Source organism: Podarcis muralis, chromosome 8 (genome assembly GCF_964188315.1).
Source record: "Podarcis muralis chromosome 8, rPodMur119.hap1.1, whole genome shotgun sequence".
In the NCBI taxonomy this organism is placed as follows: domain Eukaryota; kingdom Metazoa; phylum Chordata; class Lepidosauria; order Squamata; family Lacertidae; genus Podarcis; species Podarcis muralis.
Genome location: NC_135662.1, coordinates 30,079,016 through 30,151,104, shown reverse-complemented (window position 1 = coordinate 30,151,104; position 72,089 = coordinate 30,079,016). Strand labels below are relative to the sequence as shown.

At 42.5% G+C, this 72,089-nt stretch overlaps 1 protein-coding gene across 1 annotated transcript; it reads left to right on the top strand.

Annotated features, from left to right (window-relative positions):
- The first annotated feature begins 36,433 nt into the window (after positions 1-36,433).
- Positions 36,434-68,959, top strand: STMN2 (stathmin 2). Its single transcript, XM_028736639.2, has 5 exons — positions 36,434-36,682; positions 59,681-59,776; positions 60,617-60,789; positions 65,600-65,791; positions 67,371-68,959. Exons 1-5 carry the CDS (start codon positions 36,664-36,666, stop codon positions 67,428-67,430), a joined length of 540 nt encoding a protein of 179 aa, XP_028592472.1. The 5' UTR covers positions 36,434-36,663; the 3' UTR covers positions 67,431-68,959.
- Positions 68,960-72,089: the final 3,130 nt, after the last annotated feature.

The following is a 72,089-nucleotide window of genomic DNA, read 5'->3' as shown; positions in this document are numbered from 1 at the left end:
TTAAAATGACAACAACAAAAAGCAGCCTACTTATTACCTAAACTGGAAAGTAGTTTTTAGACTATCAAATGTGTTTTATGCTACTGAATAAATTCCAGAAAAATCAAGCTAAGGAATATCTAAGACACTAGTTTGACACAAAAGTCTTGTCTCACACCCACAGCCAAAAATCACATTTATCATTGCTTCTAGAGATAGTTCTTCGATCAAAAAACATGCACCTTTGTGGTGGTAGTGGTGGTGAGGAATTCAATCTACATCCCAACAGAATAAATTTCTGTCTTTAATGAACAGATCTGATAGGCAGTCACAACATTAGTCATCTGTCTATCACACATATCCAAATTTGGTGTTCAACTAATGTGCTGTGCATACCATTTTATCGGGATTTTGAAATATCATGCAAATGAGCTGCAGCTCCACAGGCTTGGCTCAGAAGCTATAAGCATAACCTCATACTAGATCTGCAGGAGACAAGTCTAGTTGCCTTTGTTTTGGAAGGGTATCCTTCAAAATGCCCCATACAATGTCCAGGGATCAGATTCCTCTTTTAAAATGTAGACATGTTGGGATTTTACAGCTACAAGAACCTACAGTAGCCTCTACTTTAATTTGGTAAATTATTACGTTTCAGCAGCTCCAAGAGAAATATAAGCCATTAGCAGCATGCAGCGCTTCTCCAGGGATACAGCACAATAGCACTCTTTCAGAGATGCAATCAATTCTCAGGGAGGTTGTTTCCTGCATGATTCCAGGCTGCTCCTTTAGAGGAAAAGCTCCCCATAAAAGAAGCAGGAAATGCATGACATGTTTCAGCAACGGGCCATTATAATTTAATGGGGCATTATTAAAATACGAAAAAGTGCCACGCTTAAAAGGCCTTCACGTGAATTACCCTCCCTCCGTTTCAAACTGGAAGCATCTGTGGCACGTTTTTCATACGCTTAACCTTTTCCTCCCTCCGGTGGGAAAACAAGCATTCAGTGCAATGGATCAGCTGTGTTAGTCTTGTGGCCGGAGATAGACAGAAAAATTGGAATCTTAACTACATGCGATGTTAGCAGAGTAAATATGTTGTTTTTTAAAAAAATTAAGTACCAGGAGTGTGGAGTGGGAAGACAGTGTTAGTGCACACAGGGAAGGTAGGTTTAAGCCTTCCTAGTAATAATGGGGGCACCACACAGCAATTAGCATTAGGGGGGAAACTATTGTCCTCCATGGGAGCTTTCCCCTCTTAGTGTCAATTGTTGCAAGAAGAGGATGTTTTACTAAGATCATGGCTGGGGAGGGAAGACTTAGACTGCCCCATGCACTACAGGGTTGATATCTAGCCTTCCACACACACCCCACAAGCCTGTTTTTTTAAAGATGTGATTGCTAATCATGTCATTAATGTCACACATAGTTCAGCCTATGTGTAATGCAAGACAACAGTTAGTAATACGCATACAGTCATATACAGAGTCGTTTTCAATGTACAATTAAACAATTATACTTGACAGAGTCTACCAGCTTCCCACTGAGCTGTCATACTGTATTTTACAACCAAGGGACATTAGATGGCAAAAGAAGATGCATGTGTACTTCTTTATCTTATTTTTAATAGAAAGGGGTTGGTTTTGATAGCTGTTCCTATGAGCTTCCATGCTTTGGACTTTAATTAGAGCCATCTGCCAACTGTCTAGGACCACCATAGTAAGTATCATAGCTAATTGTCCAGCTATGGGTTGGCCGTTCTTATTACAGTGGTACCTCGGGTTAAGTACTTAATTCGTTCCGGAGGTCTGTTCTTAACCTGAAACTGTTCTTAACCTGAAGCACCACTTTAGCTAATGGGGCCTCCTGCTGCCGCCGCCGCGCCACCACTGCACGATTTCCATTCTCATCCTGAAGCAAAGTTCTTAACCCGAGGTACTATTTCTGGGTTAGCGGAGTCTGTAACCTGAAGTGTATGTAACCTGAAGCGTATGTAACCTGAGGTACCACTGTACATGTAAAGTGTCTTAGACAAGCGTTTCACCCCTTTACTCACATACAAACAAATTACCAAAGTGGGTACAATGGGAAAGGATCAAACAACAGAACGAAATCATGTCCATAACGAACTGCTTTGCTTTCTGGGCAATGGATATTGAAAGTATCTCTATATGATAAGCATTTGTTGAAGCTTGGCGGCTGAAGTGTTTCTGTGACACATTTAGCAAGCTGGTGATAAAGTCATCCTTAACAACACAGGGGCGGCAGGGAGTGGGGGGAGAACAGCAGGGAAGAAATAAGCCTCCCTGAAGTCTGGTCTTTCCTAAATCATCCCCAGAATATTATCAAAGCTTTCTCTATTTGGCACATGTGTAGGTGGTTGACAGCTGCACAATACTGATAACTAGTTACCAGCATGGAGCTATTTCCACTGTATTTATTCGAAGGCCCCTAATGACAAGTTATAATTGGCCTATCTCTAAAAAACATGTTACATGCATGATCTAAACTTCTAGTAATTTCAGAAACTGCATTCAAAAATACCTTTTTTAATTTATTTTTTGGGCTTTTCTTCACTTGCTTCTGTTCCTTAATTGAAGAGACCAGCTCTGAATACACTTACTGGCTCTCAAGCAAACCGGAATAAGATTGCACTATAAATATGATTTGGCTAGATCTCTGGGTTTCAAAGCTAGAATGCAGCCTTAAGGAATATTAAAGCTCTCTTGACTGCTGTGTCATTTTAAGTCCCCATTAACTCACTGCAGAGTCACTTTTGAGCCTAGTTATCTGGCATTATGAAGTCACTGTGGTGAGAATCTTCTTACAGGAATCCAAAGGCATTCCTTGGGAAGGAAATGCATCTTGTAGAGTCAGCAGATTCTATGAAATGTCGACTCATAAGGCTCGTGTCCATCTCGTTAATTATTTACCGTTATTGGTTTGTTTAGTCCCTTGGCTTCTGTAAATGTGGTTTTCTGCAGCCCTAGTAATGCAAAAAGGAGGAAAGGGACAAAAAGGAGTGACCATAGGAGATATCTTGGGCTTAGGCACTTTGGGTATAGTCAGTCTCTTGAAGCAAATTGGGAACCTATGAGAATGATAAAGAACTGGCTTAGAATGCTCATATCACTCAGTCTCATTTAGTACTATTGCCACCATATTCTGTATTAATTGCAGTTTGTGGGCCCATTTTCAAAGGTAGCCCCAAACACAATGCATTGCAGTAATCTGGAGGGAAGACTATCAAGACATGAAACACTCCAGCCAGAATATCACACTCTAAATGGGTCATGGCTAGCATTTTGTTGGTGTTAGTACAGGGCAGGTCACAGGGCAGATAACAACATTTAAAATTCAATATTCACAGAACCTGCGAATTATAGAGTTGAAAGGGTCCACAAGGGTCATCTAGTCCAACCCCTTGCAATGGAGGAATCCTTTGCCCAACACGGGGCTCAAACCCATAACCCGGCGATTAAGAGTTTCATGTTCTACTGAATGAGTTATGATAAGAGCGGTTAAAACAAATTATAATCATGGAAATAGGGTGAGACCCGAAAACACGTCTCACGTGTCAAGCTCAAATTCCCTAACAAAGCCTTTACCAGTTACCCTATCACTCCCCTTGGCCTGTTAGCACACAACCCACTACCCCTGGAGGACTTCACATGCAGTCTTCAAGTTGATCCTCACTTCCTTAACTCTGGAGTCCTTTGGGCTTCTCTCAGGATTACAACTGTGGTCTTCAATCTACTTCAGCAACAACTGTTTCGTCAGGTTTGAAAGGAAAACCTATTGGATCCATGCCTAGAAATCAAAGGGCAAATGAAAGAAAACATGGAATAAAGAGAAGTCTGGATGAGTCCTTAGCTTCAGCACTTTCTTAAAGTCTACCATAGAGCCTTACTCTCTTTTTAGTAGACCTCCTTGAGCGCTTCACTGGAATGATATCAGCATCTAGGCTGGAGCTTCAGTTTCTTTCAGATGCCAACTTCTGCCATTGGCCCTGCCTCCCGTCATGCTTTCCCAAGGCTCTCCTGAACCTCATTTAAGGTCCCTTGCTATTCCACTCCAACCAACTTCAGCTAGAACTGCTACTTTCTCTTATCATTACTGAACCTTGCCTTTTATTTGTACCAGCCAGGCTACTCTACCCAAATGCCTCCATTGGTGCTAAACTCCACCCTCTTGTTGCATCTTGTCAGAAGGAAATTTTAATTTGGTTTGCCATTGCTGTTTACGTGCCTAAGTCCCCTGGTAGTTCAAAATGGTAAAATGGATTGACTTACTGTCTATGAAGATCCAAGTACCTGTGGTTTATTATTGAGCAGCTGTCCAAACTCTGACTCACTGTCCCCATATTTTATAGACAGTATATAAAGGCTGCCTTAATTAAAAATCAGAGCAACTTCAGGCTCACATTCTTAGCAGAAAACATTAAACAATCAACAGGAGGCTTGCTTTGTTTAAATGGATTGGAGATGGCAGGAGAGAGAAGACTGAAACCCAGCTATACTGTACCTAGCTTCTTGCCTTAATGGTCGGGATTTTGCCCCCCTTGCCAAAATGTATTTTTTAATTCTTAAACCAAATGCAGTCATAATTACAGCAAGAAGACTCTTACGAAAATAAAAGAAATATCTGGAAAAGAAATCCTAATACTGAAATAACAGAAATAATGCCGTTGCACCAATAACAGCCTTGTAGCTCCTTAGCTCCTCCTGCCAACCTAACAGTTTGAAAGCACATCAAAGTGCAAGTAGATAAATAGGTACTGCCCCGGCGGGAAGGTAAACGGCATTTCCGTGTGCTGCTCTGGTTTGCCAGAAGCGGCTTAGTCATGCTGGCCACATGACCCGGAAGCTGTATGCCGGCTCCCTCGGCCAGTAATCCGAGTCCCAGAGTCGGCCATGACTGGACCTAATGGTCAGGGGTTCCTTTACCTTTACCTAACTCCTTAGAAGGCCAAGGACAAAATTACAACTTGATTTGGAGGGAGGCACAGGACAGAAACATTTTGTGAGAATTTTTCACCCAATTACATTTTGATGTCATAGAATCATTGAATTGTAGAGCTGCAAGGTACACTGGACCTCAGTGTCCAGGCAGAACGGTGGGAGTGGAGACGCTCCATCAGGTATACTGGACCGAGGCCATTTAGGGCTTTAAAGGTCAGCACCAACACTTTGAATTATGCTCAAAAACGTACTGAGAGCCGGTATAGGTCTTTCAAGATCGGTATTATGTCGTCTCAGCGGCCGCTCCCAGTCACCAGTCTAGCTGCCGCATTCTGGATTAGTTGTAGTTTCCAGGTCACCTTCAAAGATAGCCCCACATAGAGCCCATTGCAATAGTCCAAGCGAGAGATAACTAGAGCATGCACCACTCTGGCAAGACAGTCCATGGGCAGGTAGGGTCTCAATCTGTGTACCAGATGAAGCTGATAAACAGCTGCCCTGGACACAGAATTGACCTGTGCCTCCATGGACAGCTGTGAGTCCAGAATTTTTTGAATTAAGACTATATGTAAATATAAAAATCTAGAAACAAAACAGCACCAGCACTTTAATTAAAAGCAGTCAGGTCCCAAAAGCCTGTTGGAATAAGAAGGTCTTCATTTGCTGGAGCAAGGACAACAAGGAGGGAGCCAGTCTAGCCTCTCTAGGAAGGGAGTGCCAAAGTCTGGGAGCAGCCACCAAAAAGGCCCTTGGTGGTGTACATGGGATTATAGCCTTAGAGTTCCACAGAAGGACTAAAAAAATGCTTAACTGTATCTGGACTGAGATGATGTTAGCCTATTTCTTTCTCTCTTTTCCCCTCTCCAAGTTATTCCATGTATATAAAGGTAAAATCGTAATAGGAGCAGCATCATTAGCATCTACCGCTAGCATATACCAGAAGAGCATTCTTTGCTTTAATATAAATATACTGATTTGCACAAAATAAAGATGTATTTGTCTTTAGCTGCAGATTCCTATGCTCTGAATACATCCTCTTTCATTATCTCTTCCATCTGTTGGCCAGCACATTATTCCTTCCCCTGTATTTTTGAGTACCACATTCAGCCTCACAACACACCACTGCCTTCTTAAAAATAATAATAATGCTGGGTTGTTTCCAACTAAGTCATACTCAGAGTAGGCCCATTGAAATCAATCTGCTTAAGATAGACATTTTCATTTATTTCAGTTGATATACTCTGAGCGTGGCTTATGTGGAGGTACCCAATTCCTATCTGCTTGTTTTTCTGTTTTCTTCTTCTAAGTGTCCTGATCTGTTTAAAGTTGCAACACATCCATAACATTCATCATGAAGATTGTTGCCACCTTGTAAAATGACTTCATCATTATTAATGGTCCATAAGTTGTGGATGTGTGTATATTTTAATAAGCTCTTAAATGACCATTTCTTTAAAAAGAATCATTTCAACAAAAAGAATAAATATAAAAATCCGCAAGCCAGTTTCTAAAGCACTCTCTAGGTGCTAATGTTATTGATGGGGAAAGTGTTGTCAGTACCGGGAAAATATTCGAGAATGGGGCTCTAAGGCCTAATTCACACATTATCTAGGCAGTGTGATAGCTATTAAACAAATGATTCCACATGGTTTCCATACACATGGTTTCCATACAGAGGGGAAATCGGGCTGAGGTAGCTCAGTCGGTAGAGCATGAGACTCTTAATCTCATGGCTGTGGGTTCCAGCCCCATGTTAGGCAAAAGATTCCTGCATTGCAGGGAGTTGGACTAGATGAGTCTTGTGGTCCCTTCCAACTCAACAATTCTATGATTCTGTGGTTATCTCTGTGGCAAGAGCCCCATTGGAGATGTGGTGGTGCTTAGGAGAGAAGGACCTGTGACCAGAAGTGGGCAAAGCTGTCAATTTCATTTTTTCATTTTTCCAATCTTAAATCCAGTCCTCCACATTTTTGCAGCAATTTGCTCATTTAAAAAAAATAAATCCATGTGAAAATTCATCAACGTTTTGGTGCAAATTTCTCCTACTGAACACATTTTTGTATGCCGTTTTGGCTAATATAGATATTTTTGCAAAGCATATTTCCCCCTAATAGAGCGCACCTCCAATTTTGTATGTTATTTTCATGAATATATGCATTTTTATGCTCCCTTTTACCTAATAACAAAATTTAATGGAATAATTTGTAAACAAAGAACAATGATTCCAGCTGTTGACTTTTTTCACTTAACCAATCACAAGATGTTTACAAAGAATATTTGTAAAATGCAGAAGAAAGAATTCATAGCCCAGTTCAGTGTTCCAGCTACCAGTTAAAGGCTGTAGCTCAGTGGCAGTATCCATGGCATCTCCAGGTAGAGCTGGGAGAGAATCCTATTTGGAAAACCTGGAGAGCCACTGACTGTCACAGAGCGAGTCAGCAGTAAATCACTAAAAAGGTAAAGGTAAAGGTACCCCTGACCGTTAGGTCCAGTAGCGGACAACTCTGGGGTTGCAGCACTCATCTCGGTTTACTGGCCGAGGGAGCCGGCGTTTGTCCACAGACAGTATTTCCAGGTCATGTGGCCAGCATAACTAAGCCGCTTCTGGCGAACCAGAGCAGCACATGGAAATGCCGTTTACCTTCCCGCCAGAGTGATACCTATTTATCTACTTGCACTTTGACGTGCTTTCAAACTGCTAGGTGAGCAACAGGAGCTCACCCCATCGTGGGGATTCAAACCACTGACCTTCTGATCGGCAAGCCCTAGGCTCTGTGGTTTAGACCACAGTGCCATCCACGTCCCTAAAATCACTAAAGTTGGAGTTAACTCTTCATTAGCAAAAGCACGATCTTCACAGACTTGGCTGAGTGTCAGGTGTAATGAGCACAGCAGCTCAATCCTGGTGGTCTTGCTCCATGGAATTAGTTGCCGAGACTGAAAGTCCCCGCCTCCCCACCGCCATCTGCGTCCCCTCCTCTACAGGATTTCCCCCAATAATCAGAGACTATGCCTCTGCTCTTTTCATGCCTCTTCTGGTTTTGGGAGACCGGGGGTGGGGACTTGTCGCAGCAGAAGGGAGAGACCACTCTGCCTCATCTCTGCCTCTTGGCCTCTCCTCCCCCCCCCACCTGTTTCAGCTTCTGCCTCTGATTCTGCACTTCTCTCTGCCACAGACTCTCCCAGCTCACTAAGCCCTGTTGCCTCTTCAGCTTCCGACACCTCTTCCTCCCGGTCTTCTCCCTCTGCTCCCTCTGACCACTCATTGTTGTCTCGCCACCTCTTGATGGGTTCTGAGCCTTCTTCCTTTGGTGGTTCCCCAGCTGGTTCCTCCCACAATTCCTCTGCATCCAACCAGTCCATGACACTGACATTGTGGACAATTGTGAGCTAGAAAGACCATCAGTGCTTCTCAAAATACGGCAGCTTCCTATGTTCCACTAGTAAGATGTGCTCATGTCTTCTGTGCATCCCTATCAGGAGTCTAACTGCAATAGTGGGGGGAAGAGTCTGACTTGACAAGCTTGCTGATGATCATGAAAGCAACACAGAGGCTGGTAGTCAAACGATATATTTCACTGCAAATATTTCTGAGCAAACTGTCTGCAACTATAAACGACAATCAAGTTTCCAGAAATTCTGCATGCTGCAATTATCTCTTCTCTCAGACTCCTACTGTAAAAAAAAAAAAAAGCAGCTTCAGAAGTGCAAGCTATAAATTTCAAATGAAATTAGTACTCAAAGAGAAGTGCCAGCTTGTCATTCCTAGCAACAGAAATCCTTTCTGTTTTGTATTCAGGCACCATAGATTAACTGTGTGCCGTTCTTTTAAGTACATCCAGACTCCCTATCCCTCTAGGAATAGGAGAAATCTCAGAAAGTGTGGGTTTTGTAGGTTCACCTTTAAATACAAGCTCAGTTGACTTTCTTCCCCATTGCTATGACTGATGTCCTGTAAGCCTTCCATGACAATGTGCAGAGGTCCTTAAAACCACATAGATACTGTTTGCAAAAGCAGCAGTCTTGGTAGTCTATTGACTCCTTCATCTACCTCCCACTGAATAATATGTTCATGGTGTCTCAGAGCTGCTTAAAAGAACAGATTGAATCCCGCCGGTGTCTGTCCACTGATGGAAGGCTTCTAAATCCAGTGGAGGTTTCTGTCAATGGAATGATGATTTGCCTTTTCTACCTCAGTTCCCCATACCACTTTCCGTGCTGTCTGAAAGGCCCCAGCAACCCTCCAGAACAGCTATAGCAGACATAAAGGGTGACTGCAGGGAAACGGCAGATTATCTTGAACTGTGTTCTGCTAGTGGAAGGCTCTGTTGGGTCACAGTCTTCCATCAGCGGTGGGGTACCAACTGAATACAGCTCGCATGCGCCAAGTCTCTCTAGGCAACACTTTGACAAAACAAGCTTCTGAAAATGAAGCTAAAGGGTCCTGGGCCTTGGTGTGAAATCTGAATAATTTGGAAATAAAATTCCCCCATTTTCAGGATTCTGTGACTTCAAATATTAGAGCTGAATATTATGCTGCAGCGTTGGAAAGATAGCATGAAAATCTTGATTTTAGAATAGTTCGATTCTGCTCTCACAGCATTCTTAGAGGGATTTTGGCCAAGAGGAACGTGTTTCTTAAGCAAGGTTGCCAACTGCTAGTAAATTTGCTGACTGCCAGGAAGAAAAATAGTTGCACAAGCTTTTCCTGCCATGGAAACAACAATCCTGCCAGTAATTCTTTTCATTTCATTTCTTGCCCTACCCATTTTTTGAGAATAGAAACCAAAGTGCAGAAATCAGTGTAATTTGAACAGCAACTCGGTTGCTCTTCTGTTAGCTATTAATTTATGGTAGGTATCTTTATTTTAAAGAGCAAAGAACATGGGTTTCAGTTAGTGAATATGTGTACCCATTTAGGTCTCTGCCAGTGAGCAATTGCTCTAGTTAGCAGGTTTAAAAGCACCACAGGGTAGCAGACTGTGTTGTAAAGCAGGTGTGGAGAACCTGTGGCCCTCTAGATGTGGCCAAAATATATCGCTCCTACATCCTTGACCATTGGCCATGCAGGCTGGGGCTGCTGGGTGTCAAATCCAGTGACATCTAGGAACACCAGATCCCTATTCCTGCTGTTTGTTACCATTTCCAAAGAGCATATAATGATGGCTCAGTGTGAGTCCTGAATCACAGAAGGTCCCTCTCCTACCCATAGACACACCTGCATCAGACAACCTTGCTAATTACCAGAACTCTAACGATCAATCCCAGTCTACCTTCTGCCTGCCCCTGCACTAATCTGTCCCTTGCCTTTCCCCTTTACCTTGACAAAGCACGATTCCCTCCTGTATTCATTGGGGCAGCAGCAACTCTTTCTTGGAGAGAAGCTGAAGGTTTAAGGCCAAGACAGCTCTTTCATTTATTTCCTCTTTGGTGTGAACATCTTCTTTGTCCTTTGTTCTTTCAACTACTATAGAGGTAGAAGACAGCAAAGGGCAAGATGGCATCTCTCCACCCGCCCTTCTACGATATAAAAGACTGCTTCAAAACTAGCAAAAGGATAGTGTCCTCCCCAACTTCCAAGGGCAGCAAGCTAGTTATGGGGTGCAGGAGAGGCCATGTGGAATGTACAGCTATGTCCTTCAACAGAAGGGTGTGACTATGGGGCTCATGAGGATCAGCCAGGGCAGTTTCCTCCCTCTGCCTAATGGTAGGTCTGGTAGGTCTGGTAGGTCTGGTCCTGGGTGCTCCAGCAGTAACGAAAGGAAATGAATAGCCTATTAAATAAGGTATTCCTGTGTAGGGACAATAGGGGACAACAGAGGCTCTTCACTGAAGCACTGGGAAAGAAAAAGAACAGAATCCCTACATTTGCCCAGGGATGCAGTGGCGGGAGAGGTAGTTGCTAGGGTGGCCGCTGTCCTACTTTACAGAGAACAGTCTTCTACTGAGATGCTGTCAGAGAATGGTCTTCCGGTTGAAGGGCTCTCTGCTTCAAGTTCTGTTTAAAGATAAAACAGCATAAGAAGAGAGAGCAGGGCCCTTGACATTTCCCATCAAGCTGCCCAGCAGAGCAAGGCAACACACAGGTCTCTTGACCGCCGTCTTCCCCAGTCTAGTGAGGTGTCTTCTATTTTGAGTTAAATTATGCTACTTATTTCTAAATCTGCATCTATACAGTAATTTAACAAATGCAAGTATCACGCAAATGTGCTGTCTTTAATGGTGATGGTTGTCCTCTTTTTTGACAATGTGGATCCTCATCTCCTTCCTTGTCTCTGTCTCTTATATTAGGATTCTTGCCACGTGCAGAAAAATGCACAGAGATGGTGATGGATTGATTTTAATGGTTTTGTATGTTTACTGTGAAGTGCTTTGTGACATATAAATGAAAAGTGGTATGTATTTTTTTCCAAAAGAATACAATGAAATAGGACCCATGTCTATGCATTGTTTCACAGTTTAGTGTCCAGAGTCACAGAAATGTACAGTTCAGTTAAAATTCCTTGGAGTCTACACTGATACAGTATGACAAACACCTTGCAATAAAATTAAATCAAGTAAGAAAACAACACAGCTTAAAGGGAGAATGGGTCCCCCACCCACCCTAATCCGGTCAGTTTTATCTAATCACTGGACCATGTATATGCTAGCTAATTTCTACTTCCATTAACATAGGCCTAAGCCAAGTGCTCATTTTAATTTAAATTACATAGTAAATGGAATGCCATCCCAAGGGTCTTAGTGGAATGTGGAAGGAAGAAACCATGTATGTATCATTTGTATTTCTGTTCTGGCATTAGATGTACGAGGATGGGGACTGGGAGGGGGGAGTGGCAGGAAGAAAAGCACAAGAAACAACATTGGGAAGAGTCATTTTGGGTTTTGTGTCTAACATGATTCAGTTCTGATCCATTAATTCTGTACTCCTATTCATAAGTCCACTTATCCAAAAGTATGTTCCACTGAAATCGAGTTTAGTCATTGTGATAATTTATTTCTCTGTTACATTTCTATCCTGCCTTTCAGCCAAGGAGCTCAAGATGGCGGTCATGGTTCTCTTTCTCCCCATTTTATCCTCACAACAACCCTCTGGGGTAAGTTAGGCTTGGAGACAGTGACTGGCCCAAAGTCACCCTGTGAGCTTTGTGGCTGAGTGGCAATTTAAGCAGATGGCCGAGCCTGCATGTCCAGGGATGACTGGGACGGCGGCCGATAGCGAAGGGCTGCAACTGCCACCCACCTGGGAAAGAGGGTAAGTGGCCATTCTCTACTGTGGCCAGTGGCCATAACTGGTCACACCATCTCTCTGTATTTGCACCGTCTAAGGATTTCCAATATATCACTGTTGGAATTCTTGCAACCATAAGTATCTTACTAGTTATTTATTGTTAACATGAAAACATTCGCAAGCTCAGCATACATGGACAGCGGCACTCTTTTACAACTCTACATTCTGTCCTGGAGTCTGCTTCCCTCTCCTCTTTCCCCATAATCCCACTTGGCTTCTGTTAAAGGGGCAGTAGCATATTAACAATTAATAAGGGCAAAGCTGAAGGCATAAGCTTTTATGCTTTAATAAGCTTTCTTTTCCCCTTGCTAGCATCCTAATTCAGAACCCATTAATAAGGCATGATTTGCACAAGAAGCCAATTGCATAGGTGACTGCTCGCATAGCAACTGCTATGTAGCAAGCGGTTTGTATGAAGCCGCTCACCTTGTGGTTATGTCAATGTTAAGCAAATCATCATATATGTGGCAAGCTACATGAGTAAATTCAACCAAACACTCCTTAAATTAATCCTACACAGGAAATTTTTAGGATCAAGGTCTAGGGCATAAACTTTGAATGACAAGTTAATGTCTGGGCTGTAGAAAGCTCAAAGGATTAAGAAGCTGCAGTCCTTTATATGTCATTTGGCATCCCCTGGGCAAACGTTCCACATACAGAGAAGTAGCAGGAATTGATCCAAGCAAGATTGACAGGAGCTAGCAAGTTTTCACTTCAGGCTCAGAAATGAGCTGTAGAAATAGTGGTAATCTAAAGCGAAGAATTTGATGTAATAGATTTTCCTGGGGCTAATGTTTTGCTTTCTAAGCCTTAGAAATATGGAGATTTGATGGGGAGAGGAAAATATTCAGTTACGCCATGGAGACTTGTGTTGTGTCGAATATTGGAGTGCCAAGATTCCATCACAATCATTTTGACACCATCTGCTAATTTTCTGAGCTTGCCATTAAAAATTGCCATCTATGTCATGCCCTATACTCAGCTCTCTCACCCATCATCCATCATTATCCTTCTTGTGATATTTCATTCCAAGCTCCCTTCCAGTTCCTTTCTCTCTCTCCATTGTGTTTTTTTTGTCCCTTCCATGGTGACAGAGCACTCCTACCTCCACCTCTTCTGCAGCAGCTACCAGCTGTATTACGTACAAAGAAATCATCAAAAGAGGGGCACCAAACCATTTCCCCAGAACAGAACAAAACACACACCTCAGTCTGATTTGTTAATGAAAGGGACTGAATAATCCCCGAGGTATTTTCATTCACAATCTCACGATTTATGTCATGATGTGATTTGAAATTGGCAGCAAATGTTTGCAAGTCTGGAGCTATATCTTGGCATCATCATTAGCTTTCAACTGGATTTTGGGCCGTGGGTCTTTTCCTGTTGAATGTTTTCTACAGAAAATTATGCCCTTATGTATATTTGTATGCATTGTTACGTATTAAATTTCTATACTGCACTTCATCCGAAGATCACAGGGTGAAACACAAAAATACGTAACATAAAAACAAACAAAATGAAACAATAACACACACACACACACCACAGTTTAAAAGGATGTAGATTGCTTAATTAGTCAAAAGCCTGGGAGAAGAGGAATGTTTTTGCCTGGCAAAACAGGAAGTGGCAGAAGTGGGTGGAGTAATGGTCTTACTCTTACTTTTATACCATAGCATGCAAAAGCCAGAGTTTTGGACACCCACATCTCAATGCCGGTGAGAGGTGCTATCATAGTTCCAAGGACACATTCCAGCAGGCAAAGTACCCAAGGAGGATGAAAACTGTGGCCTGAGGAGCAGGTGCAGCCTGGAGAGATTCCAGGGAGGGCAGATGGTGCCATATTCAGACCCTGGTCACAAAGTTACCTACTACAGATTTAAGGCTAAATCACCATAGCAGCTCTTCGACCAATAAGAAGACTAGGTTCAGAAGTTATATCAACCTATCTTTTGCAGATCAGATTCTCAATGTCAGCATCAAATGTGGGCCGCCAGATCACTATAATCAATTCAGTTTAACATTTTAATAAACTCATTTTCTTCTTTGAATACCAGTGTAGTTAGTTAGTTAGTTAGTTAGTTAGTTAGTTAGTTAGTTAGTTAGTAAATAAAGTAGATAAATAGGTACTGCTGCAGCGGGAAGATAAATGACGTTTCCATGCGCTCTGGTTTCTGTCGCAGTGTTCCCTTGCACCAGAAGCGGTTTAGTCATGCTGGCCACATGACCCGGAAAGCTGTCTGTGGACAAACACCAACTCCCTTGGCCTGAAAGTGAGATGAGCGCTGCAACCCCATAGTCACCTTTGACTGGACTTAACCGTCCAGGGGTCCTTTACCTTTTACCTTTAGTACTTTGAACTAACCCTGTCCCAAATTCCTAGCTCTTTTTGCAGAGATGTCCTGTCAGATATCTTCTCTTGATATATCCCAATGATAAGTTGCTGCAGACTGCTCTGCCCCTGAGTTTAGGGTTAATCTTAACTGTTTCTATCTTTTCGCATATCTTTTATAACCTCATTGTACACTGCTTAAAAACTATTAACACTGTAGTCGAATAATTGAATTTTTAAAAACAACACTGACATTAAAAAGTCTGTGGCCTTCAAGAAATTTTGTATCCCTCGTGCCATTCCAAAACTTCAAGGTATCTCCATTAGATGAGAACTCTACGTATGCACATCAGGCAGTGTTGTTTTTGAATGATTCTTCAACACATCATTGGAATATGAAACTAGCTAAATAGTTTATGGTAGCTAGTCAGTCAAGGCACGGAAATATGTCAAAGGGATGATTTGTCAAAAGGACAAGTCAACTACATAGCCTATTTTAAAAACCCAACAAGACCTCATGGTCCCTTCCAAATCTACAATTATGTGATTCTAAGATTCTCCATGAGGAAAGGCTGGGGTATACTCAAACCATTGGACTCCCCACTTCTCACTCACCTCATCACAAAAAAAGTATATTGTGGAGTTGGAAAAGGTTCAGAGAAACTCAGCCAGATTATCAAGGGGGTGGAGTGACTACCCTATGAGGAACGGTAGCAGCAATTGGGACAGTTTAGTTCAGAGAAAAGGCAAGTAAGAGGTGATAGAAGTTTATAAAATTAAGAATGGCATGGAGAAACTGGATAAATAAATCTTTTTCTCTGTCTCATAACGTAACACTCATGGATTTACAATGAAGCTGAATACTGCAAAATTCAAGACAGACAAACAAAGGTCCTTCTTCATGTAGCACATAGTTAAACTACAGGACTTGTTCCCACAGGAGGCAATGATGGCCACTAACTTGGATGCCTTTAAAAGAGGTTTGAACAAATTCATGGAAAATACCTACAATTCTGGGCGCCGTGGTTTGCTAAGGGTTGCTGGGAATTGTAACTTTGCAAGGGGTGAATTACAGTGCTCAGAATTCTTTGAGGGAGAGAATGTGCTTTCAATGAGCTTTAGAGGTGAAGTGCTCTCCCAGCCTTAAAAAATGCTAAGAATTGCAAATGGAAATGTGCTAAGGTGCTCTTGTAGCCTGTGCAGCAATGTGTCATTATCTGTAACCTCTCTCTTGTTCAAGACCATAGCAGGAGGTCCATAAAATGTTCTGGTAATGAATTAAAATCCATCTTATTTGTATAATCTTCATGTGCTGGGACTGTCTCAATTTGTATACCATTGTTTCTTCCACTTTGCATTTTCTTGACTTTGGGGGGAGAAATAAGAAATTAATCATTTTCATTCTTTCTGCAATCTGTTGCGTTTCCCAACGGCTACCCCTCCACCTATGTATTCTGTTGATTTTGTTCCCTCCTTTCTCTCCCCAATCCAATTCTTGGGGGGGGGGGGAGAGAACAATTTATATTGGATTTTGTTTCTTAAAAAACACCAGCATAATTTTGAAAGAACTGCCTTACTGCATTTGGAATTATTTGGCATTATTGCTGACTTCTAAGTGGAAAGAAAACTAGCTCCAATATAATCAAAAACAGAAAATCAATTAAGTAAATTTTTATTCATCTATCAGTTTCACTCACACTGTTACAAAAGGCAACCATGCCAAGGTTCTGATTAAATCAAAAACTTTTCATTAAAAGAACAAATTATGACCTTTGTTGCACTGTACCTACATTTTATTCCATTTTACACAACAATCTAACAATCAGAATCATGTTATCAGATAATTGATATTATTGTTCTCCACATGCCATTGACTGGTTAAAGTCAATGGCAACGCCCTAAAAGAGGACTTGAGAACCTCCAGACGTTGCTCCCATCATTCCTGACCATTGGCCATTGGGTAAGTATTAAATCTCAGAAGAGTGTGATGCAGACCTTTTGGGGTTAAGAATGGGGCTTTTTTCAGGGGAAACACACAGGAACTCAGTTCTGGTACCTCTTAGGTGGGTTCTGGAACCTCTCAGGTGAGTGCCATTGCCATTCTAAGAGAAACAGTGATATGTTCATTGTGAATTCCGGCACCTTTTTTTCTAGAAAAATAGCACTGGTTAAGAAAGACACGTGGAGATATCTGCTGACTGGCCCTACTCTGCCAAAGCATAGCAGATATCTTTGGACACTGAACCACACTGTGAAAGACAAATTAATACAGGCAGTTTCAGAAGAAAAGGAGGTTTGTTGCTGAACACAGTACTTATGCATTCTGCTTAGTATTACTGTGCTCAGTGGTGTAGCACAAGGGTGCATAAAACATGAATAAAATATGGGGGAGAGGTAAGCCCCGCCCCACATAATCGATCACATGACACAGCACGTGCACACCATTTGAATGGCAATGCCTATCAACTTTGGGGAGGAGGCTGACCCCTGAAATATTGGGGGGGGGCAAGGGACCTTGACCCCCTAGGAGTTATCTCCTATAGTGCTCCACAATTATTTTCTGCAATGTATTTAAGAATTCAGTATTGTAAATGTTGGAAGTAGAAGGAAGGCCAGCCAGGGGCAAGAGAAAAGCACCTTTGCATAACAGCCTTTGTAAAAGGAGTCCATGAGATCAGCCTTAATGCTGCAAGACAATAAGAGGAGCATGACTGCAATGTTAACAAGGGACCTTGTTTTTATACTGCCCATTTTTTTACATTCTAACAAGCCAGATTGTTCTGTCGGAACAACATCATTTTCTGGCTAATTAATCTATCAATTAATGTATAGAACCTTGTTCCTAAACAGTGACATCTGTGACATGTGGCATCTGTCAATGACCAAAGGCCATTGTGATGCAAAGCAGAGTCACAGACAGTTGTCATTGTGCTCTTGGCTGAATCACTGAGCATTGACATTAGCAGAACTATATTCTCTCTTTGCTAACTGCCCTCCAGTCCTAGAGGGGAGAATGATTTCAGAAATGGAGTGAAACGAAGGGAATGAGATCAACGCTGGGGAAACTGAGCCCTGGGGTATTTTTCCAGACCAACAAGACATTTCGCACACCCAGTGGCATGGAAATTCTGCAGTCAGTTACGGTACAGACCAATCTGCACAGATGCAACAAGCAGTGGCTCAGGCACAGTATTGTTTAAAAAGCTGCATGTTAATATTCATATAAAACCTCTCTCTCCAGAGGGTGAACATGTGGCCAGGCAGGGCATGGCTCAGTGGTCAACAGCTGCTGCTGCCACCACTACTGTCTAGGAGTAGCTTCCACCATCTTTCCCTTGTGTGGCAAGAGGAGGGGGAGGATGGGGGCTGCCAATCACTGGGACCGTGCTGCCGCCATGTTCAACTCCACCCCCTGGCTCCATGTGACACCATGCACATGACGTCAGAAACTTGCATTGGGCCCCCACAATGTTTTTGAGAAGTAGGTGTCTCTGATGAGCACCAAAGAAAGTTAAAGGCTCACAGCAGTCACATAATCCAGGTTCAGAGGGCTGGGAGGTCAGCTGAGCTGAAGATACAGCAAAATCAGGCAGAGAACACAGGGCAAAGTACGGCAGCCAAAGAACCAGGTCTATTGAACTCAAATGTTGGATTGTTCATTGTTTTCAGTTTTGCATTTCAGGGAGTCGTACGTGCCTCAGAGATATTTGTTTGCCTAAAGTGATGAATAAATGCAAAAAATAAAATAATTTTTAAAAGTGTACTGGAAGGTAGCGGACTCATTTGGTGCAAGTTGCACCCTCTGTTCAGACAGGCAAGGAGCCAGGATATAGGCCTGTCATCCAGTGGCGTAGCGTGGGTTGTCAGCACCCGGGGCAAGGCAAGTAATTTGCGCCCCCTAACCCGTGGATTTGCGCCCCCTAACCTGTGGATTTGCCCTAACCCCAGATGTTGTGCCCGGTGCGGCTGGCCCCCCCCCTGCACCCCCCACGCTATGCCACTGCTGTCATCCAAACAGCTCCAAGGCTCCTCTCCCCATCCTTTGGCTGAAATAACACCTCCAAGAGGCTCATGATACCTTCAGATCAAGAAGGCATTCACAACTCCCCAGAAAGGAGGGATCTTATCAGCAAAATGTCTTGCAAACGTGCCACACTAGGACACCAAGCTGTCACTTATTTCCACAAGGACATGTCCGAATGTCTCCCAAACTACTCTGCAGGTTGATATGTGGCAATGGGCACATTGGGAGCCACAAAATTTGTGAACATACAATACCAGTTCTGAAAGAATGGCACTGGCTGTCAAAGTCAAGGTGATTGCTTTGACATATTAAGCCCAACATGGGCATTTGATGGACCACCCGCTTCCCAAATATTGCAATCAGGCGAGGACAGCCTCTCAATGGTGCCACAGTTGTTGAGTGTCTGATATGCGGCAACTCATGGAGTGTGTTCTCAGTAGCAGCACCTTTGTCTGGTCCTGCCCACCACTGGCACATTGCTGCTAGGTTGCCCACAAGGTTATAAATACTGATCTAGATAGACTAACTATCTGACCCGGTATAAGAGACTTCCTATGTCCCAACCAAAGGTGAAACCTGCGAATAGATTTCAGACGCCTCCTAGCAGAATGAGTTTATCTGTCAGGAACTCCCAAGGAAAGTAATCTTTAAACAGAACAGGCAGCAGCGGTATTTAGGAAATGAATCCAGTTAGTTAATGGATCACAGAGAAAAGCAGACAAGATTATCCCGCAAAGAGGATGCCTCTAAAGATGGATTATCTGTAATGAGATTACTCACACAGCAGAGTTCAGTTCCAAGAGAGGGGAAGAAGTCTTAGTGCTATAATGCAATTCTGTTTCTAAATGTATATTTTCCCCCCAGAAGAAATATTAATGTTAATCTCACAGTCAGTTCCCTACTTCAGTTAATATTATGTAGCCGTTTACCATGATAGAGATATTATTGTTGTTAATGATCAAATGCTGTGTTTTGTATTGCTTGTTGGAGTATTTCACATCCAACTATTCATGACACCTAAAAATGAAGTACACTCCAGTTATATTGTTGAGTTTCCTGGGTGCTAGAAAGCACAATCAGGGCAGGGTAAAATTATTTCCCCCTCCTGAGTACGATCTCTGCCATCTTCTTTGACTCATGATACTTTGCTAAAATACTCCCCATTTTTATTTTCCTCAGCAGCTGCCATGTTACTACCCTTTGACCATATTTCTTTTTCAAACTCTGTGAAGGTTCTAAGGGCTTGTTGAAACCTATAGGCAACAGTATGAAACAAAATCAGCAGATTGATTAAAAAAAAATAGCTGTTGGAGTGTTGAGTGCCAGAATTGGACTTGACAGACTCAAGTTCAAAATCCCACTCAGCCACTGACTCTCAGCCTAACCTACCCCATGGGGTTGTTGTAAGGATCAAATGGGGAGGTGAGGCATGTAAGGTGATTGGGCTCCAGGGAAAATATATATACACACTAGCTGAATTTGTCTCCAAAACTCTGTCCCAGAACATGAATATAAAGATTACAAAGTTATAATTATTTTATCCAAAAAATAAATAAATGAAATGATAGTCGTTTTGCATGCCTGGCATATGGTAAATCTAAACTCAGGAAAAGGGAAGGACATCTTGGATACATTAATCCCTAGAATTAGACATCCTGTCAAAATGCAAGGTTGTCACTTTGTCACCCCAAAATAACTTTGTGAATAAGTAGGATGCAGGTCTGGTTTATAGTAATTTGTTATAGCAAAAGCTGCCAGCATCTCCTCCTGGAATTTGTAGTGTGTGGCACTGCTGAAAATCCACTCTTAACCTAATTTTTAAAAGTGCAATATATTCCAATTGTATATTTTCTGAATTTATTTTAAATCATTTGTAGTTACAGCTTTTATGTTTCATTTTAACTCCAAAGCCAAATGTGCCAGTAAATCAAAGCAATGAAGTGGTTAATTGGAGCCAAGGGAGGGATAGGCAGGCTGGCAGGCAGGCAGAGACACAAGCACCTCCCCTCACACCTGCTTCTGCTTCAGTTAAAGCAAATCTGCCCCCTCACACATGCATGGTCGCCCTAGAAGACTTTAAGGCTGAGCTGAAATTTTAGAGCATGGGTAGGCAAACTAAAGCCCGGGGGCCAGATCCAGCTCAATCGCCTTCTAAATCCGGCCTGCGGATGGTCCGGGAACCAGTGTGTTTTTACATGAGTAGAATGTGTCCTTTTATTTAAAACGCATCTGTCAGAGCTGCCTCCAGGTCCCAGCTCACAGAGGACCAACGCTAGCCGGTAGTAATGTACAAAAGTCTTTATTGAAGTACAGTTTCCATTTTCAAGCCGCAGCGCGCAGCTCTACGTCTTAGAAGCTAGCCCGGCGAAGCTCCGTCTGAGTCTCCACCCCCTGTACACCAGTTTAAGACTCTAACCTTACTCCACCTCTTCCATCTCTCCTTTCTCCTCTGGGTCCTTCTGCCCCCCGGGGTCTCCTCCTTTCTGGACTCTTCTGACGCTGACGCTGACCCCCCTGACTCCTGTCCCTCCTTTAGGCGGGCTTTAGGACCTGGCTCCCTATCCGGGCTACCAACTGTGCCGCCCTCCTGTACATTTGAACTTGGCGCGCGCGCCCAGCCTCCAACCTTCCTCTTGACCGTTTCCTCGCTCTCCGATGGAGGCGTGGCCAATCCTGACTCATCTCCTCCCGCTGGCGGTGAGCCGCCTGATCCCGATACCTGGGACTCCTCCCCCCTACTGCGCTCTGGTGGGGAAGCTGGTCCTGATTTCCAACTGCTGCTCTCTGAGTCCCCTCTGGCCCCTTCTTCCTGGGGTGTCCCCCTAGGCACCCCCCTTGCTCTGACCATGGGAGCCCCTTTCTGTGAATCTTCCGATTCGCTGGAAAGACTCAGAGACCTCGGGCCGCTGTCATCGCTAACATTTCCTTCGGATTCCTCCCCCTCGCTCTCTATTTCCTCCCTTTCCTGTGCCTCTGCTCCTGAGCCCCTGACAGCATCTCTGGGTTATTTGTGGGGCATAGGAATTCGTTCATTTATTTATTTTTCAAAAATATAGTCTGGCCCCCCACAAGGTCTGTGGGACAGTGGACCGGCCTCCTGCTGAATAAGTTTGCTGACCCCTGTTTTAGAGGCTGGGGGTCAAAACAGAAGCTAATACTATGGTAGGAATGGGAGAGAGGTTTGATTCAGTTTCATTTAAAGACATGCCTACCTCCTTTCCATAACAAAATGCAAACCAAAATACAACCTTCAAAATATGCACTTCTCCAAATACTGTGGTGCAGTTCTCCAGCTGAACAATGTGTTCAAAATTGCTTGTGCTATGTTAGAATGTGCATAAAAAGTACACCTACTGATGTAAAGGGAAATGCAAAAATGCATTTCGTTGGGAGAAATTCACATAAAAATACTGGTGAATTTTCATAAGATTTTTTTCTTATTAAGAAAATGGAAAGCGATGTGGAAATGTGAAGAAATGAACTTAGTATCTGAAAAATGAGAAACGGGGGGGGGGGGCAATAGAAAGACTTCATCCATCCCTAAAGCAGACTGTCTTTTCTTGCCAACATCTGCTATGCTGTGGCAGCACTGCTCCTGTGTGATGGAAGCTGCCATATTTGCCTGTAGGATCCCCCTTGGCATGACACTTTGTCAATATGTTGCGTTCTTCTGAGGGTCGTTCTGAGGGAGGAAATGGTAGCCGTGGGCCCAAGGTGCCAAGAAGAATGGCATTGCTGGTTGTAAGCCCCATTTCACCCACATTTTGCCTCACCCCCTGAATTGCTGCCCTCCCTCCAATTTCACTACTTACGAAGGGGGCGGCAGAATGATTAGCCAACTGCCTTGTGTGAGAGGAAGAAGAGGCAAGCAACTCACGAACTTGGGCCTGCTCTCATGTCAGAGTTTACCTCTTTGCTACTGCCATCCTTCATATTCAAAAGAGTTAGGTCTTTTTTTGCTTGTAAGACTTTTGCTTGTTTAGCTTTGTTTTGGGCTTGTTTTTTGAGCTCAGCAGTTTAACAATTCGTATGCAACCTGGTTTCCCCTTTGCTTCCCTTCCCCTCCCACATCAGCCCATTTCTTTTATGGTTTCTAAATTTCTAAAATAGTGGTGTTATTTACTGGGACCATGGCATTCTATACAAGTTTTCTCAGCCCCTTGGTGGCTTTGCTCAGAAGGAGGGATACAAATGAATGAAGAAGAAGAAGAAGAAGAGTTTGGATTTGATATCCCGCCTTTCACTTCCTTTAAGGAGTCTCAAAGCGGCTAACATTCTCCTTTCCCTTCCTCCCCCACAACAAACACTCTGTGAGGTGAGTGAGGCTGAGAGACTTCAGAGAAGTGTGACTGGCCCAAGGTCACCCAGCAGCTGCATGTGGAGGAGGGGAGACGCGAACCCGGTTCCCCAGATTACGAGACTACTGCTCTTAACCACTACACCACACTGGCTCTCAATGAAAGACCGGGATATTGTGTAGTCCTGCCTAGTGGCTAAGGCTGCAATCCTCAGCTACTGCAATACATGGGCACAAACACCAGTGAATTCATTGGGACTTACTTCTGGGTATATGTGGTCAGGATTGTAGCCCAAGAGAGTTCAAGACAGTCAGCCTCTAATTCGATCTCAGTTCAGCCACAGACTCGGCAAAGGGTTTTAGGCTAGCCACTGTTTCCTCAGCTTCAGCTAGAGATAATAAAATGCCCATTTGCTTTCCAGCAATAATGGATGCGAAAGTGCTTTCAGTGCTCAAACCGTGCTATGTATATGATAAATATGATTAAATAAGTGTGATCATTACCTAAGCCTGACATCACAGTTAAAAAGCAGATTAGTCATGACATTTCACAAACAGGGAACATGACTTAACTGCCTGTAAATGGCCCTGATCTAAATTTGTGAGAGAGCAGGAGAGGTTATGGGCCCACTCCTTCACTTCAACAGATTGGCTATTTTTGGTGGGGATACCTGGGCTGACTCTAAGGCTCATCTCTTGCTTTCCTGCCCGACACAGGCCATATTTAGGCATTTCCCCTCAAGTGTTTCCTATTGCATGAGGCAGAAGATAATGCACATTCTGTGTGTCATCCCTACCTCCACTGTCAAGAGGCCATATGCCTCAGCCCAGTATACCTGAAGGAGCGTCTCCACCCCCATCGTTCTGCCCGGACACTGAGGTCCAGCGTCAAGGGCCTTCTGGCAGTTCCCTCACTGTGAGAAAGCAAGTTACAGGGAACCAGGCAGAGGGCCTTTTCAGTAGTGGCGCCCGCCCTGTGGAATGCCCTCCCATCAGATGTCAAATAAATAAACAACTAACTCACGTTTAGAAGACATCTGAAGGCAACCCTGCTTAGAGAAGATTTTTAATGACTGATGTCCAAATGTATTTTTAATCTTTTGTTGGACGCCGCCCAGAGTGGCTGGGGAAACCCAGCCAGATGGGTGGGGTATAAATATATTATTATTATTATTGTTGTTGTTGTTGTTGTTGTTGTTGTTGTTGTTGTTGTTGTTGTTGCCAGTCACTGGGAAACACACATAGACAGACAGCTGTTGCAGAGGAAAATCCAGGCAGATCCAGGCAGCAGAAGTCAGTCCCTAAGGCACGCTGGCAACTTATGCATTACCAAAAGAAAGAAATGCTTCACACACAAAAACCTGGCAGATTTGCAAACACTAATTTACACACATAGATGGGAATTTAGAATAATGACTATAATTTAAATAAGAAGACAATACATCTCAGCATCAGGGGGAAGAATGTGACCAGGAGACCTGTGTGCCTGGTCTTCTACTCCATCCATATTGTCAGGTTGGTATTCCAGGTTGCAACACATCAACACTACTGATAGGAATCAGTCTGCTGTCTAGGTGCTAGGTGAACTTCAAAGACCTCCACTCTTTCTTCTTAAGAAACTTTCTCATTAAATTGGATTAAATTGCAACCCTTCAAGGAAATGATTGTTCTGTTAAAGTAAGATGCATGGCAACGCAACACTCCTCCCAAGCCATTGACACCTTCCAAAATGAAAAGAAGCACACATGCTAGAAATGGACCAAGAGCTACTGTAGTAGTTGTTTGAAACCAGTGACTCCAGTCAGCAGACTAGCTAGTGTGTTTTGAAGCAGCTGCAGTTTCTGAGCAGTGCTCAAAGTCAGCCCCATGTACAGTGCATTGCAGCAGTCAGAATTTTTCAAAGCACATCACATTTGGGTGTCTGCAATAGTTCATTTCACCCTGGCTATTTGTCACCGCAAATTCCCATCTCCTGTGCAAGGAAGCAGTGTTGGAGGTGATTAATATTACCCTAGGGATCAGCATGTGGAATCGTTTTTCATTTCCACTAAATCAACAAATTGGGCAGATGTTTAAATATTAAAATAAAAGCAAGGCCAACAGGTAAACGTCAACAGGAGAAAAATAATAATTAAAATGCTGATCTACTTTATCCTTCTATCGTTTTAGTAATTTTGCTAGCGTCTATTATTCAAATAAGATTTCACCATAAAATTATAGTTTTAAGTGGTGCCTTGGGTTTTGACATTTAATAAATGTATTTGTCTCATTATACATGTTCTTTATCAAGTGTTCATTTGAAAAGCCCAGGAATCCCATATAGTAAAATAACATTTTTGATAGGAGATATTAATGAGGTGATTAAGCTGTCTTGCAAGATTTGGCTTTCACTGGTAAACTGATGGCTCAATTCTTACAACTAGTAATTAGAGCAAATCATTTAATTTTAGCTGGTTAGAACTGTGTTGTCTTGTCTGCTTAGCATTTTCTTTTGATATTTGCCCTTTATAAAGTCTGCTCTTAAATATTTTATTCTTTTAACATTTATGTGTAAATAACTAGTTGCATGTCAATAAATTAGCTAATGAAGACCAACTGTAGAAATGGTGTAGTAATTTAAAAAAAAAATTGTAAAGCATGAATCACTAAAAATATGGAGCTGGCTTCAAATCCTGCTTAAGAGACAAGCTAAGTTGCCTTAAATACAGCTTAGGTCAGCGCTGAAGTAGCACCCACAATAATAAAAGAGAGGAGAGATTCCTCAGTATGGAAGGTGTGGACCTGTTAACTATCGTGAGTGATAAAAGCAACTTTACACCATAGCTGTCAACTTTCTCCTTTTCTTGCAAGGAATCCTATGGGAATTTCCCTTAAAAAAGGGAAAACGTTGGCAGCTATGCTTTACACCTGCACTGACCAAGTGAAGATGGCCAAAGACAACCTGGTTTCAGTAGTGAAATGCTGTTTGCAACATTATGATGTTAACGGACAACAACATACAATTGGTTGTCACTTCAAAGGAATGGCCCACAGGTGACACCAAGACCTTCAGATGTATGATGTACAGAGCACATGATTTTTTTGATTTTTTTATTAAACAAATCTATTCATTGCCTTTCAGGTGTTCAAGGCCAGCATACAATGACAAGCATAACAAAACAGAGCAGATTCAATGAGCAGCGCAAACTCAGACACAAATAAGAACGCAGCACCAATAAAAGGCAAGGAAAATCAGGGCTCATCCAGACTCCCTTTTCTGCTGTGTTTCTAGGCTTCAAAGCTCAGTGTTTCCCACAGGAAAACCTAAATTTTAGCACTAAATTGGGACAAATGGCAATCAGATTTTCTGCGGATTACCACTTGCTCTGATGCAGCAGTAAAACATTAGTTTTCCTGGGTAAGTGCTGAGGCAAAAAAAAAAAAAACCACTCAGACAAAGGACCCTGTGCCTGGAAAGTGTGGTGCAAAAGGAAGCCCAGATGAACCCTTAGATAGGACTTTTGTTCTGTAAACCTGGGTCTAGTTTGATGAAAGATGGCTTAGAAGCTGAATGAGTGAATAAATCCATGGTGGAGGGAGAACCTTTCTCTTTTCTTTTTTTTAATAATTTTTTATTAATTTTCCAAACATGTATTATACACCAACGACAAAACAAAACAAAACATACACACAAATAAACATGTATAATTTCATAAACTCATTTTCCTTCACCTTGTTTCCCGGACTTCCCCATACCCCCCTTTTTCTGCATCCTTATTTTTCCCTTTTATCAGCAACCCTCCATTTAATTAATTAATTCATCTTCATTGTAATTCCCTTAAATTTATGATATACAGCTGCAATTCTCTGTTTCTTAACACCATAACATCTCAGCACTCCTCAATATTACAACAGTTTTTAAGATATATTTTAAATTTCTTCCAGTCTTCTTCCACTGTCTCACTCCCCTGGTCTCGGATTCTGCCGGTCATCTCTGCCATTCCCATGTAGTCGATCACCTTCGCTTGCCATTCTTCCAGAGTAGGTAGCTGCTGCGTCTTCCAATACTTTGCCAGAAGAATTCTTGCTGCTGTGGTAGCATACATAAAGAAAGTTCTGTCCTTCCTTGGCACCAATTGGCCCACCATGCCCAGGAGAAAAGCCTCTGGTTTTTTAGAAAATGTCCATTTAAGGACCTTTTTAATTTCATTGTAAATCATTTCCCAGTAGGCTTTAATCTTCGGGCAGGTCCACCAAAGGTGATAGAAAGTACCCTCAGTCTCATTACATTTCCAACATTTATTATTGGGCAAATGGTAAATTTTTGCAAGTTTGACTGGAGTCATATACCATCTATAGATCATTTTCATTATGTTTTCTCTTAAAGCATTACAAGCCGTAAATCTAACACCAGTGTTCCATAACCTTTCCCAGTCATCAAACATAATGTCATGACCTATATCTTGTGCCCATTTGATCATAACCGATTTTACTGTTTCATCTTGTGTATTCCATTTCAGCAGCAAATTGTACATTCTTGACAAGTTCTTAGTATTGGATTCTAACAGTTCTGTTTCTAATTTCAACCTCTCCTTCTGAAAACCTATTTTCCTGTCTTGTTTAAATACCTCATTTATCTGAAGGTAGTGCAACCAATCTCGTACTTTAGACCTTAATTTGTCATAACTCTGTAATTTGACCCTTTCACCATCTTGCTCTAAAATTTCACAATATTTTGGCCATTTAGACTCCATATTAAGTTGAGGGAGAACCTTTCTCAGCCTGAGGACTACATTTCCTTCTGGACCATCTGCCATTGGTGGGTGAGGCCAGAAGCAAATGGTAGTCCAATAACGTCTGGGTGACCCAAGGTTGGGAAGTCTGCTCTGAAGACAAGGGCTGGATCTAGACACATAACAAAAAAAAGTTTCAGAAAAATGCATTGTAAACCTCATAATGAGAAATCACATTGCCAAAAAATGGAACTCCAATTGTTACTGTCCTTTCAGTTTAATATCCAGCTGCTGCTTTTCCCCTGGCAGAGACTCCAGGCATGAGCAACAACCTTCAGGGTCTGAAAAGCCTTGGTCCTAACCTATTAAGCTACGGTGGACTGCATTTCCTGAGACCTCAGTGTCCTCTTCAGATGCAGAAGGGGACAAATGTGTACCCAGGGAGTTGCCTGATGCAAACTCTATCTAGTTCAGTACTGTTTTCGCTGACAGGCAGTGTCTCTCCAGAATTTCAAGCCAGGTTCTCCCCTAGTCCTATCTGGAGATGGTGGGTCTTGACCCTGCAGATGCTCCAATGCTGAGCTATAGCTTTCACGTTACATCTCCTGGAAGATAGCAGGAATCTCTGGATTGATTAGGTCTAGCAGTAGTCTACTTGGAACCTGGGTGTGTTTCTTTGCCGGATCAACAAAGCTATGTATTTTGCTCTCTGCATCCTCCAAGTTCAAGACACTGACCTTAGAAGGTCTGGATTGAGATACAGCCAGCCAACCACAGCCCAAGGCTTACAACCCAAGAGTAACGAGGAATGAGAAATGAGAAGGCAAATTTATCCTTACCCAGCAATGTTCTGCTAACAAGCTACAGGGAGGTTCAAAGTTCTATCACTGTGTTGACTAAACACAAGAAAGTAAATAATTAAGAGAGACAGCCTTTTGACATTCTTTATTTTCACTCTGAAATGAGAATCTTAACATGACTGCAATGTAATTGTTTTTGCTGCATATAAACCCTGATGCTGGACAGGGGCTGTTTCTCTCTCTTTTTTAGCAGCAGTGAGCTACTGTTTTAATTGGCTTTTCTGAGCTAGTACATATTAATAACAGCTTGCAGTCTTTTTCAACTTTTGGTGTTTAATAAGGAGTCTCTTTTCTTATGATTTACAGCAGCAGTTTTATTCCTCCTGGCCATTATTATTAAATTCAAATTTAAACCTTCAAATTCCAGTGCAGGAAGCTATATTCTGTATCATGTGGTGCTGGTAATTAATTAGGTTCTAATTTAGTATAATCCTTGTGCATTCTTTTTTCGACACAAAGTTGTATAGAAGAGTATCAGAATGGACTTATTATAGCCATTTTTTTCCCTTAAGGGTTTAAAATCATTAAGGAATTCAGCTTTCAGTTTTTACAAAGTAATCAAGCTTCTAGTCCTGAAAATTTATAAAATATGCATTCACAGTATCTGCAAAATGCTTTCTGACTTTTTCTTTTCACAGGGTTTCTCCTGTAAGGTTCCAACCAGGTCTGGATACAGTTCTCATTTGTGTGTACAGCTTTACTGCACACACATAAAACATATTTTATGTTGTTTGCATGATTAGTATTTTATATATCTTTATTGTTGGTTTTACATCATGCTGAATAATTTCAATGTGGGAATCCAGTTCAAAGCCTCTGTAGACAATAATCAAACCTAGGGGTCATCTTCCCCAATATTCTGGATGGAATATAAAGTAGCCTTAAGGAGATCAATCCATCAGCATAAGCATCTCTGCTTGCCAGATGGCATATGCACCAACTATGTGGGGCTGTGGGGGCCCAGGCACCCACAAATTTTCAATGAAGGGGGCCACCACTCAAACTTCTATACAGCAGGGCACACACAATATGGGGTGTCTGCATGTCACTCAACACGGCCCCGCAATGTGTGCAAGTCACCACCCCAGGCACCCTCTGTCACAGGGGCAAGGCAGCATGCCTGCCTGATGGAATAATCTCCCATATCCCCCTCCCCCATGCTGTTTTCCCCAGTTGATGGGGGGCTACAGGGGGAGCAGAGGAGGAAAGGCTGAATTGTGCTAGTGGGACTAGTAATTCAGCCAGACGTAACCCTGATCCAAACATTCTGATAATCTGAACCAGCAACATAATCCCTAATATGTTCCATGTCTATACAGCCATGTACTCCTAATTATCGCAATTTCTTATTTTCCAGCATACATAGAATCATCTAGGATGCTAAAATATTTACACCTGCAAGAGGTTTCTCAGCTCTCCATTTGCAAAATGCAATGTGTGAGATGCCATTTACAGTGTATTGACTAAGGATGTGGTATTTTAAAAGCTATTAGATATTACCCTGTTCAGGAACAAACGTTTGAGAGAGAGATATTTCCATGAATGACAGTATACGCAAAACCCAGGGGCACTCATATATGTACTTCAACTCAATAAAAGCTTCATATAGCCCCTCAGCTCTTGAAACAACTGAAGAGAATTATTGGAAGAGAACATTTTAAAAGAGGCAATTTCTAATGTCAAATCCCGAAGGTTTAAACTCCCTCCCATCCCCCCAACTTTTCTCTACAATTTGTGTGAACTCAGTGTAAAAAATTTGTAGCCCCAAGTGCTCCATCGACGGCCTGATAACTGCTCCCCATAAATAACTGATATGCCAAGGGTTTGACATGACATTGATTGTCATGTAATTTCTTGAGCCCAGATTTTGGTGATGGAAATCTCTACGGTACTCAAGACAGTCTCCTCCCTGTTCCCTCTGGGGGCAGGCAGATTTTTATGTGCCTGACAAGTTAATAATGTGGCCTTTTCCTCTGCCACATTTTCTTTTCAAATATGGAAATGCTCGATCTGTGCAGCAAGCCACAATGAAAGAAACCCTTCCCCCTTTTGGCTCAAGTTGCCCTTTCTCCTCCTCCCAGTGAAATCCCAGAGAACAAAGAAGCTGTCTCTGGATCATCATGCAATCTTACAGAATGGCATTAGGCTTTGCAGATAGCAGTGGTCTTAGAGTGCTCTGCTTTACATACCTTAATACTGTTACATATTGTGCTCTTAGAATAAGGATGATTCAGGAAACATTAAATCAGGTACTACTTCATACAATGTATCATTAACTTATGAGATTTACTGTGCAGTGATTGGTCATTAGCATTATCCAGGGTTAGACTCATCAGATAGACCAGTAAGAGAAAGAGGGAAATGAATGAGTCAAACAGAGACTCATTTATGCTCTTCTGTAAATGTTCAGCCTCAAGCTGCTTCACAGATGTGCAATGGAGGGAATCTGCCAGCAAGGAAAATTACCTTCTAGATTCTATAGTAACAGCCAAAAGGTTCCTAAATGTTTGGATGCCTTATGCAGAAAACTCAAGTGACATAGACACATTGATTACCAACAGGAAAATTCCAACAGGAAGTTATCCTATGGAAGCATCATGAGAATCAATGGGCTTCAAGATTTCTGATCTTGTTTATTTAATGAGGCTTGTACAGGAAAACATCTTGGTAAGTTGTGTGCTAGGGGTTAACTTGCCTGTTCCCCACTCTACCAGCCCTAATGCTTAATAAATGCACCATATGAAGTGACCATCACATATTGCCTCCTTTCAGGAAAGCCTATGACTAACAGGAAAGGATTGGCCTAGGGCTGGGTGGACTTCATGCTGCCAAGGGTTGAAGGAAGAGTCCTTAGCAGTGGTGTAGTGGAGGGGCAATGCATGTGCTTCTTCACAGTAGGAGCTATGATGTCATCTGCCAGAGTGGTATTTGTGGGGATTCAGAGATAGATCTCATCTGGCACATGAGCCTAGGGTAGACTCAGGCCTGAAGTCACCCAGTACACATCATGACTGATCAGGCACTATAGGCTTCTAATTCTTGATTGGGTGTATTGTGGTGTGTGTGTACCTGTCATAATGAGCTCCTACACATCATAAATTACCACTAAACCACTGTTTCCTGCACTGGAAAAAAGACAATACCCTAATGCTCTTGTATCCCCTCTGAGTATGACTCAAGGAATCCATTACCTTTCTTTCTCTTCTCTGTAGATGAAAACTACACACACACACACACACACACACACACAGAGAGAGAGAGAGAGAGAGAGAGAGAGAGAGAGAGAGAGAGAGAGAGGCCATCCCCTTCCCCACACCCCCTCTCTACTGGGCTTTGCTTTTTACATTGTTTCTGAAGAGATAATCTGCTTTTTAAGATAAAAAGTAAAGATTATTTTATGGTTGTATCTACAGAGGCCACATTGTGCTACACAAAGAGTTAATTGAAGTCAGCCATTTGCACCCATTCATCCTCTACATCCCATCTCCTATTCCTAATCCAGCTCAGATGGGAGGGAGGGAGGATTTAGCTTTCATGCTTTATAGCCAGACGAAAGGAACAATATAATGAAACATAATGTATAATGAAAGTGGCAAGGTACTGACAGAAACTACTGATTTCTTATGTTGGAGAAAATGTCATATAAAGAAAGGAAGCAACAGATACAAACAGATACACAGAGGGGGGGGTTCCCCAAGCTAGACCCTGATTCATCATCCCCCCCCCCCCCGCCGCCGCCGCCACCCCCCAGTTCCAGTCATTGCTGTGGTTGAAGGAAGCTTTCTTATGATTCAGCTAAGTCATTCGATTGGCAATGTAACAGTCTGGAAAGCTGCAGAGTGTTTCAGTACCAAGGACAGCTCCAGTGCTGCTGCTCACTTGCGTTCTTGCCTGCCTGCTGAGCATAGAAGTCCTGGACAAAGCTTGTGTGTGAGGCAGCCACAAGCTGATAATTATGACTATTCTGATCTGCATCCTCATTGTGGGTTGGTTTCTGTTTCTTAGCCTAGATTTTAGAACCTTTTGATGAAAACCCAAAGATAGTTACCAATGTTTGAGGCTCTTGCTACAAGAGCTGCCCTCTTATTTCAACACATGAATCCTTTTTTCCATTTCAGTACAGCTAACATTGTCTCATTCAAAGTGAAGCGGCACCTGTGCTCTCCCGCAAGACTTCGCAGTGCATCAGCAATCCTTGTCTCTGGTCTGGAAAATATCAACCATCTGCCCTCTCAGCAGGACCACAATGGTTGTTTTAATATTTGTTTCAAATAACCTGGGACTTTCAACATCTTAGTGGGGATATGATCTGAGAATTATACCTGCTACGTGGTGGTGGTGGGGCTAATCTTGGCCCACCAAAGGGTCCAATTTGGATCATGTGGCCATTGCCCCCAAACCATGCATACCCACCCATCAGTTGACATCACTGATATCAGTTGATGAGCAGGAGGACAGTGTTGGCTGTGCAATCCTTTCCCCACCAGGGAATACCACTAGCATGGATGCCTAGATGGAAATATGGTCTCGGGCTGAAAAGGGTTCTCCATCAGTGCTGCAGCTCACGGCCTTGAAGAGAAATTCCAGGGTCCTCACATCATACTGTAAACTGCCATCCCAGTCTGAAAACTTGGGCAAGATTTAACCAATATACCAGGGACTACAATTTGGGTCTTCTGCTAGAATGCACAAACACCTTTTTTCAGTGTTGGCTGATATGCTGGCTGTGCCTTTTCCGGGAACATCTCACCTAGTCCTAGCTGTACATGCCCTGGCCACAGCCAGACCAGATTACTGTCTATGTGGACCTGCTTGTAATAGCTGCTTAGAAATTTTAATTGCTTCAAAATGCACCTGAGAGGATCTTAACTGGGACTCATTGTATGGAGCCTATAACATCAATATGACATCATCTTTATTGCCTTACAATTTACTTCTGGCCCCAATTCAAAGTGCTGCTTTTGTGCTTTGGAGCCCATAATAAAAGAAGGGGGGGGGGGTTTCAGTAATTGCATCCAGACTCTGGAACCCACTTCCTGAGAAGGCTTTGCTCCTTCTTGGTTTTCAGAATATTGTGAAGGTGCAGGTGTTCTGGGGGGCTTTTTGGAGTATGACAAATGAAATCTGCCCTGATGCTTAAAAAAATTAATTGTGTTTTAGTTCTCTACTGGATTTTCTGGGGTGATGTTGTTTTAAATCATAATAATGTGATTTTAGCATTTTTGGCTTCTTGATATTCTTATAACCTGCCTTGGGTGTTCAAGTGAGACAAAGGTGAGATGTGTTTTAAAATTAGAGCACCCCAAAGGGTGCTCATCAATGGTTCCTCTTCATCCTGGAGAAGAGTGACTAGTGGGGTGCCACAGGGTTCTGTCTTGGGCCCGGTCTTATTCAGCATCTTTATCAACGACTTGGATGATGGACTCAAGGGCCTCCTGATCAAATTTGCAGATGACACCAAACTGGGAGGGGTGGCTAACACCCCAGAGGACAGGATCACACTTCAAAACGACCTTGACAGATTAGAGAACTGGGCCAAAACAAACAAGATGAACTTTAACAGGGAGAAATGTAAAGTATTGCGCTTGGGCAAAAAAAAATGAGAGGCACAAATACAAGATGGGTGACACCTGGCTTGAGAGCAGTACATGTGAAAATGATCTAGGAGTCTTGGTTGACCACAAACTTGACATGAGCCAACAGTGTGACGCGGCAGCTAAAAAAGCCAATGCAATTCTGGGCTGCATCAATAGGAGTATAGCATCTAGATCAAGGGAAGTAATAGTGCCACTGTATTCTGCTCTGGTCAGACCTCACCTGGAGTACTGTGTCCAGTTCTGGGCACCACAGTTCAAGAAGGACACTGACAAACTGGAACGTGTCCAGAGGAGGGCAACCAAAATGGTCAAAGGCCTGGAAACGATGCCTTATGAGGAACGGCTAAGGGAGCTGGGCATGTTTAGCCTGGAGAAGAGGAGGTTAAGGGGTGATATGATAGCCATGTTCAAATATATAAAAGGATGTCGTATACAGGAGAGAGAAAGGTTTTCTGCTGCTCCAGAGAAGCGGACACGGAGCAATGGATCCAAACTACAAGAAAGAAGATTCCACCTAAACATTAGGAAGAACTTCCTGACAGTAAGAATTTGCTGCCAAGGAGTGTGGTGGAGTCTCCTTCTTTGGAGGTCTTTAAGCAGAGGCTTGACAACCATATGTCAGGAGTGCTCTGATGGTGTTTCCTGCTTGGCAGGGGGTTGGACTCGATGGCCCTTGTGGTCTATTCCAACTCTATGATTCTATGATTCTATGAAAATCCTAACATCACACACACACACACACACACACACACACACACAGTGGGTGCCTGAAAAATCCCTCCCACCAATCATTTTCATCATAGCTACCTCACAATTATTTTCACTCACAAAGAAGTGTGTGTTGTGGTAAATCTCAGGGTACTACTTAATTCCATCGCTTTGACTATCAAATACGTAGTACAAAAGAAAGAACATCACTGGTATTAGTTCTTAGCTCACCGAAGCTGTGTTCATAGTCCTTTCTAGTACAGCATCTTTGAGTCAGTATCTTACATGAATTTCAATTCTCTCCAACTCAAATTATCAGGTGAAAGCACAAATTGATGCTTTTGCTCTATTGGATCAGAAGGGAGGAGGGAAAGTCCTTCTCTCTCTCTCTCTCTCTCTCTCTCACACACACACACACACACACACACACACACACAGCCCTTTTGGCAATCACATTAGTGCTTAGTTGTGACAAAGGAAGGGAAACATGGCAACAGAAATTAAATCAGATAATTATCATCACCTGGATATATAATTGCATCAGAGAGAACAAGAGAGATGTTGAGCCATCTGAAACACATTTCCCCCCTCAGGATTATATTCTGATCATTTTGCAATTTCTCAGCTGCTTATATTTATATTTGCTAGTCTCAGGCCAAGCTCTGCCACTTTCTTATGCACAATAGTTGGCCCGTGTGAAACCTAATACCCACCACCCCCAGCAATGATCCTATATTTTTAGAGCACTAAAATACTGGAAGACAGTGGTGAACAGGCCATTTCCATTCTTCATTTTAAAACCCCTATGGTTTATACACTCTCCATCTAGCTAACAGTTCTTTTCACACTAAATTGAATAGAGGATAGCACTGATCCCTCCCACACTCCAATAAAATATTATTTCTCCATTGTCACCGCACCGCAGAAGAGGAAAGAACAGGTTCATTCTTGTCCCACACTGGATTCACAATAGAATTTCCCCTGTTCCCAAATTTCAGACACATACTGTACATAAGCAAATGAATCTGTACATTTACCATTAATGTATCTGGGAGTCATCACACTTTCTCTGCCTTATCATTCTATATTTCTTAACAATGTGAATGTCAGACTTCATATTTTCTATTCTTATTTTGTAAGCTTGCAGTGATGATCCCACACTTTGCTTTTTTCAGCTCTTGGCCACCTGCTATTTCTGTGATATGCACGATAACAAGAAGAGCTTATAAGAGCAAACTAAAACACATTAAAAAGCAGCGAACTATTGGTGCTAACAATACACTCACAATGAAATCCGATGCATGTCTACTCAGAGGTAGGTCTCCCTGACCTCCATAGGCCTTACTCACAGGATAATGTACATAGGATTACAGCCAATATATATATAATTCCACTACATGGGCACAAAATCAGCTGTAATACTAGGTAATTTTTGTTTAATGTTCTCCCCTGCTTCCTCCTATTTGTACCATAAAACGTGTTAAAGTGCATTTGTGCATGTTTTACAGGTAGCAACAGCCAGAGATTTCAAGACCAATAGGCTTTTCATGTAAGACATTAAGCATTTGACATGGAATGTACCACTGAAAGGAAAGCGAAAGGGGGGTAGCAGCATTCAAGAGCCAATTTCCATTTCAAACTGCATTCTGGCACTTTATACTCCATCACCATTGGCAGATCAATATTTAATGCTTGGAGATTCTAGCTCTGCAGGAGTCATGTCAGGGGACCTCTCGAGCCAATCTGCTTGGATAGAGGAGTGATAATTATTCATGGGCTCCTGCCTCTTGCTCTTTCTTTTGCACAGCCCCACTCTGCTGACTCAGTGCCTTAGTCTTCTCTCTCTCTCCCTCCACTGCTGTAGCTGGACCTCTTTGCCTTCACAACCTCTGAGCGTCTGTACACCTCACAATGGCTAAAACTGCAATGGGTAAGGAAATAGTACCATCTCTTTTGTCTTCATCCTGTATAATAGCTGCTCTATTCTAGAAACCTGCTGTCCGTGGTGCTGACGGAGCGCTGATAATACTAATAATCAAAAATACTGTTTTTATTTCTATTATTCTCCTTGGGTTGTTGTTTTTTGTGTGTGTGTTTTTACAGCCAAAACCTGGAAGCAGCTGGGAATTTGAGGGTTCCTTATAAGTCTCTGGTTTGCTTTTAAAAAGAAAAATTCACTTCGATTGTTTTACACCCCTAGCCACATATCAGTTCATCCGGAGTATTAACAGTGCAATCCGACTGCAATCCTAGCGGTCTGCTTTAGTGTTTTGGGTCAGGTAAACCCGAAGCTCCATTTCCAGAGCACTTTTCTGGGACTGGCGTGTGGCAAAAAGGAACAAGTTATTCTGTGTTTTATGCGGAGTTGTTTCCAGTCTCCTAAAATCACGCCCTGCTCATCGCCTGGTGTTTGCAACCGGAGGCGGTGCGAGTTTAGGAGAATGCATTGGGGGAAACTGACCAGTCCTTTTCGACTTGAAATTGGTCAGTCTTTTTGAATGAGATGGAGACGGCATTAAATCCAACTATCTTTATTGCGTGAAGAGGAAACGAAGAAGGGGTTTAAGAATTAGGTTGCGCTGCCTTTGTGTTAAAGATGGACGGGTGGTGGGGTTTTTCCCTCCCTTTTACCCCGTTGTAGGGTGGGGATTTAGGGTTGCGGTCGCCTTGGCTTTCTTTGTGTAAGGCTGTTATGCAGCCGTTGCTCCGGGCGTTCCCGGCGAGAGCGCACCTGCAGAGAGAGCGACGCCACAGACTCCAGCAGCCCGACACAATGCAGAGCGACCCCACCCATATCGTTGGTGCTGCTGCTGCTGCTGCTGCCTAGTCACAGGCGCACTGGGGAATCCTCCCCCTCCCCTGCTTTTTTCTCTCCCACCCACTCCCAACGCTCAGCTAGCAAGGGAGAAAAAAGAAGGGGCTGGAGGACAGAAAAGAAAAGGCACTTCACCCTTTCCAAATTGCAGCTATTGCTTATCAGCGTCGGTTTTCCGCTCCCTTCCAGTTGTTTGTTTCTGCAGCAACCTCTCCGATCCCCTCGATCTCTAGACGCTGGTTCTCTTAGTAGCCAGATTGTGGGGGGAGAGGGGGAAAAGTAGGTCACTGGATTACAAACCTCTACCTCTTCCTTCTCCCCACGCCGCTAGAATTGCCCCACCTGCTGTAATGCCTCCAGCGCCCTTGTTTTCATTTGGTCTCGTTGAAAGCAGAAGCAAATCCCCCTCTCCACGCGCACACATGTAGACTCAGCAGCCCCCCAGCCACACCCCTGCACCGCACCCAACCTCCCTCCGCATCTGAAAAGAGGTTCATTGCAGTGCTAACCGAGAGCTCTCCAGCAGTCAGGGCTGCAGGGCGGGGAAGAAAGATCATAGCTAGCGGTGTTTTCGGAATTTATACCAAGAAAGGTTATTGTTGAAGTCAGTAAAATCTCCTGGTTTATTTATTTAGCATCGTTTGGAAGAGAGCCACGGGCTTTCCTGTCCTCTTGCCCCTCTGATCTCTCTTTCCTTCTCCCCTTCTCTCTCTTTCTCTGACTTTCTCGTCTCCATCCCAAAACTGAGTCTGCAATAAAACTGCTTTATGGTGGGGAAAACAGATATTGCAGTGAAGGGCGCGGTGGGTACTGGGGAGGTGAAGGGAGACGGCTTGGCGACCAGCATCACGCATCTTGAAATGGCTTTTTAAAGTATCCAATTCTTTTCTCCACCTTTTGCAAAAAATGAAACCAATATATTATAAGGGGGTGCCGATTTCCCCCCAAAAAAGCACCAACTGACACACAGGCAACTTGGGGAGATATCATATTTCTTTTTTCCCCTTCCCCCTGGTCCTCCCTCTTTCAAACAAAAGCCTTGTCACCTAGGAATCTTGCTCATTTGCTGCACTCTCACTTGTCCAAAATTAATACGGATGCTCACTGAGCCCCACTCCTTAAAGGCTGCTTTCTTTTGGGTTTGAGGTGCTCGTTGCTGCAGGAAGCCACTCCAGCCCACTGGCAGAGGGCTTTGTTATTCCTGAGGGAAGGGCATGAGACAGCTGTTTATGCCAATGCAGCCAGACAGGAGTCTGGCCTCATCCCCTTCCCACTCCTCCCCAATGCTGCAATCGGGTAATCAGCATTGATCATTTGTAGTCAGTCAGAGACTGGTCACTGCAGAAGGCCCCTGTTCAGAATTCCATAGCCACAGCCAGCAAGGGATCTTCAGGGTTTGGCAAAGGAGGATTTCATGAATCCAATGCAGGTGAGATGGTGGCAGTCACTAGCGGCTGCCAATTAACCCTGATGATTAATAGACCCTTCCTAGTCACTCCAGGCCTGCCTTACTTACTTACCGAGGGTATTGTCTGCTAGCATAAATAAATGCAGTGCCTTATTCTTAAAACTCCCTCATGAGTAACTGCATTACCGCATAGACAATAACATCTTCATTTTCTGGTTTTTTTAAAAATAAAATAAAAATGGAACTGAAGTCATGGAATCATACGGCTGAAAGAGACCTCTGAGATCATCCTGCCAATACAGAGATTCATTGCTAAAGCATCCTTGAAAGGAACATAGGAACTAGGAAGCTGCCTTAGACTGAGTTAGAGCATTGGTCCATCTAATTCTGCATTGTCTACCCTGACGGGCCGTGGTTCTCAAGGTTTTCAAACAGGGTTCTCTCCCAGCTGTACCTGGAGATGTCAGGGATTGTACACAAGACCTTCTGCATGCAAAGGAGATGGTCTACTACAGAGCTGCAGCTCTTCCCCAAAAATATTTTGAATATTAGAACATGGGAACAGAGGAAGCTGTCTTATACTGAGTCCATTGGTCCATCAGACTCAGCATTGTCTACACTGACAAGCCTGGTTTCAGACAAGGGTCTTTCCCAGGCCCACCTGGAGATGCCTGGGATTAAATGTGGAACCTTCTGCAGGAAGAGCAGATATTCCACCACTGAGCCATGTCCCAAGGTGGCTGTCCAGCCTCTTCTTCAAAACCTTTGATGAAGGAGAGTCCACCACCTCCTGAGACAGTCTGTTCCGCTGCCAAACAGCTCAAACCATCAGGAGGCTCTTCCTGATGCTTAGTCTAAATCCTTTCTCTTGTAATTTGGACCCATCGGTTCAGGCCCCACCCTGGGGAGCAACAGAAAACGTATTTGCTCCATTGTCTATGTGGCAGCCCTTCAAATATTTGAAGATGGCTTTTGAATCTCCTCTAAATATCCCTGGTGAAAAACTGCTTATGCAAAATTATTTTCAGTTGTTTACACATGCAAATTTGAAAGAATGTTTTGGTAGCTAAAATATAATCCATCTGTTCCCCCTCCCACTGGGTATGGTTGTCATCTTCTTTCCTTACTGAGGCTCCTTGCCTTTTCTCAGTAAAAGATGCAGTGATGGGAAAGCTGTATCTATTGAACTTAAGCCTGTAACAGCACCAGAGTTCTAGGGGGGAGGTGGGGGTGACTCCTCTATCAGTTGCAAAATTCTCTGATTAATGTCCTAGGGTAGGGAAGCAGAGTTGCTATTCCAGAGGGAACACAGATATTCAGTCCTCGTCTCAGTGTGGGAGAGAAACACTTGGTTCTCATTAAGCTGGAAGGCTGTCAATTATTTTTAAGACAAATAATTGCACTGCAGGACATATACTTCCACGGAAAATGGATCAATGAATAGATGAAGAACTAGACACTGATTTGACAATAGGTGTATAGCATTATTTAATGGTTTAGGCTGATTTTCCATCATATATGGGCCCTGACATCAAGATACCAGCTTTCCAAGAACTGCATGAATTCTGGTCATTCAGCTCAGCACAGAGGTCCTCGCCAGTTACTGATTTTCAAAGAAATGTGCCAAGGGCATATGCTCAGACCTAGAAGCCCTACTCCTACTAAAAGATAGGTCAGAGTGAGCAATGGGTTGGGAAGTTAAGAAACCTGTACATGTCAGAGGAATTCTTTCTATGTGAAATTACAATAAGGGAATAAGCCCATTCTGTAAATGCCTGAAAAACAGGGTCTGGAATGTGTGGCCCACTGGACTACAAGTCTAATTATTCTGACGATTGGCCATGCTGGCAGGGACTGATGGGAGTTTTGAGTTCAAAAATGTGATCTGGAGGATGGCTACTCCTACTGTAAAATCTTACCCGGAAGAGTTGGTGATGGCTATAACCAACTCTTTGTCCCACCATCTGTTGTGAGCATGAAGGCTACAGTTAGCCAACAATTGAGCTGGTTTACTTCCAGTTAAATTGCACTTAGGGCTAAGGTGCTTACTGTTAATTATGAGCAAATACTCGTACTGGGGAAGGAGCCTTAAAAGTGGTAGCCCCTTTCTTAGAAAAGTTCACTATCTTCCATCTTGAGACCAGCTAAGCCATTCCTGTTTAAGCCACCTTTTATTCTACCATCTTCAATTTGTTAAATTACAGTGTTTTCATATCGCATTTTTATTATGTATTGCACTTATGTTTTATGTATTTTTAAAGCCATTGGAAGTTGCCCAATTTTAAGATAAAGGGGGATGTAAAATGTTTAAGTAAAAAGATGTATAGTTCCCTGTTTTCTAGGAATATTGATGCATATCTGTAGGGGTTTTCTGCGTCTCCCATGACAATTTGTTGCTGCTTTGGTTATGTTTTTCCTGTCAAAACCTAACTATATCATTTCTTTGCAAACTGCCACAGCTTTTATTCTAAATACATCAAGAACAGCCAAATTTAAGCACTTTTTTAGTGCCACTGATTTAAACGGGAGAGAGATTTAAGCACATACATAACACTCACACTGAAATCAATGGATTTTAAAAGAGCTAAATTCTGACAGGGGCATGTTCATTGCTTTCCAGTCTAAAAGCTTCACTAGGTTATGGCACATGATGCTAGACAACCACATGCTTAAGTGCCTAGACAGATACAGGCTAATGGATTGTGTCTCATCTACCAACATCATTAATGTGAATTTATTAGAATATTGGGTTTAATGTGGGGAAATGTCTTAGGTCATAACCCTCAAACCATATCTTCAGCACTTCAGCTTTATTTCATGGTTTGATTTCTAAATCATGGCCGGTTTGACAAAAATGTGCTGATAACTGTAATTAATGTGTTGCTTGCACAAAATAGTAGGGCAGAATTTGGCCTAAAACGGAACAAGAATGCTCTTATTTTTCTCAGAATGTCCACTGTTCTTTGGTATTCATGCTTATATTGTTCAACTTGATTTTTAAAGACTAGTAACTCAGTCTTCAGAAAGTGTCAAGGAGTTCCTGTTGCCAAATTTATAGGAAGCTGCTCTCTTGATAAAAACATAAGAAAATAATGATCCAATGCCAGTGCACACTTCTGAATATAATTGTCTACATAATTAATAAAACATCAACAACATGTATAAGTGAGGATTAAAGAGAATGTATAGCCCTAAAATCTCTATTGGCTTGTTCTGGTCTCTGGAATCCAGAAGCTGTGTCATATGGCAAGGCCAGAGAAGTCTCAGATACCTAGTTGTTACTGGTTTCCAGACATTTTTTTCCAGCTTTATACAATTCTGTACTAAAATTTGAAATTGGTTTCTGTCTGAGTTATAAGCAGTTGCAATCTGTGTTTGTAATGTTTCCTTACTAATTATATCAAGGTTGGGGAACCTGTGGTCCTACTAATGTTGTTGAACAACAGCTCCCATCATCCCTGGCCATTGGCCATGCTTGCTGGGGCTGATGGGAGTTTGTAGTTCAGCAACATCTAGTGGTCTACAGGTTCCCCACCCCTAATTTATACAGTACTTGGTTATTAGGTTTCTGCCTTGGCCTTCCTTCAAGCCACTCATGACAGAGAACAAGCCCTGCTCACATTTATCCTGGGCAGGGGCAGAGATCATCTATTTAAACACATATCTGCTCCATTCCCAGAGAAAATGAGATGGTCCACATTTAAAGGAACATTGTAAAGTGGTTCCCCAACTCTCCTCTACATCAGGGGTAGCCAATGTGGTGCCCTTGAGAAGTTGTGGGACATCAGCTTCCATGAGCCCCAGCCAGCATAGCCCATAGTTTGGGATGGTGGAGTCTAACAACATATGATGTACACACACTGCCAGGGGATCTTCCTCTGTTGAGCTCTGATATTGGAAATGAGCTTGACTGGGGGGGGGGGGGTTGTAGAAAGGTAGGTGGCAGTCAGAGTGAGGCTCCTACATTCCTTACCCAAGGAGATGTTTTGCTGTTAAAAATCATATCTACACAGCCATATTATTTTTCTAAATAAATTAAAAAATTGTCCAGTAGCGCCTTAGAGACCAACTAAATTTGTTCTGGGTATAAGCGTTTGTGTGCATGCACACTTCTTCATGCACACAAAAGCTTATACCCAGAACAAACTTAGTTGGTCTCTAAGGTTCTACTGGACAATTTTTTAATTTATTTCAACTATGTTAGAACAACACAGCTACCTACCTGAATATTATTTTTCTATGCAACTGGGACATGGGTCTGGTGCCATAACATCTGAAGGGAGCCATAATGGCAGGCCCATAGACACCCAATAATTTTGTGGCAAAAAGTAGGAATTTGAACCAGAGTCCTACACTCTGTACACTACCATAGCAGTGGCACACTAGTTCACCATCCATTTGATTATTTTTCTCCAAAATAAATCCTTCAAAGGTGCTAGCTAATGAAACAAAAGCAGTCTGTCTATATATAAAATCAAACCCATCCAAAAAAATATACATTTATAATATAAAACAAATTTCAGTAGTCGTATTTATTAAATTTGCTAGTCATTTTATCTTACCCAAGGCAAACCAAAGCAACTTACAACAGCAATAATAGTAATAAGCGAAGGCTTCAACATTTCCTCACTATAACTCAGACTTCCATTCTTTGCATGTGATTGGGGCAGACAGATGATTAAAGACACAGGTCTGTGACTATTCTTTTGGACCACCATATATCCCATAGGAATTATGTCAAACAAAACAAACTGGCAACAAATTAGTGAGGATGTTGGAATGACCCATGCTGAAATCTGGAGACAGGCTGATTTGATCTGTGAAGCCAAATATATTCTCGTTATTGACTTTACCCAAAATGGCATCCAAGTTCTTTAGAAACACTACATTGAAAAGTTATGTATTCAAGGAAGAAAATATTTAGGCATCATAATACAATGTCCACAATCATAATCACAACCACATGTGGTCTTCCAGGTGTTGTTGGACTACACAGGATAGTGGCCCCTAGTCAACATTAAGTGGTAGCAGCTGTCCAGAGTTTCACACATGTCTTTCTTTCTGTTGGTCAATGGCCCAAGGGACACCTCTGAAATTTCAGATCAGGTCAACTAGCAGTTGGACTGATCTACACTTTCAAAGCTCTTCTCCCATGGTTGCCATATCTCTTGCTCTCCTCCCTGCACCCCTCCTGCCCACCTCTGCTAGAACAAGCTATGGCAGGCCACATCAGGCCCATGGCCTAGAGGTCATAGATAATGGAACATAAAATATGAACATGCATACTTGACCTTTAAAGCCCTAACCCTGTGGAACGCCCTCCCATCAGATGTCAAGGCAATAGACAACTATCTGACTATTAGAAGACATCTGAAGGAAGCCCTCTTTAGGGAAGTGTTTAACATTTGATGTTTTATTATGTTTTATAATGCTTTTAATTCTGCTGGGAGCCGCCCAGAGTGGCTGGGGAAACCCAGCTAGATGGGCAGGGGTATAAATAATAAATGTAGTAGCAGTAGTAGTAGTAGTAATAGGCAACAATACCTATACCAAAGCACCTGCATTTCTCAAAACATGCAAAACCTCTGAATACAGTTGAGTGTGGGTATGAGTGTGCATACTGTGGAAAGCAAAATGTCTTATTGTATCACTTCCAACTCTGAAAGCAGTTAACGCCCATCTCCAGACACTACTTTAGAGCCAAGTCACATAGTTCTACTTACACAAGCTTAATGTTAAACACTCTCACTTTATACGCTGTGCATGTAAGGGCTAGTATACCCATTTCTGCCTTGCCGCTTCAGGCTGAACTATGGACCTTTCTGAAGAACCATATTTTGCCTCATGTAGAATCATGATGATAAGCTTTTATATCCTGCTCACATGACAGCCTGAAATATATACATGTTTCTAAGCCAGCCATTTTCAAAGCTGATAAGAATTTTTTTTGTTAGGATATCTTAGGGCAATCCGAAAACAGAACCAGGATTTATTTTAATTTCACCCTGTGCCAATTCGTACATTTGATATTGATTGTGCAGCTGTGTCAGAACACAATAGAATTTGTGGGAGCAGAAAAGTGACATTAATAATTACTATTTTGAGTTTTGGGATAATATTTTCATGCAATATACTGAAAATGACATTTGAAGATTATGTCATATTATGAGGATTATTTTCTTAAAAATAAGTAGCTCTTTCAGTCATCTGGTTTTTTAATGGTACTATTAAATGAAAGTGCATTTTTACTTGATTTATTCAGAATAATTTGCAAAGACTGCTTTTAAAGGTTGTATTCCAATCAGCCATAACTAAAATGGATTTTTGAGATAATTGTCATGAGAAGAACAAAACTAAAAGCAGAAAATTGCTGCGAAGATATCAAAGACTTTAATGTGACTCAGATAAAAATGGCAGTGCTGTCCATGCCACACACCCAATTTCAGTAATTGTATATATAACAATTATCAATTTATCTTTAGCTGGTTGCAGTGTAAGTTTCCTATTTTATCTAAAACACTCACATATATATTGTAATTGTCCTGAAGTATTTCAGTTAGGATGAGCACTTGAGATGGATGAATCTCTTAGGCTGCGTTAACAGGGTGATCTTATGTTCTCAGAAGTAAGGCCCACTTAATTAAATGTGACTAACTAGCCTATGTGTATCTACTGAGAAGGAAATATCATTAAATTCAGTGGGACATACTCCAGTGGAAAGGGTGCATTAGATTGCTCCCTATGCCTGCTAAGATATTTTCTTCTCCTGCTGCTTCCCTTCCTATTGTTGTTGCTTCATTCTGTACCTTTCTTTTTCTGCTCCTGGTGGTAATCAACCACTGTTTCCTTTGCTTAGGCTGAACAAATCTTCTAAGTATGGGTGTTTTAAGAGTCTGGTCCATTAGGGCAAATGGGGCACTTCCCCGCCAGTCTGCCCTCAGCCAAATCCTACCTGCCTATCTTCTTGCTTACTACCAATTGGGGAGTTGGGGCGTGGCACAGCCTATCCATTTCTTCCTCCTTGCTGTTGCAGAACTCAGCAGGGATTAGGATGGAGGGAAAGTTGGTTGGCTGTGCCTTGTCATTGTCTCTGGCTCTGCTTTCTCTGGGGTTCCTTGCCTTCTGCCTTACATGTTTTGCTTTGTTTGTTCATTGAATGTGTACACTGCCCTCCATCCACAGTTCTCAGGGTGGTTCACAACATAAAAACACAATATAAAAGCACAAAAGACACGATAAAAAATAAGAACAAAAAAACCACAAACCAATAATCACTGCTCTCTACCACCCTTACCTAATGGGCTCCAGCTACCAAAAAATACCACTACAGTTTTGAAACATGGTGCCCAGTGCCCTGCTTACTACTTATGAATTTATTTATTTAAAAACATTTTACAAGTTGTTTTGAAGAGCTCAAGGCAACTTCTACCAAAGACAACGTTCTTGTCCAAACACTAATAGCAATAACAAAGGATACCTCAACACCGCCCCCAAACCCTCATTACAGTACAGTAGACACATAACTGTAACCAAGAACCATCAGCAGCAAGAGAAGACGATGTTTCTTTACATGCTTTATCTCAGAGGTGACAAAAAAAACATGCAAGACAAAGTCAAAGCATTAGACATGCCCATTCTAGTATGGCCCTCATGTATCTGCCTAAGGATCTGTGCTACATGTAGCATCCATGCTACAGAATGGACCTCCATCTTCTAGGGGTCACCAACCTTTTGGGGCAAGTGAGCACATTTGGAATTTTGAGCAAGGGCCATGGGTGTCAGTCACAAAATGGCTGCTATGCGGTGTCTGGCACAACACAAAATGGCTGCCACATCTAAAAGAGCAGAAAAAGAGGCAGAAACACAAAAGGATACAGGCATGCCTCCCCTATGTCATGCACTGTGGATTTTTGAGGGGATATTTACTGAGGCCTTTTGTAAGGGCCATAGGACATACTTGTGAATGCAGTGACTCCTTTCAATTTTTTACACTTCTCATGAGTGAGCATGTGAAGGATCATTACAAAACATGCAAGCTGGGACTTGGTATTCATATTACTATGGTATTTACAAAATATATTATCTGTGTTACTAATAGAAGACCTTACAAGCCTCCAGTAAATCACCAAAACAAATTAACCAGGTGAATAGAGGCTGTTAGTAGTAGCAGCAGGAGGAGATATGCAAGACTAATAAACATCCCAAAGCAGCAACTCAAAGATATGGGTAGCCCAACTGAACATTCAACCAAATAGCCTAATTTTAAGAAGCATTCAAAAATGTTTGCTTCATACAAAAGCAATTCTGGTTCTTCATTCACGTTCTCTACAACACTATATCTCTATAGCATCATACCAATTTATATCAGAAGTACACCTAACTTTTAACATTGTGGGTTATATCCAGAGTTACCTTCCATGAACAGAAAGACTTCATCCATTTCCAAAAGGGACCTAAGTCCAGTGGAGACCAGTAATGTAGTGGCAAAGTTTAAAATGCAGGGTCCCTTCTTGATAAGTCACAGCTATGTCTCCTCAGAACCACCACCACCCCCCCACAGCCATGCCCCTTTTAAGATTATACAATAATATTTAAATTATACAATAATAATAATTAGGGGTGCATCTCAGAGATCAATGCTGTTTCCTTTCAGCTAGATCTGCTATTTTATGCATGCATACATGAACAAATGATTTGTAGTGCTCCAGTACCTTATTTTGGAGTGACTTAAGCTGCATTTTCCTTGAAGTTCCATGGTCCATAATAGCATTTGCACACCATTCTCTTGAAACTGAAGCACCCTATGTTTTCAATGTTCCTTAATGCTTAGTTTGGGGGGCATACAGGAAAAACTCCTCCTTGGTGTTGTTCCCACTTGCCTCCTATAGAGTGATCCTAGGAGCCAATCCTCTGGCTGACCCATCTCCTTTCACTCTGATTGGCTCCAGTGGCGTAGCGTGGGGGGTGCAGGGGGGGCCGGCCGCACCGGGCGCAACATCTGGGGTTAGGGCAAATCCACAGGTTAGGGGGCACAAATCCACGGGTTGGGGGCGCAAATCCACGGGTTAGGGGGCGCAAATTACTTGCCTTGCCCCGGGTGCTGACAACCCACGTTACGCCACTGATTGGCTCCAATCAGTAGCTTTAAAAAAAACCTCCCATTTCATGATGAATGGACAGCTCTTGGACATTGGAGACAGGGTCTCCACTGGGACCCTGCTGCAAATATAGTAATGGTTCTTTGACTCACTAAGCCCTCATGATCCCAGACCACTACATCTCTTGTGAAAACTCCACCTGAAACAAGGGGAAGGAAGTAATTTTGGCTGACTCATCCATCTCCCTCCAGCCAGCTTCCTCATGGTTCCAGAAGGGCTCCTCCAATCCAAAGAAACAGATATTTAGGGGCCGCAGGAGGGAAAAATCAACTTCCCACCACTTCTTAACATGGGAGCAAATGAGACTTCGGGATTGAGTCCAGTAATAATATATAATAAGATTGTTGGTAATAGTTCAATCTCATGTTGACTAGACAGACTGACTAGTTAGCAGTCCGTATTTTGGAGACAGTCTTAGGAATCAGCAAATTTCCTGTTTTCACTGTTTAAATTTTAAAATATGAGCTTTCCAAAGGAATATTTTGAATGGAGAAAATTGCATCAGAATTTTGAGTAGTTTGGTATTGTTGGTTGTTTTTGGAAGCTGTCAAATAGAAAAAGCTGCCAACTCTCTAATACTAAATTCATTGCACACTATTCAGCAGCATTGAGTACTGTCAAAAACTATTACATGCCAACTAGCAACTACTGCCAGGTACTAGATATCCTTGCATATTACTAAACCATAGACTTGTGTTTTTAAAACTATTGTACACCAGTTCCAAGATACTAAATATAATTGTGTGTCATCCATCAAGAACTCTCAAAAGCTAAATTAAGCCTACACAGCTTGGGATCGCTCCCTCCAAGCTAAATGCAGCCCTATAGCCCACCAGGGATTTGATCAACTCCCAGGTTCTGCTGCCTGCTTGGGAGTGTAAAAACACTGGGGTGGGGGTAGTGCTAAGCAACTGTCGAGCAGGCATATATTACATGGCAGGTGGGCTCCATTCAGCTTGCCTGGCCTCAAAATTGCACGCAGACTGTATTTTTACTATTTCCCATCAGCTATCACATACCAGCAGGAGCTTGATAACACCTCTTTTGCAAATCTTGTAGGAGCAATTGAAGTTTTCTATACCTCTGGGGAGACAGCGTATCTAGATGGGTCACAAATTGTGTTGCCCTGATTTAGGAGCTCTTGCGTAGAATTTAGTCAACATATTTTCTGCCTTGGGGCACTATTTTTAGGGATAACTTAGGCTTTATTAAGCTGTTTTGGCACAGGCTGGAGAAAGGATGTAGAAAGTTTTTCAGCCAAGGTTGCATTTCCTTTGGCTAACTTCCTGGGAGGGTACCACATTCTAGTGGGAGGTGGAGCCCAAGGCAAAAGTAAGCGGGTCACTGAATGTGAATTTTACCTTTGCACAATAGGCTGGTTTCCACCCATGCATGCACACATCTTTATCCTCCATCCAGGCAGGTAAAAGGCCTTATCAAATTTCAGGGACACATTCCAGTCAGGCAAAAAGACTTGAGCAGAAGGTGCAGCAGGGCTGGTCGTGGGGAAGTGTGGGCTGGGAGGGGCAGACAAAGAGGCTTGGCCACCCAGCCTGAGGTACCCGGTCTCTGGGTTAGAGTAAAGTAAGTTGAAGTATTAATTAACTCCAAAATGTGGCAAACTTCTACTGTGAATTCCTTTGTGATCCTTTGAATGGACATCTACCACCCTGGCTCTATTCAGAATTAGTTCAGTACTTATTAACATTCTCTGCAAAGTCCTTTAATTCGTACAGCTGACAAATGCAAGTTGGTGCTTCTTTGAGGAGCCACTGCCAAGCAGTGTAGACTCTGGCCCCAAATATCTGAAAGACCAGCTCCTTCTCTAAAGACCCTCTTGGGTGCTAAGTGCTAAGATTGGGACCCTCTTGGTAGCTCGTCAACCCTCAGAGGTTTGGGATCGTGGCCTGGGAATGGGCATTCTCTGTGATGGCCCCTAAGTTGTGGAATTCCCTCCCCACAGAACTGAGTCTGGCACCTTCATTATACAGCTTCCAGAGAATGCTGAAAACACACCTCTTTTCTCTTGTTTTTGAATCCTGGGGGTATATATTTTTAGAACCCATCTTATTTTTTGTGGTTGTAAGTTGTTTAAAACTTTTTTTTAATATTGTGTTTTAATGTTGTAACAGAAGCCCTGGAGGCATTACAATCTAGATAAATTTGTACAGTGACAACCTACTTAATTATGGGCACTGGTGATGTCTTTACCTCAAGCCAGTTTAAGAGTCTTTCCCTCTCTTCAGTGAACCCTGGGGGCTGTAGTCCTAAGGCAGGAACTAGGAATCTCTAACAGGGAATTATCAGCATCTTCACTAAACTACAATACCTAGGATTCTTTGAGAAAAGCCATGGAGACAGTTAAAGGGATAAGCTTGCAGTGCAAAAATGCCAGCTGTATTCCATGCTGATTGTCATCAAGATAACATATGCAAATTCATGCTGATATGCTAGCAAGAGACTCAGTAAGAGGGTCTCAGCAAACAGTTGCTTTCATGTATTGCATTTGTTTGCTTCTAATTGATTCACTTGCAGTTGTTTTGTAATTGTATATGTTCTACCATTCTATGTACAGTATTTACCAATTTCTGATTAAAATGTAGCACACATTTGAAGTCAGCCTACCACAGGCTACAGTTAACATATCATAGCCTTAGGAGAACAGCACCCGTGCTTCTCTGTTTAAATAACAGATGAGATGCTTAGTGTTAATAAGATGTAAATCACTTGCCTAGTCTGCAGCCAACAGCTTTACATACAATTCTATCCCGTGTATCTTCAAGAAATTCAGGTATCGGTCAGTACCTGAGAGTGAAAAAAGGCATTGACAAGAATGAACTTCTTTGAGAACTACGGATCCTTCTTCCAATTAGCACAGGGTGGTACCTATTGTCACAACAACTCTATGATGTAGATTAGGTTGATAGGGTAACTGGGCAAATGTAACCAAGTGAAAGCTTCCCAAGCAAAGTACAGTGGTACCTGTACAGTGGTACATATGCTTCAGGTTACATACGCTTCAGGTTACAGACTGCGCTAACCCAGAAATAGTGCTTCAGGTTAAGAACTTTGCTTCAGGATGAGAACAGAAATCGTGCTCCGGCGGCGCAGCAGCAGGAGGAGGCCCCATTAGCTAAAGTGGTCTTCAGGTTAAGAACAGTTTCAGGTTAAGTACAGACCTCTGGAATTAATTAAGTACTTAACCCGAGGTACCACTGTAGTCAGTTTCCAGACTTGTGGAGCAGCCACCAAACAAGGCTCCTCTGTGCTCCCTTGTGTTGTTGTGGACTTGGACTTGTTCATAAAGAGCTTGCCTGATGTCTGGGACTACAAATATCAACTATCTTCTCCAATCTCTTGGACAGCTTTCATCCTGACATTTAGAAATGGATAATGAACAACAGTTTGCTTCCAGTATTCTCTAAAGAGCCTAAGAAGAGTGCCTAGTCCAGTATTCTGGTTTCCAGAAATTTGCAACCAGAATGCCTCAGGGGATTATGAAAATAAAGGCCATCAACTCAGTATTCTTCCCCTGTTGTTCATTCCCACCATCAGAGGTTGACCACCTTTTGAAATTTCTGCTGCTTTTCAATCCTTGATTGCTGCATAGTTGCCTTGCTGATTTAAGAAGCAGCTTGAGTCCTTTGCTAGCATTCACTTCAGTCACAGAAGGATCACCATGCAAGGAAGGGGAGATGCAGCCCTGCAAGCTCTGCCCCACTTATGCTGCATCACATCTGCGTTGAAGGACATTCTTCCAAAGTGAGGAGGCTCTTCCTCTTGTGGAAACTCCCTGCATGATTTAGAATCCTGCTTTAATCTCACTATGAAACCAAGTCACACCTATAACTCCATAGGCAGAGGAGGCTCCTGATTTCAGAAGAATGACCTTCAAGGGAAGGTCATGTGCTGGAGAACATGACATAGGATAAACCCTGCAGCTGGATCAGATCAAGGACTCATCTAGCTCAACACTCACTTCTCACAATGGCCAACCAGATGCCATTGGAGAGCCCATAAGCAGAACCTGAGCTCAAGAACACTCACCTACCCACCTGCAATCTTCAGCAACTGATACTTAAGAACCATGCTATATCTGCCAGCATAGGGAGCAAGAAGGCTTGCCAAATGCATGATTTATTTATATATTTTATTTGTGAATCATTTCCCATGAGGCATCTTGAAGCAATTTGCAATATCATTGTAAAGCAATTTACAATATAATTATGTATTTGCCAACAGGATTCCTTGCCGGCCCTGCACCATAAGGTCCCAGGGCATGTTATAAAAATACAATATTCATTGCATAAGTGAATTGAATGCCTGAACAGGCTTCTGGTGCCCCTGAGGGCAAGGACAGCTCAGAATTACAGTCATTTTAGCTTTTTTTGCTCTTTAGGTGGCTTGACTGAAATGTAAGTAAATTCATTGTTTAAAGGATGCTTGCACACATTTGATTCCCCCCTCCCTTTTTTTAAATTGATATCTATCTGGATGCAAATGCTAGGCAGCAGAGTCACATCCACTCTCAGTCACATCAAAAGCCAGTGCAAGAGCCCTTGCTTTCCTCTGGTGGAAAATAAAAGGCACAATTAAAATTTCATTTTGCATTAGTGTTTGCATTCGCTCAGCAAAACCGACACATTAACTCATGTTTGAGAAGCGAACATAACAATAATGAGACTAGGAATGGATTCTCTGTAGCTTGTTCAAACAGAACTGCAGAAATGAAGATACTGTAAAATGGCAATTTCAAGCCTTCAGGGATATTATTACCTTTTGGCATCGGTAAGCAAGCAATATTAGTATTACCTTAATATATACCTCAGGATCAAATCCTGTAAGTGCAGCACAAATAATTCAGCTTGGCAAGGGGTCAACATGGAAATGACAGAATGGCATATCAATCAGATCTCTATCCAGTGGCTTTTTAGGCATCCAAAAGAAGAAGTACAATGCCCATATACCTGTGCTTATTTTTTGCAACCTTATAAGCATCATAAATCCAGTCCCTTAACTATTCGTTGTTAAGCACCCACCTGATTACTATGGCTTCTTTGGTCATTGTTTTCTCAATGGACACATACAAATTTCTGTTTTGAAGATTCATGCTGAGCAGTGCAAGAGAGCCATGGTGCAAGGATAAATTTCTGGCAGTGGTGATGATCCTCTGTCTGGCCCATGGACCAAATTAGGCTAGCCAGGCCTCCCCATTTGGCCTGCAAGACCATTTTGGCCAAGCCACACCCACATGCTTGACATGGGGCGTATAAAGATGTGGCTCAGCTGAAAAGGGGCTTTGCAAGCACCACAAATCACCTGATTGTCAGTGCCTGCAAAGCACCATTCCACTTCCCCACATGATTTGATTTCAAACCACACAGGCAAATGAAAACTGGTCACCTGGTTTCACTGTAATGTCAAGTCACTGACAGATGGGCAGGCCCACTCACCTGTCAAACTGGTCCCATGTGAGGTAGGGGAATTAAGAGTCTAGCCTGTTGGCCAGATCCAGTTTCCCACCCCTAGCCTATGAAGAGTGTTTGGAGTCCTGGTGATAGTTATGTTTAGGTTGTCCAGCTAGCTGGGAGGTAACCAAACAGTCAGAATGTTTGGGCAGATGGACCTTGCAGCAAAGATATGTGCAGATTAGCATGTTGCTCAACAACTCGGCAGGAGCCTAAAGAGAGTTTATATACTGTGGCATGCTCTTTGCTTCGCCTTAATGGAAATGATTGACTACTAGGACTTCAGGACAGTTGCCTTCAGGAGAAATAAAAAAATAGTACACCTTCACACAGTGCATTGTTAAACTATGGAATTCACTCCCACAGGAAGCAGTGATTGATGACAACCAACTTAGATGGCTTTAAGAGTGGTATGACAGTTGACACCTGTAGCATCAATTTCAGTTCTCCCAGATTCTCAGATTCTCTTTTTTTTAAAAAATATTTTTTATTAATTTACAACAAAAACATACAAAAATTCCACATCCAACTTTTCACAAATTATCTCTTTTCTGGACTTCCTTCAGCTTCTCCATAAATCACCCATAGTCAATTTTAAATTACGCATTCCTTAAGTTTGTATTGTCATTAATTAAACCTTTCCCCTTCTATTCCCTTTTAACAATATTTCTCAAATTTCACAGTGCTTCTTGAAACCCCTCTAGCGTTATCTGCCCATCACTTATGCTTCTCAGATATTCTACAAATTTTCCCCAGTCCTCGATGAACTTTTGGTCTCGAATATATCTAATCTTCCCAGTCAATTTGTCCAACTCAGCATAGTCTAACAGCTTCATTCTCCATTCTTCAATCGTCGGTATTTCCTGTTGTTTCCATTTCTGAGCCAGTAGCACTCTTGCTGCTGTAACTGCATATTGGAAAAATTTACAGTCCTTTCTCTTTATCTCATTTCCTAAAATCCCTGACAGAAAGGCCTCTGGTTTCTTTACAAATGTATATTTTAGTATCTTCTTCAATTCATTATATATCATCTCCCAGAAGCCTTTCACTTTCTTATATTCCCACCACATACAGATTCTCAGATTCTCAAACGCCAGCTCCCTCAGCTTGAAAAGCAAGATGAACTCCGCACCCCATAGTCGCCTTTGAGTGGACTTAACCATTCAGGGGTCCTTTACATTTTACCTATTTCCAGTCAGCTCTCCACATTTCTGCAGCAATCAGCATTTTTAAAATTTCCAATCCTCTTTGTATGCAGCTCTGACTAATAAACATATTTTGCAAGTGGTTTTCCCTAATGTAGTGCATACTATAAGAATGCTTTGCATTTCCACAACAGTCTGCAGCATGTAGATTGGTTTTGAGCCGGAATAATTCATCTTAGATTTATGTGAATCCACCTATAATAGTGAGAGTCAGTTGATTTTTAGCATTTTTAGTATCATACCACTTTAAACAATCGTGGCTTCCCCACCAAAAATCCTAGGCACTGTAGTTTGTTAAGAGTGTAGAGATCTGTTAAGAGAGCCCTATTTCCCTCACAGAGCTACAGCTCCCAGAGTGGTTTTACAATTAATCTCTCTTCCCTTCTTAAAATACTATGATACTGCTTTAAATGTATTGTACAGATGGGTCCTCATTACATTTTTCTTTATCCCTGCTTTCTGTGGTCAAAAGTATGGAAGACAAGTAGTGACTGAAGTGAAATATCCACCCCTGAATTACTGGGAAATGGTCACTCACATGTCTCCAGTACTCTGATTTCGTTCTTCTACATGGCAGAAAATTAACCTTGAGAAGAATGGCTATTCCATGTAGCCCTCTACTCCACAGTCTACTATATGTGCTAATTCCACATACCATTCTTTGAGATTACATGTGGTCCCAGGGTTAATGACTTGCCTTTGGATCATAGAATCATAGAAGAGTTGGAAGGGACCCTGAAGGCCACAGTGACATGAAGGTTCAAACCCCACTTCTGTTATTAACTTATTATGCACCCATGAGCAAGTTGTGTCAAAAGGCCTAAGGCTGCAATCTGCAACACTTTCCTGAAAGCAAGACCCATTGAACTCCATGGGAACTGACTTCTTAGTATAAAAATGCATGGCCAGTTTCCTACATGCGTTGTTGGATGAATTGTGGCCTACTTCACGGTGTCAATCAGGGGTGGGGAACTGAAGGGCTGGATTTGAACAAGGCCAACCCTCCAAGAATCCAATTCCCATAGTGGCAGGACCCAAAGTAGAAGTGGGTGTGGCTAAGGTACACAGGGCTGAAGACAAAGGGAGAATAACAATAAAAGAAGAAATGAAATGAAAAATTTAAATCATGTCTCTGAAAGAAATTAGAGGGTCGCTAGCAACCAAGAAGTCTACTGACATCTACTGGAAGGAAATCAAGTCTCAGAAGAAGAAGAAAAGAATTTAGTGGTACAGGTTTGATACACCAAGTTAGTCCATTCCCCTGCCAAAAGCAGCAGGGACATGGGTGGAGGAAAGGCACCAAAACCAAACAGCACCTCAATTTCATCCAGATTCAAGATGCTAAATGAACTGTCAAGCCCCAGCTGCAATCAGGAGCACACTGCATGAGCCGTGGGATGTTCCCTAATGCTCTAAGTGCAGGTGACATTAGGTGATGCTGGATGATTGACAGTTGTGGGCAGCCTGGAGGGTTTCCACTGCTGGTGCAGACAAATAAAATAACATACATGTTAACTCAGTTGTTAATGACTGTTAACAAAAGGGGGGGGAAACACAGTGCTTAACATCCCTTTTTGACCATTGCCTATTACTATTTTTTACAGTAGTTGCATTTTAACTGTCAGTCGAAGCAGTCTTAGCAATCTAACCAAATAGTAGATATGGCAATGTTTTAAAAACTAGAGGAGGAAATATGAGGCTAATGCCTAGTTCTAGGATTTCTATTAATGTAATTTTTCCATAACCATTTATTCATTGTGGTTGATCAGAAGCGTGAAACTCCACATTGTGAATCACAAAGGGAACCAAATTAAGAAAGCTGCCCAGCAAATCTGTGTCGGTTTGACACTGAAAGAAAAATGCAGGCTTTACACCAGCAGCGTATTTAATACAAACCCAAAAGGCATGCGGCATATCTGAATCGTTTAACCTTCAGAATTCAAGAAACTGCTTTTGCCAATGGAATGACCGAGGGATCAATGTAAATGCAGTTATGATGCACTAAAGGAAATACGACCCTCGCGTGGCCTGCATTTCATGCTCCATCTAATTTGAACCTCCTGCCTCTGCCTCTCGTGGCGTCTCTCCCAAAGCAGAAAATGAAATTGGATTCAGGGTCGGGAACTCAAATGCATCCTGAAAGCCTGCCTAAGCAGCAAAAGGCTCTGCAACAGACAGCAAGGTGGGGCTGAGCCAGATTATGGTTTCCCCTTTGAGCCCACTCACCACAAAGGAATCAGCTATGCCTGTATCTGTGTCAGCAGGTTCCAGGAACCCTCTTAGTTGAGAGATTTTGTGAGTGATCTGTGAGTGTGTTTGGGCCCTGGGTGAGAGATGGGAGGCTGAGAGGTGCTGGGCGTGCCGGAATAAGGATTTTAATATCCATATTTATTCATTCTTCATTTGTATTAATGGTTTTATTGTGCATTTTGTAACGTGCTGCTGTTTTGTTTGCTGTACGCTGCTTAGATATATTTTATGAATTAAGTGGTACAGATGTCTGAATAAAATACATAATTAAGGTGGCCAAAGGGCGTTTTGTCTTTTGTCTCTAAATCATCCCTCCAGTGCTCTGCACTTTGTACCCTTCCTTAGATGTCTGTGCTTCCTGAAAACCCCATGACGTCCTCAGCTGGGCTTTCTAGGAAGCTCAGAAAGATTGGGAGGCTGCCTACTCCTTGACTGACAGCTGTTTGACATTTTCCTTTTAAAGAAATCTGCATGGAAAGACTTGGCTAAAAATTACAAGGAAGAAATTCCCTTAAAAATGAAGTTGGTGAGTGCACACTCACAGGTGCTCAGTAGACAGCCTCCCCATGTTCCAGTTAAAGCTCTGAATGAACCTCTCCCATGTGGCTCTGAGTGGTGATGTTTTTTATGAAATGGAGGGAGAATGTACAGTATTTTAAAGCAAAACAATGAAGCATAGAGGGGCCTGCTCACTCTGCTTTTATGATCACAGAATCCACAGCAATATGCAAATTATGCTTTTCTTCCCTCCCTACATTAAAGTTGATCAGGCCATAGATGATGATAGATATCGTAGGTAGGTAGGTAGGTAGGTAGGTAGGTAGATAGATAGATGATAGATAGATAGATAGATGATAGATAGATAGGATAAAATTTGTGCACAGGTATCCACAGTGTTTATTTTTACTGGGCCATCTGCAGGCATAGCAGTGTATGTCCATACATCCATCTCTGTAGGAAAAATTTAATCTGTAACCTCACTGAAAACATTTCAATTCTATTTTATAATCTCAAGTCCAAACTATGTTAAATATGTAGCTTGACATTGCATGATTCTTTTTTAAATTTTAAATAGCAGCTGCTGGGAAGGGAGTTGAGCAAGATTGGACTGCAGTGAGTGAAACAAGCCAACTTCAAACAATGGATTATAAAGTTGGCTTGTTTCAACAATCCATAGTTCATATTAGCTGAAGTTTAGAAGCAAAGGTCTCTGAGCTTCTAGGTGCCATTCTAATGGAGAGAAAAGGAAGGGGTATGCAGCGTCAAGGGTTACCACTGCCATAATAAACCATAGTTTCTTGTGACATGCAGATGTAGCCACAGTACAGTTTCGCTGTGAGATTCTTCCAAAGTTACCTCCTACTGAGATTTCTCTGATGGGATTGTTTACATCCCATTCAGCTGCTACTTAGTTTTTAAAAGAATCACACAAACCCAGACTATACACCTGCAGTTTGGCCCCCAGACCGTATGAAATAATAATAATAATAATAATAATAATAATAATTATAATAATAATACATTCAAAACCAAACAAGGCAATCTCAGTTGTTAGCTAAAATTTATATTTAGATCTACGGTGTATGTTTCATGCAGCATTATTTAAATGAAGTGCATTGTTATGCAGTTCATTCCTCAGAGGTTTTGCATGCCACTCACAGTTTACTATATTTTACTCAAAGCCCTAGATTCAAAGAATTATGGACTTTGGACCTGCATTCAGACTCCCCATATCATATTGCAGAGCTCTTTTTACACTGACAGGAGTTTGTGACATGGCAGTAAGGTAGGGGATTGATGAGAATGCCACTCAAAGAGGGTGCGGGGGGGGGGGGGGATACTGAAAGCAGGTTTTGGAATCCCAGCCAAAGTATATCCTATTTGCAATCGTGCAGAGAAACATGCAGGTTAGATGTTGATGTATTTGCTACATATATGAGACAGACAGTTCAAGGCTAGAAGTAACCTCTTGTCTTTGTGAGTTTCCTTTGCATTCACATAAGCTGGACCTTGGAGTACTTGAAGAGTTGGTGCTGTGGTGCAGGATCCTGGCTTCATAAATGCAGATTGGCATACATTATAGGTTCCACACTGTGCATCATGTGTGTGACATCACACACGCATGACAGTCCCCCCCCCCAAATGTTGGGCAGAACTCAGAGCTTCTGGACCTACGTGAAAGCCTTGGGGGGAAAGAGGTTGAAGCAAGAGGTTGAAGCAAGACTTAAATCCTCAGTGCCCTTGGTGGGGAGACTTTATTCTTTCACTTCTCATTGGAAATAAACAGTTATCAGTCTTTAACTGCCCATAAGTGAAAGACGATCCCTAATGGGTGAGGAAAAAAGGCAGAAACTACAGCCTTAGTCATATTTACTGCTACTGGCATGATGAATGTGTGTATGTATGAGAGAGAGAGATCAAAGATTCTTCAATGCATAAGAAATTATTTTAAAAAGCCACCGTTTATGAGAAATCTTTCGTCTTCTTATATTTTTTACAAAGTTTTAGTTGAGCAATTCATTTTGCAGATCTACCACCAACACTAATTGCCATTTAAATTAAACATTCTGTAAGACAGGAATCAGGAGAGGTGAAACAGATTAATACAGTCTCTTTCATTTCAGCCTACAAGGAAAAGATGAAGGAGCTGTCGATGCTTTCTTTGATCTGTTCCTGTTTTTACCCTGAACCTCGAAACCTGAACATATACACATATGATGGTAAGTAACTTTCATTGGATATTCTTTGGTTTAGCAAAAACTGACACCAGATCCAGAGGCACACAGAACGCCATCACCAATCAACCACACCAGACCCAAACCCAGACCCTCTCCACAGATAAATTACAGACACCATCCAGTAGCCAAACCATGGTGGCACCTCCGGATGCTGCACCCCCCTGCAATCCCTACACAGATCTGGCTGGCACAGGCCACAAAACCACAGCTCGCCCCTATACACGAAGCCAAGCCAGAGCACAACTAAATGCAGTACAGCCATCTTCTCAGAAAAACTCTTCACAAAGTTCAAGAGGTCAAGACACAAAGGCTTTAGCAACTAATCCACACCTAATGACCCACCTAAGTGGTACTCAGGATATCACTCAAGAAATCACTCAAGATATCCCTCAAGCAATCAAGGAACAAAAGAAGAAAAGGCACACTAGCCTGGGAACTTCCTCTCTGCCCAGAACATTGGAGGCTATACACCACACCTCCTCAACAGTATTTATAGGAACTCAAACACTGAGATCCTGCTCTGTTCCAGTAACAAGAAGCCGAAAGCACCAGCCTGAAGATGACGAGTGAGACCTCGTCGAAACGTCGCCTAGACACCCCAACTTTTACACGGGAAGACACCCGAGGACACCAAAACCTGCATATATATATATATATATATATATATATATATATATATATATATATATTGTGTGTGTGTGTGTGTTCTAATGTCTGTGGCAGCCCAAGAAGCCATGTGCATTATCTGTTGCCATTGCTCTTTTATCAGCACAGATTACTAGCACAATATTGGGTTGAAATGTTTTAACTTTTCCTTTACAGACATGGAAGTGAAACAGATCAACAAGCGTGCCTCTGGCCAAGCTTTTGAGCTGATCTTGAAGCCCCCTTCTCCAGTTTCGGAAGCACCACGGACTTTAGCCTCTCCAAAGAAGAAAGATCTGTCCCTTGGAGAGATCCAGAAAAAGCTGGAAGCTGCAGAGGAGAGGAGAAAGGTATCTAGCCACTTACTTCACGGTCAAAACATGTAACTGGGAGGAGGAGAAGGGATCCATTCAAGTTAATCTACTTGCAATCCATGTTATTATTGGCATCAAAAATGGTGAAGGAGCACTTGCAAGTTATACACTGCAAAAATGTTGTTGTTGTTGTTGTTGTTGTTGTTGTTGTTGTTGTTGTTTCTTCTTCTTCTTCTTCTTCTTCTTCTTCTTCTTCTTCTTCTTCTTCTTCTTCTTCTTCTTCTTCTTCACTCCAAATAGGAAGCTGCCTTATACTAAGTCAGAACATTGTTCTATTTATGCTGATTCTAAGTGGCTCTCCAGAGTTTCTGGCAATGGTCTCCCTCGGCCCTACCTGGAGATGCTGGGAATTGAAACTGTGAGGAAAGATGCAGTTCTTCATTGCTTTCCTTAACACACAGTGCTCCACGTTGAAGCAAAGAGCTGCTTCGTTTGCAGAAATCTATGGTCTGTGTCTGAAAGCAGATGGAACTGTCACTTAAGAATAACCAAGCATATGACTCATTCAATGCTGAGCGGACATGGCTCAGTGATACATGCTTTGCATGTAAAGTATCCCAAGTTCAAAACCCAGCATCTTCCAGGTTGGGCTAGGAAAAGACCCCACCCTAAAATCCCAGGCAATACTGAGCTAGATGGACCATAATCTGATATAGCATGACTGCTTGGTGAGAACATTTCCAGTTGTTGCAGCATGAAAAGGGGCCTGAGCTGATGCTAGCATGAAGCTCTACTATGGCACATTCATTTCTGCACACAGGCATCTTAAACCCCTCTGGATTTCTGTAACCTAGTTAAGATATGGTCTTCAAAGGTACAAGCTCTCTTAAAAGTCTTGTGGCACTTTTAAGACTAGCAGATTTATTGTGACATAAGCTTTTTGTAGACCAGAGCCCACAGCGTCAGAAAACATATGTCATGGTAAATCTATTTGTGTCCAAGACTCTCATGGTATTCCTAGCTGTTTTGAGTTCTTACACTGTCCCCCAAAGGCAGGAGTGTGAAACAACACTTCAAAATGAAGTTAGACACATAGGAGAGCTAATATTGTGTATGTGTGTGTACTATTGCTGTTACTGCTACTACTATGCTTTAAACAATTTAAATGTCACCTAACTTCAATAGTCTCTAAGTGGTATACAGGAAATACAATTCAGAAAAGGTAAAAATCAGTCCCTACACATTCAAGAAATCGGTAGATCACTTGCTTTTTCACACATCCCAATCTTGTACCTAGTTTCTCATTCACATTCCTCCCCACTCAGATCAATAGCACTCACCTGTGTACAATTGGTATCAAGTTTACACCTGAAGACTACAGGCTTACTTGCAGGTTACACTGAGCACAGGGGCAAGCCATCTCCACACAAGTACAAGTGGTTGTTTGGAAGAATATGTGCTTGTTGATTTGGACGGCTCCACTGTTGTGTACACAGATTGCACACTCAAACACTACAAGTGAATAACTGTATGTGTACAGCTCAACTTTTTGTGTATACATATTGTTCACTTGCTTAATGTAGCATGTGAACTCTCTGTCATGATACCCATGAACTATTTCAGATGTCATGATAACCAGGGCTTATTTCCCCTGCCATTTCCACCTCTGTCATAATTAGCTACAGTTTAGCTTGTCATCTAAACCCTGAATAGAAGCTGTGGTGGTGCTATGTGGTTGGCTGTATCATTATTAGCACCAGTGCCTGTAGTAGTATTTATATTATTTCACATCCACCCCTCTCATTTTCAAGAACCACAAATGAAATCCATCCAAATATATGCTCCCCAATGCACTAAAAAAATGTATCTGAATATCAGTGGAAGACAGAATTCATGCCATAGCATCTATTGCCCAGTCCTTCCCCAACTGAGTATCCTAAAAAAATTTGGATAGCTGTGGCTGATGGGAGTTATAGTCCAAAAAACCTGAAGGGGATCACATTTGGGGAAAGTTTCTATAATCACTGGACTTAAAATTTTTAAAACCTTGGAAGCTGGTTTAACAGCTAAGATTGAGTTGTATAGTAGGATCTTCCTTAGCCAGAACATTAATATGAAAATTATATTCCAAAGGGATTCATATTCTTAGTAGCTTTTGGATTATGGTGCAGAAATTACATGTGATCCTATTAATGGATTTGCATTTGTGTGAAAGGTAATTGGGAAGCCCCTGCTGTTTAACATTCCATAGAATTGGGGATAATGTTCACCCTTTTAAGCATTCATGCTGTCAGCTGCTCAGTGGCCATCTTTTGCTTGTTAATATCATTCACCATAATGACTATATGCAAAAGAAGCTTCCACCTAATCATCAGTAAAATCTTCTCTGTTACAACAGATGGGCAATGCCATCCAATTTCCTTTTCTAGTCTGTGAATGCGGAAGCTAAATAAACCTTTATTTTGAACCTTTATTTTAAAACAAGCCAGTGGGAAGGGGAGGTGTATGCCTCCTCCTTTGCTTCTTACTTAAATATACTAGAAGACTGTTCATGATCTCCTTTTCTGGTAGGTTCAGAGTTCTCAATGCAAAACAAGCATTTTTGCCCATAACTCGCTCTCTCAAAGTTTGTGTTTAATCTTAGAATTTATTGATCTCAGATAGAGAATACAAACTTGCCCCACTATATAGGTACATGCATAGCTATCCTCAGATTCTTTTTGACTGTGGGGAAGAATACTTTGGGACTAGTTTAGGAGCTCATTCCTGACTCTGCAATTGATCTGCCTGGCCCAAGCCACTAGTAAATTCAACAGTGTGGTGCATTAGCTCAGTCATGTGAGCAGCTCAGATCTTTCTGAGATCTTCTGAAGTGGAAATTGGCCCCTCGCAGTCGGAACCCATATTAAATCATTAATACAAGCAAGATAACACACACACACACACCAGTCTTAAAAACCACTAGGCATGCAGTAGCTGATGGAAATCACTGCACATATTAGTTCTCTCCTCATAGTGAGCTGACTGTATTCATTTCCCATACCATGTGCAGGATTTTATTGTTTTCCTGCCATATTTAATGAGCAAACTAGACAAGACAGCAGGAGATATAAAACTGGAGCTGGTAAGTGAGAGTAAATGCAATTATCATGGAGCGGGGAGATACAGTAACTGTATGCTTTCCCCGAAGGGCAAATAACAGCTCTAGGGAGGATGTGAATTGTAATAAGTGCATGAGGGAAAGGGTTAACTCTTCTCCCTCCAGTGCCATATTCCCATTATCTTTCTCCTTTTGAAAAACTGTAGGAGATTTAATCATGGACTTCTCACTGCCTTATATCTCTGGAGCCCAATTCACATTCAGAGTAGTTAATGGTGATGTGTGTGTGTGTGTGTGTGTGTGTAAATACACAACTGAAGTGGTGTGTACACCAGGTGTGAGGAACCTTTGGCCCTCCAGATGTTGCTGAACTACACTTCCCATCAGTCCTAGCAAACATGGCCAATAATCAAGGCTGATGGGAATTGTAGTCCAGCGATTTCTGAGGAGCCAAAAGTTCCCCACACCTGTTGTATGTAATGGGTAACATATAGACAGCCATTCAATGTACATGCAATTTCAACCAGATGTCATCATCTGACACCAGTTCACAGGTTGTGTGAATCCTCCCCCAGCTGACAGTAAAGGCCAGCTTCAGGACGCAAAATAACCTTGAGAATTTGGGTCATCCCCATATGCTACCTTTAAATAGTTAATCAATATTTAGATGAATAAAGTTAAATATGGAAAGTAAGAGAGATTTTTAAATGCAGATAGTTTTGTCCACCCGTTCAAAACAATCCAAACAGTAATACCTGTATTAAGGAGGAAAGCCAACAGTTAACTTCAGTGGGGAAGGGATGGCCATTGGCTTTTTGTTTAACAACATGCAGCAGGAAGAAGAGTCTTATGAAACTCAAAAGCTAACTCACTGTTTCTGTAACTTTTAGTGGGCGGTAATCAAGACAGTATGCTACCGCTAAAGTATCCAAGGGTTATAAACACATTCCAGCTCTTTAGTTAAGAAAAATTACTTTCGGTAACTCCTTGGGTTTGAAGCCAGATTAAACAACAAAACATTTGGGGCATGGTGAAATCGTGAATTCCGTGGGATATGGAGGAAATGTTAACTTCTGAGACAATTTGCAATCAAGTAAACAAATATACTGTGAAATACATAACTTGATTGAAATACAAAATGCACAGGCTGTGATCTAGCAGCGGCTCCCACCAGAGGAAGCCATTTCTGTTGATTTCTCTGCCTTCTGACAGCTCCCTTTGCCCCTTCCCAAAATAACGTACTCCAGAGGGTAGGTGAACCCGCTGAAACAATATGAGATGTGGTGCTAGACTGCAGAAGGAAGGGGGAGTTGGTGCATCAGAAGCACAACTCCCAATCAAAATGTAGTTTTTAAAACAGCCCATAAAATTTGCCAACAATCCCATAGAACAACAAAAATAGAATGGCAGAATATTTGGAGGAGGTTCTGTTAGTAAGAGTGCTGCTCAGGGATTCATGTTTGTCAGATGCTCTCAAAAATTCTCAGACATTTTTATTGGCATTTCAGACCAGAGGTGGGAGACCTCTGACCACACACCATTGGACTACGACTCCCATAATCCCTTATTACCCATGCCAGCTGTGGTTGATGGGAGTTGGAGTCCAACAGTGTCTGGGAGGCCACACAGCTTCACCATCCTTGCTTTAGACAAACTGAAGGTCACGTATTATCCTTCCAACCTTGGCTGAATGCTTTTCGAACAAACTATCCCCTTGGATCTCTTTCTTTCCCCTTCCTTTCACAGTCCCAGGAGGCCGTGGTGCTGAAACAACTGGCGGAAAAGAGAGAACATGAACGAGAAGTCCTTCAGAAGGCTTTGGAGGAGAACAATAACTTCAGCAAAATGGCAGAGGAAAAACTGATACTGAAAATGGAACAGATCAAAGAAAACCGTGAAGCTAACTTAGCTGCTCTTATTGAACGCCTCCAGGAGAAGGTAAGCAGGCTGAGGTTATTTTAGGAGGGGGGAAGTGGTCATCTGTAGTTCAATATGCATGATGGGCATTGTAGTCCAAAACATCTGGACTGAATTCATGTGACAGTTTACTCCATTTCCCCAGTGTTTCCCTAACTATTCATTTCTGCATTGTATTTGACCCTTCACAAGATGTAAAAGGCACTTCTGGAAAACTAAGGGAATATAGTGCATGCTTAGTGCTGATTTCCATGTTATTTGATTTCAGAAAAAATCCATTTGCAGCCCCCTAAACCCAGAAAATCAGGGGAGTAAAGTGATGTAATTTGAGGTAGTTTGCCAGCATACAGTTCTTTCCTGCTGTTTTCATGGGGGAATCATGCAGGAATAGAAGATGTATGTGCAAAAAGAGCAGGGTAGCATTTGTTGTCATGTCAAACCACACCCACTGGTGTGAATACAATTTAGCACAACTTGCCAGTTTTATCACTCAAAAAGCCACAGTTCCATAATGCATCAGGTACTGCAGTGCAAAAGGAATGTCAGAAAATGGGACAGAAGTGCAGAGTATTATAATTAGAAAAATTAAACCAAGATGCCTTGTGTCTTAATGCAGCCTGGAGGGCACCAGGTTGGGAAAGGCTGCCCAGGTGCTAAAGGCAAAGAGAGAAACAGCCAAAGAAAGCTCTGCAGGCATGGGGGAAATGCCCTCTGCTTTCCCCAGAAGGCGTAGGAAAGGGACCAAAGGCAGCAGACATGCTTTCAGCTTATTTCCTGCCTCAGCCTAAAGGTGACTTTTGATGTCCCAAAGACGTCATAACTTTCAGATGGATTCAGAGATAAGCATGCAAAGATAGCATGTGGTGTGGAAGCACAATCATGTCTGCTTACCTCCCACCCTCTCAGGTGTGCCTAGCCTGACTCTAATGCAGGGCACCCAGCTCCCACCAGGCAGCATGACCAATAATGAGGATGGGAGTCCAACAACTTCTGAAGGTGGCATCAGTATGGAGAAGGCTGCTCTAGACCAACTACCTGTCCACACACTGGACATCATATTTGGTAGTGTCTATACCCGCTTAAGTACTATTTATGTTGACCCATGTTAATGACTCCAGAAATTCCATGTGGAAGTTCATTGAACCTGGAATTTCTGGGACCACATGTGACTCTGCTCCCTACCAAGCACAGCTGCTTCACGCTTAAAGGGTGGCCCAAACCCTCTTTCTGTCTCCATTCTCCAGTTCCTTCTAATCCAAAGAGGAATGGAAAGGACAATTAGTTATCCTAGCCAAGGAGCATGGGTTATATTCTGCCTCAGAGGTCTGGAACCAGTGGGCCTCCAGACTACAGTTCCACATCATCTCTGATCATTGCCAATGTTGGCTATTGTTGATGGAAAATGGATTTGAACAACATCTGAAGGACTACCACAGGTTCCCTGCCTGTTCTACCTAGTTTAAAATGCTTCTAATATCCTTGCTTACTTTGCAGTACATGAAACCAAATAATGGTTGTCTTCTAAAATTCTTTCTGGAGAAGGAAGGTGGGGGTTAAGTGTTTCCTGTTTTTGTTTTTATTTTTATTTTCTTCCTCCTAGGAGAGGCATGCTGCAGAGGTCCGCAGAAACAAGGAGCTCCAGGTGGAACTGTCTGGCTGAGCCCAGCAGTGGAGAGGGTGGGATAAGTCCCCACCCCTCCTCCAACTCCCCTGCCTATATTATTACAGATCATGAGATATTAGTATGGGAAATGTATGACATGGTTTAAAAGAAGAAGAAGAAGAATCAAGAACTCAATAGAAAACAAAACAAAAAAATAAAACAATGCAGTTTTTGCAGAATGATTTGCTTGATGTTTAAAAATAAAACTTGGATCTTATTTTGTAAATACTTACATTTTTGTTAAAAAATACAAGTATTGCATTATGCAAGTTATTTCATAATCTTTACATGTCCTGTAACAGGCTTTTGATGTTGTCTATTTCCATTTGGTTGAATTTGTTAGATCTGTTCCTATGAAGTTCCCTGCAGCAACCTCCATGCATTCCAAGTGAACATCTAAGTCAGTGGAAGGTCTATGGTGCTAGAGTCTAGCCATTGCTTAATTACCTAGAAAGGTTTGCGATCAATACACTTCCTTAAAACAATAAGCAAATTACAGGCATTGGGACTTGGCAGAGCAGTCCTGAAACACCCCCCTAAATCATTAAGCAGTCATGTTTTAATTACAGCCTCAGTGCTCCACTAAACAACAACAACAAAATTGCAGTGCACCACACATCTCTTGTTACATCTCTACACAGAAGTCAGACCCCATCAAATTCAATGGGACTTAACACCCATTGGAGAAGGTAGGAAAAGGCTGCAGGCATAAACACCCTTACAAAGGAGTAAGCGCCACTGAACACAGTGAGACTTACTTCTGAGTAAACATGCACAGCGTTGTGCTGCAAATTAGTATTCACAGGAACAATTTCTTCTGCCTTTTGAAGAAAAATGCTTCTGTTTTTCAAAGGCAAGTGTCACTGACAAGGAGGCAAGCAGAAGCAAGTTTTGACTTTTTTAAAAATAGGCATTTTTAGCATTTAAAAATAGGCATCTGCAGCTGAGAATGACCAATCATATATCTGGCCAAAAGAAGCTTATGGGTTCGGTGGAAGCTGGATTTAAAAATAACTCAAAATCTGCCTCTTCACCAATGAAGAAATTATTTAACTTGAGTCGAGAAGCTTTTAAGTGTAGATGCTGTGACCTGTCCTATTTATCTTAGGCCACAGTCCTGCCCACCATTGCTAAAATCAGTGGGGCAACCAGGTGCACTTTTGTGGGAAGGATTCAAGCCTTAATCTAATCTGTTTCATTACGGCATGAGATGCTCTGTAGGACATTTTTCATCCAGACTCAACAAGCTTAATCCTGCTGACTTCTCCTCTCCTGCCTAGTTTTAAAAAGATACCAAGAATGACAAGGGCTGAAGCAGCAGGAGCGACTAGGAGCCAGGATGCTTGAGCCAGGTGTGGCATTGCTCACCTGCTTTCCCCATAGAGCTGCCAGTTTGAAGTTGCCCCTCTCCCTCCTGGGAATTGCTGCCTGCATAGTCTACTCTTCATTTGTGCTATTTTTCCTGTATGTCATTGTGAGCAAGCTGTGATTAATAAAGAATTGGGGTTCTGTGAACTGAAAAAGGACTGGTCTGTTGACTCGCTCATTCCCTTCTCCCAGCGTGAAAAGTGTTGGTCCATATAAGCTAAGAAGGAAAATATCTGCTTCATTTGTCCGTTTGTTTCACTTCATATCCCCAAGCATTTTGACTTGCCTTTGTTCATTGATTGTGATTGTTTCTGTGTGGCATTTTCCAACCAACGGGCATTTCCCATCCAAATGACACTGAGCATCAGACCACTCAAATTTCAGATTGGATAAAGAGTCCCCGTTTTATAGGCGATGAAAGATTGGCAGAGGAAGGCGGGTTCGGGGGGGGTGCGATGCGCACCAGGTGTCAGCCGTGAGGGCAGGTGACATCGCCGCACCACCCACCCACCCCCCTGCTCGCTGCATGGGCGGCAGGCTGCTAGGGACGATGCTGCTGCGGGCAGCTAGCGGCGCCCCTCGCAATGTTCACCACGCGGGCGGCTCACCATGAGGGCGGCTAGCCCCACCCCCTCTCCGGGTGCCGGGGCAGGTAGCTCCGCCCCTGGATGAAAGAAGATATACCACCTTATAACCTTTCCATTTCATTAATGGAACCACCTGCTGCATTTCTTCGGCTCACAATGTGGGTGACCATTGGCATGTTTTTGAAGACATTCTGGCACTCTCCAATGGGAGGGGCACCTATGGGTGCATATGCACCTGCCGAGGCCTTCCCTTGGACTTAGTTTCCCCTCCTTCCTGAAATAAGGCTCGAAATGAGCATTCTCTCATAATCTGAGGTTGTGGTTGCTTGCAGCTCACAATAGCTTCTCCAGTTCACAAATGTGCCCAATAAAGGTTGGTGACCCCTGCTCCAAGGCATCGCACTACATGTATGCGTGAATGAATGAATTTTCATTTGGCAGATCCCCATTCATTTGTAATGTAACAATGAACAAACAAAGGGAGGGGGCGTCCTTCATATTGATATTTATTCATTTAAAAATGAGCATGCAACCCTAGTCAAAACCAAGAGGTTCCTATAAGAGAACCAGTGGAAGTTCCTGAATCACTTCTACAGCACCACGAGACTAATGCTTCCATTTAATCGTCTTATATTCGAAGTAGCGCCATATGTAGTTCAGTGGTAGGCCACATAACTTTGCATGCAGAAAGTTCTGTGAAGTGCTGGGAAAGACTCATTTGAAGACCTGGAAGCTGCCAGTCACAATCTGAGCTAGATGGTCCAGTGGTATGACTTAGCACAAGGCAGCTTCCTGTGTTCCTATGTTTTCAGTCTGTACTTTGTTAGCTGATTTTGCATCACATCTAGTGTAACGAAGCGGTGCACACATACCTGTCAATTACCTGGAAAAAGTGGAACATCCTGCCCCACCCAACTCCACACACCCCCATGCCATTCGGAGCACCTTACTCTCATGTGATTTCGGACCAAGGTCTTGCCCCGAAAAGTGCTTTTTCCAGGTCCACAATCTCACATGGGTCGCATGATTCACACGGGATTTCAGACTCAGAAGATGGGGCCATGTCATATTAGAGAGTATGCACATGTACACATGCACACAAGAGGGGAGAGGGAGAGCTGAGTGAGGGGAAATCATTTATTGAACTCTAGCCTCCGATCTAGCTATAGCTGGAAGCAAATATTCAGACAACAACTGAGGGCTGTGAATGTGGGTAAATATTCCCATTGGCATCGAAAGCTGCATCTGTCTGGGTCAACAGCAGAGAGCAGGGGCAGCCAGGTACACTTGCCCCAGGCCTCAGAGGGCTAAGCTGGCTGGGGGGCTCCGACAGGGACCAGCTGCTTTTTTATTGGAGTTTTATAACTGTATCCTAACATGACTCCCAACTCAGACCCCAGACAAGCTCTGCATAGGCCTGGTCAACAGAGCTTAGATGAGTATCATGATAACAGATCAGAAGCACATTTCCACGGGCAACACCACACAGCGCTGTGCCATACTTTCAGAATCTAGTCTCAGGCTGAGTTCTCAGAAATCCTATGCCTGGATTGTGCCTCTTCAAAACTGGAAAGGGATCTTGCATGAGCGAATGATCCTCCATCGAAAACCAAAAACCCAGACTTTAGAAAATTAGCAGGTCGCAAAAGACTCCAGCCACCACCCTTCCAAGATGGCGAATTTGCAACTCAGTAACCTCATCACATGATCAAAGGTTACATTCAACTGAGAGCAGAGAACAATCATTAACCCATTTAGGAGCTTAGAGTCCCATAAAAGGTAAAGGTAAAGGTACCCCTGCCCGTACGGGCCAGTCTTGACAGACTCTAGGGTTGTGCGCCCATCTCACTCAAGAGGCCGGGGGCCAGCGCTGTCCGTAGACACTTCCGGGTCACGTGGCCAGCGTGACAAGCTGCATCTGGCGAGCCAGAGCCGCACACGGAAACGCCGTTTACCTTCCCGCTAGTAAGCGGTCCCTATTTATCTACTTGCACCCGGGAGTGCTTTCGAACTGCTAGGTTGGCAGGCGCTGGGACCGAGCAACGGGAGCGCACCCCGCCGCGGGGATTCGAACCGCCGACCTTTCGATCGGCAAGCCCTAGGCGCTGAGGCTTTTACCCACAGCGCCACCCGCGTCCCTAGAGTCCCATAGTATGCCACTATTGGGGGAAACCATGTTAATCCTTCAGCGATAAGACATAGGCATTTTCCATTTTTGTGTGAATTAAACAATTATGCTTAACATTAAGCACATTCAAGTCATGCACAACCACGCATACACGTGGCGCTGGAAATCCGGAAGGAGGGGAGAGACCTGAAGAGCAACAACTGTGCCTCCGGCATGTGAGGAGACCCTTCCTAGAGGCCAAAGGGGACGTCTCCTTTGGGCTCTGGGTACAGGCTCCCCATGAGCTGAAGGCACTCCCCACTTAAGTGCATTTCATTTATGTGAGCAGGGGGCCAGAACATAACCCCCAAGTAAGTGGGGAGTCACCTGTATTTCAGAAATGTAAACAAAGAAACACAGAAGCACCTAAAAGGGCATAGAACAGCAGGATGTATTATTTTCTCCACACATCCCAGCTCCACATACAGAGTGGGAGGGAGGGAAGAGTGAGCATTGGAACAAATACCACACAAAAATTCTCTGTTAAAGCTAAGAGAGAAACAGTGAGAGCTGCAGTGTTTTCAGTGGCCTGGA

Excerpts from the sequence above, each read along its gene's own strand:
- STMN2 (XM_028736639.2), top strand. Across the intron at positions 60,790-65,599 it reads CTGCAGAGGAGAGGAGAAAG|TCCCAGGAGGCCGTGGTGCT; the intron begins GTATCTAGCCAC and ends TTCCTTTCACAG. Across the intron at positions 65,792-67,370 it reads TTGAACGCCTCCAGGAGAAG|GAGAGGCATGCTGCAGAGGT; the intron begins GTAAGCAGGCTG and ends TCTTCCTCCTAG.